The sequence below is a fragment of the Hyperolius riggenbachi genome, chromosome 11 (assembly GCF_040937935.1).
Source record: "Hyperolius riggenbachi isolate aHypRig1 chromosome 11, aHypRig1.pri, whole genome shotgun sequence".
NCBI classification, from domain to species: Eukaryota; Metazoa; Chordata; class Amphibia; order Anura; family Hyperoliidae; genus Hyperolius; species Hyperolius riggenbachi.
In genome coordinates, this window is record NC_090656.1 from 166,031,708 (window position 1) to 166,103,796 (window position 72,089).

Genomic DNA, 72,089 nt, shown 5'->3' on the forward strand with positions numbered 1-72,089 from the left:
AGGGGGGACCCTTATATCCGGGACATGAAACACATAAGGGGGGACCCTTATATCCGGGACATAAAAACACATAAGGGGGGACCCTTATATCCGGGAAATAAAAACACGTAACGGGGGACCCTTATATCCGGGACATAAAAACACATAAGGGGGACCCTTATATCCGGGACATAAAAACACATAAGGGGGGACCCTTATATCCGGGACATAAAAACACATAAGGGGGGAACCTTATATCCGGGACATAAAAACACATAAGAGGGGACCCTTATATCCGGGACATAAAAACACATAAGGGGGGACCCTTATATCCGGGACATAAAAACACATAAGGGGGGACCCTTATATCCGGGACATAAAAACACGTAAGGGGGGACCCTTATAACCTGGACATAAAAACACAAGGGGGGACCCTTATATCCGGGACATAAAAACACATAAGGGGGGACCCTTATATCCGGGACATAAAAACACGTTAAGGGGGACCCTTATATCCGGGACATAAAAACACATAAGGGGGACCCTTATATCCGGGACATAACAACGCATAAGGGGGGACCCTTATATCCGGGACATAAAAACACATAAGGGGGGACCCTTATATCCGGGACATAAAAATACGTAAGGGGGGACGCTTATATCCGGGACATAAAAACACGTAACGGGGGACCCTTATATCCGGGACATAAAAACACGTAAGGGGGGACCCTTATATCCGGGACATAAAAACACATAAGGGGGGACCCTTATATCCGGGACATAAAAACACGTAAGGGGGGACCCTTATATCCGGGACATAAAAACACGGAAGGGGGGACCCTTATATCCGGGACATAAAAACACATAAGGGGGGACCCTTATATCCGGGACATAAAAACACATAAGGGGGGACCCTTATATCCGGGACATAAAAACACGTAAGGGGGGACCCTTATATCCGGGACATAAAAACACGGAAGGGGGGACCCTTATATCCGGGACATAAAAACACATAAGGGGGGACCCTTATATCCGGGACATAAAAATACATAAGGGAGGACCCTTATATCCGGGACATAAAAACACATAAGTGGGGACCCTTATATCCGGGACATAAAAACACATAAGGGGGGACCCTTATATCCGGGACATAAAAACACGTAAGGCGGGACCCTTATATCCTGGACATAAAAACACATAAGGGGGGACCCTGATATCCGGGACATAAAGACACATAAGGTGGGACCCATATATTCATGACATAAAACACATAAGGGGGCCCTTATATCCGGGACATAAAAACACATAAGGGGGGACCCTTATATCCGGGATATAAAAACACATAAGGGGGATCCTTATATTCAGGACATAAAAACATATAAGGGGGGACCATTATATCCGGGACACAAAAACACATAAGGGGGGACCCTTATATCCGGGACATAAAAACACATAAGGGGGGGCCCTTATATCCGGGCCTTAAAAACACGTAAGGGGGTATCCTTATATCCGGGACATAAAAACACATAAGGGGGGACCCTTATATCCGGGACATAAAAACACATAAGGGGGGACCCTTATATCCGGGACATAAAAACACATAAGGGGGGACCCTTATATCCGAGCCTTAAAAACACGTAAGGGGGTATCCTTATATCCGGGACATAAAAACACATAAGGGGGGACCCTTATATCCGGGACATAAAAACACATAAGGGGGGACCCTTATATCCGGGACATAAAAACACGTAAGGGGGGACCCTTATATCCGGGACATAAAAACACATAAGGGGGGACACTTATATCCGGGACATAAAAACATGTAAGGGGGGACCCTTATATCCGGGACATAAAAACACATAAGGGGGGACCCTTATATCCGGGACATAAAAACACGTAAGGGGGGACCCTTATATCCGGGACATAAAAACACATAAGGGGGGACCCTTATATCCAGGACATAAAAACACATAAGGGGGGACCCTTATATCCGGGACATAAAAACACATAAGGGGGGACCCTTATATCCGGGACATAAAAACACATAAGGGGGACCCTTATATCCGGGACATAAAAACACGTAAGGGGGGAACCTTATATCCGGGACATAAAAACAGATAAGGGGGGACCCTTATATCCGGGACATAAAAACACATAAGGGGGGACCCTTATATCCGGGTCATAAAAACACGTAAGGGGGGACACTTATTTCCGGGACATGAAATACATAAGGGGGCCCCTTATATCCAGGACATGAAACACATAAGGGGGGACCCTTATATCTGGGACATAAAAACACATAAGGGGGGACCCTTATATCCGGGACATAAAAACACATAAGGGGGTCCATTATATCCGGGACATAAAAACGTATAAGGGGGGAAACCCTTATATCCAGGACATAAAAACACATAAGGGGGGACCCTAATATCCGGGACATAAAAACACGTAAGGGGGGACCCTTATATCCAGGACATAAAAACACATAAGGGGGGATCCTTATATACGGGACATGAAACACATAAGGGGGGACCCTTATATCCCGGACATGAAACACATAAGGAGGGACCCTTATATCCGGGACATAAAAACACATAAGGGGGGACCCTTATATCCGGGACATAAAAACACATAAGGGGGGACCCTTATATCCGGGACATAAAAACACGTAAGGGGGGACCCTTATATCCGGGACATAAAAACACATAAGGGGGGACCCTTATATCCGGGACATAAAAACACGTAAGGGGGGACCCTTATATCCGGGACATAAAAACACATAAGGGGGGACCCTTTTATCCAGGACATAAAAACACATAAGGGGGGACCCTTATATCCGGGACATAAAAACACATAAGGGGGGACCCTTATATCCGGGACATAAAAACACATAAGGTGGGTCCCTTATATCCGGGACATAAAAACACATAAGGGAGGACCCTTATATCCGGGACATCAAAACGTATAAGGGGGGAAACCCTTATATCCAGGACATAAAAACACATAAGGGGGACCCTAATATCCGGGACATAAAAACACGTAAGGGGGGACCCTTATATCCGGGACATAAAAACACATAAGGGGGGACCCTTATATCCGGGACATGAAACACATAAGGGGGACCCTTATTTTCGGGACATGAAACACATAAGGGGGGACCCTTATATCCGGGACATAAAAACACATAAGGGGGGACCCTTATATCCGGGAAATAAAAACACGTAACGGGGGACCCTTATATCCGGGACATAAAAACACATAAGGGGGACCCTTATATCCGGGACATAAAAACACATAAGGGGGGACCCTTATATCCGGGACATAAAAACACATAAGGGGGGAACCTTATATCCGGGACATAAAAACACATAAGAGGGGACCCTTATATCCGGGACATAAAAACACATAAGGGGGGACCCTTATATCCGGGACATAAAAACACATAAGGGGGGACCCTTATATCCGGGACATAAAAACACGTAAGGGGGGACCCTTATAACCTGGACATAAAAACACAAGGGGGGACCCTTATATCCGGGACATAAAAACACATAAGGGGGGACCCTTATATCCGGGACATAAAAACACGTTAGGGGGGACCCTTATATCCGGGACATAAAAACACATAAGGGGGACCCTTATATCCGGGACATAACAACGCATAAGGGGGGACCCTTATATCTGGGACATAAAAACACATAAGGGGGGACCCTTATATCCGGGACATAAAAATACGTAAGGGGGGACGCTTATATCCGGGACATAAAAACACGTAACGGGGGACCCTTATATCCGGGACATAAAAACACATAAGGGGGGACCCTTATATCCGGGACATAAAAACACGTTAGGGGGGACCCTTATATCCGGGACATAAAAACACATAAGGGGGACCCTTATAACCTGAACATAAAAACACAAGGGGGGACCCTTATATCCGGGACATAAAAACACATAAGGGGGGACCCTTATATCCGGGACATAAAAACACGTTAGGGGGGACCCTTATATCCGGGACATAAAAACACGTTAGGGGGGACCCTTATATCCGGAACATAACAACACATAAGGGGGGACCCTTATATCCGGGACATAACAACACATAAGGGGGGACCCTTATATCCGGGACATAAAAACACATAAGGGGGGACCCTTATATCCGGGACATAAAAATACGTAAGGGGGGACCCTTATATCCGGGACATAAAAACACGTAACGGGGGACCCTTATATCCGGGACATAAAAACACGTAAGGGGGGACCCTTATATCCGGGACATAAAAACACATAAGGGGGGACCCTTATATCCGGGACATAAAAACACGTAAGGGGGGACCCTTATATCCGGGACATAAAAACACGTAAGGGGGGACCCTTATATCCGGGACATAAAAACACATAAGGGGGGACCCTTATATCCGGGACATAAAAACACATAAGGGGGGACCCTTATATCCGGGACATAAAAACACGGAAGGGGGGACCCTTATATCCGGGACATAAAAACACATAAGGGGGGACCCTTATATCCGGGATATAAAAACACATAAGGGGGATCCTTATATTCAGGACATAAAAACATATAAGGGGGGACCATTATATCCGGGACACAAAAACACATAAGGGGGGACCCTTATATCCGGGACATAAAAACACATAAGGGGGGGCCCTTATATCCGGGCCTTAAAAACACGTAAGGGGGTATCCTTATATCCGGGACATAAAAACACATAAGGGGGGACCCTTATAATCGGGACATAAAAACACATAAGGGGGGACCCTTATATCCGGGACATAAAAACACGTAAGGGGGGACCCTTATATCCGGGACATAAAAACACATAAGGGGGGACCCTTATATCCGGGACATAAAAACACGTAAGGGGGGACCCTTATATCCGGGACATAAAAACACATAAGGGGGGACCCTTATATCCAGGACATAAAAACACATAAGGGAGGACCCTTATATCCGGGACATAAAAACACATAAGGGGGGACCCTTATATCCGGGACATAAAAACACATAAGGGGGGACCCTTATATCCGGGACATAAAAACACATAAGGGGGGACCCTTATATCCGAGCCTTAAAAACACGTAAGGGGGTATCCTTATATCCGGGACATAAAAACACATAAGGGGGGACCCTTATATCCGGGACATAAAAACACATAAGGGGGGACCCTTATATCCGGGACATAAAAACACGTAAGGGGGGACCCTTATATCCGGGACATAAAAACACATAAGGGGGGACACTTATATCCGGGACATAAAAACATGTAAGGGGGGACCCTTATATCCGGGACATAAAAACACATAAGGGGGGACCCTTATATCCGGGACATAAAAACACGTAAGGGGGGACCCTTATATCCGGGACATAAAAACACATAAGGGGGGACCCTTATATCCAGGACATAAAAACACATAAGGGGGGACCCTTATATCCGGGACATAAAAACACATAAGGGGGGACCCTTATATCCGGGACATAAAAACACATAAGGGGGACCCTTATATCCGGGACATAAAAACACGTAAGGGGGGAACCTTATATCCGGGACATAAAAACAGATAAGGGGGGACCCTTATATCCGGGACATAAAAACACATAAGGGGGGACCCTTATATCCGGGTCATAAAAACACGTAAGGGGGGACACTTATTTCCGGGACATGAAATACATAAGGGGGCCCCTTATATCCAGGACATGAAACACATAAGGGGGGACCCTTATATCTGGGACATAAAAACACATAAGGGGGGACCCTTATATCCGGGACATAAAAACACATAAGGGGGTCCATTATATCCGGGACATAAAAACGTATAAGGGGGGAAACCCTTATATCCAGGACATAAAAACACATAAGGGGGGACCCTAATATCCGGGACATAAAAACACGTAAGGGGGGACCCTTATATCCAGGACATAAAAACACATAAGGGGGGATCCTTATATACGGGACATGAAACACATAAGGGGGGACCCTTATATCCCGGACATGAAACACATAAGGAGGGACCCTTATATCCGGGACATAAAAACACATAAGGGGGGACCCTTATATCCGGGACATAAAAACACATAAGGGGGGACCCTTATATCCGGGACATAAAAACACGTAAGGGGGGACCCTTATATCCGGGACATAAAAACACATAAGGGGGGACCCTTATATCCGGGACATAAAAACACGTAAGGGGGGACCCTTATATCCGGGACATAAAAACACATAAGGGGGGACCCTTTTATCCAGGACATAAAAACACATAAGGGGGGACCCTTATATCCGGGACATAAAAACACATAAGGGGGGACCCTTATATCCGGGACATAAAAACACATAAGGGAGGACCCTTATATCCGGGACATCAAAACGTATAAGGGGGGAAACCCTTATATCCAGGACATAAAAACACATAAGGGGGACCCTAATATCCGGGACATAAAAACACGTAAGGGGGGACCCTTATATCCGGGACATAAAAACACATAAGGGGGGACCCTTATATCCGGGACATGAAACACATAAGGGGGACCCTTATTTTCGGGACATGAAACACATAAGGGGGGACCCTTATATCCGGGACATAAAAACACATAAGGGGGGACCCTTATATCCGGGAAATAAAAACACGTAACGGGGGACCCTTATATCCGGGACATAAAAACACATAAGGGGGACCCTTATATCCGGGACATAAAAACACATAAGGGGGGACCCTTATATCCGGGACATAAAAACACATAAGGGGGGAACCTTATATCCGGGACATAAAAACACATAAGAGGGGACCCTTATATCCGGGACATAAAAACACATAAGGGGGGACCCTTATATCCGGGACATAAAAACACATAAGGGGGGACCCTTATATCCGGGACATAAAAACACGTAAGGGGGGACCCTTATAACCTGGACATAAAAACACAAGGGGGGACCCTTATATCCGGGACATAAAAACACATAAGGGGGGACCCTTATATCCGGGACATAAAAACACGTTAGGGGGGACCCTTATATCCGGGACATAAAAACACATAAGGGGGACCCTTATATCCGGGACATAACAACGCATAAGGGGGGACCCTTATATCTGGGACATAAAAACACATAAGGGGGGACCCTTATATCCGGGACATAAAAATACGTAAGGGGGGACGCTTATATCCGGGACATAAAAACACGTAACGGGGGACCCTTATATCCGGGACATAAAAACACATAAGGGGGGACCCTTATATCCGGGACATAAAAACACGTTAGGGGGGACCCTTATATCCGGGACATAAAAACACATAAGGGGGACCCTTATAACCTGAACATAAAAACACAAGGGGGGACCCTTATATCCGGGACATAAAAACACATAAGGGGGGACCCTTATATCCGGGACATAAAAACACGTTAGGGGGGACCCTTATATCCGGGACATAAAAACACGTTAGGGGGGACCCTTATATCCGGAACATAACAACACATAAGGGGGGACCCTTATATCCGGGACATAACAACACATAAGGGGGGACCCTTATATCCGGGACATAAAAACACATAAGGGGGGACCTTTATATCCGGGACATAAAAATACGTAAGGGGGGACCCTTATATCCGGGACATAAAAACACGTAACGGGGGACCCTTATATCCGGGACATAAAAACACGTAAGGGGGGACCCTTATATCCGGGACATAAAAACACATAAGGGGGGACCCTTATATCCGGGACATAAAAACACGTAAGGGGGGACCCTTATATCCGGGACATAAAAACACGTAAGGGGGGACCCTTATATCCGGGACATAAAAACACATAAGGGGGGACCCTTATATCCGGGACATAAAAACACATAAGGGGGGACCCTTATATCCGGGACATAAAAACACGGAAGGGGGGACCCTTATATCCGGGACATAAAAACACATAAGGGGGGACCCTTATATCCGGGACATAAAAATACATAAGGGAGGACCCTTAAATCCGGGACATAAAAACACATAAGTGGGGACCCTTATATCTGGGACATAAAAACACATAAGGGGGGACCCTTATATCCAGGACATAAAAACACATAAGGGGGACCCTTATATCCGGGACATAAAAACACATAAGGGGGGACCATTATATCCGGGACATAAAAACGTATAAGGGGGGAAACCCTTATATCCAGGACATGAAACACATAAGTGGGGACCCTTATATCTGGGACATAAAAACACATAAGGGGGGACCCTTATATCCGGGACATAAAAACACATAAGGGGGGACCATTATATCCGGGACATAAAAACGTATAAGGGGGGAAACCCTTATATCCAGGACATAAAAACACATAAGGGGGACCCTAATATCCGGGACATAAAAACACATAAGGGAGGACCCTTATATCCGGGACATCAAAACGTATAAGGGGGGAAACCCTTATATCCAGGACATAAAAACACATAAGGGGGACCCTAATATCCGGGACATAAAAACACGTAAGGGGGGACCCTTATATCCGGGACATAAAAACACATAAGGGGGGACCCTTATATCCGGGACATGAAACACATAAGGGGGGACCCTTATATCCGGGACATGAAACACATAAGGGGGGACCCTTATATCTGGGACATAAAAACACATAAGGGGGGACCCTTATATCCGGGAAATAAAAACACGTAACGGGGGACCCTTATATCCGAGGCATAAAAACACATAAGGGGGACCCTTATATCCGGGACATAAAAACACATAAGGGGGGACCCTTATATCCGGGACATAAAAACACATAAGGGGGGAACCTTATATCCGGGACATAAAAACACATAAGAGGGGACCCTTATATCCGGGACATAAAAACACATAAGGGGGGACCCTTATATCCGGGACATAAAAACACATAAGGGGGGACCCTTATATCCGGGACATAAAAACACGTAAGGGGGGACCCTTATAACCTGGACATAAAAACACAAGGGGGGACCCTTATATCCGGGACATAAAAACACATAAGGGGGGACCCTTATATCCGGGACATAAAAACACGTTAGGGGGGACCCTTATATCCGGGACATAAAAACACATAAGGGGGACCCTTATATCCGGGACATAACAACGCATAAGGGGGGACCCTTATATCCGGGACATAAAAACACGTAAGGGGGGACACTTATTTCCGGGACATGAAATACATAAGGGGGCCCCTTATATCCAGGACATGAAACACATAAGGGGGGACCCTTATATCTGGGACATAAAAACACATAAGGGGGGACCCTTATATCCGGGACATAAAAACACATAAGGGGGTCCATTATATCCGGGACATAAAAACGTATAAGGGGGGAAACCCTTATATCCAGGACATAAAAACACATAAGGGGGGACCCTAATATCCGGGACATAAAAACACGTAAGGGGGGACCCTTATATCCAGGACATAAAAACACATAAGGGGGGATCCTTATATACGGGACATGAAACACATAAGGGGGGACCCTTATATCCCGGACATGAAACACATAAGGAGGGACCCTTATATCCGGGACATAAAAACACATAAGGGGGGACCCTTATATCCGGGACATAAAAACACATAAGGGGGGACCCTTATATCCGGGACATAAAAACACGTAAGGGGGGACCCTTATATCCGGGACATAAAAACACATAAGGGGGGACCCTTATATCCGGGACATAAAAACACGTAAGGGGGGACCCTTATATCCGGGACATAAAAACACATAAGGGGGGACCCTTTTATCCAGGACATAAAAACACATAAGGGGGGACCCTTATATCCGGGACATAAAAACACATAAGGGGGGACCCTTATATCCGGGACATAAAAACACATAAGGGGGGACCCTTATATCTGGGACATAAAAACACATAAGGGGGGACCCTTATATCCAGGACATGAAATACATAAGGGGGCCCCTTATATCCAGGACATGAAACACATAAGGGGGGACCCTTATATCTGGGACATAAAAACACAAAAGGGGGGACCCTTATATCCGGGACATAAAAACACATAAGGGGGGACCCTTATATCCGGGACATAAAAATACATAAGGGAGGACCATTATATCCGGGACATAAAAACACATAAGTGGGGACCCTTATATCCGGGACATAAAAACACATAAGGGGGGACCCTTATATCCGGGACATAAAAACACATAAGGGGGGACCCTTATATCCGGGACATAAAAACACATAAGGGGGGACCCTTATATCCGGGACATAAAAACACATAATAGGGGACCCTTATATCCGGGACATAAAAACACGTAAGGGGGGACCCTTATATCCGGGACATAAAAACACATAAGGGGGGACCCTTATATCCGGGACATAAAAATACATAAGGGAGGACCCTTATATCCGGGACATAAAAACACATAAGTGGGGACCCTTATATCCGGGACAAAAAAACACATAAGGGGGGACCCTTATATCCGGGACATAAAAACACATAAGGGGGGACCCTGATATCCGGGACATAAAAACACATAAGGGGGGACCCTTATATCCGGGACATAAAAACACATTAGGGGGGACCCCTATATCCGGGACATAAAAACACATAAGGGGGACCCTTATATCCGGGACATAAAAACACATAAGGGAGGACCCTTATATCCGGGACATATAAACGTATAAGGGGGGAAACCCTTATATCCAGGACATAAAAACACATAAGGGGGGACCCTAATATCCGGGACATAAAAACACGTAAGGGGGGACCCTTATATCCGGGACATAAAAACACATAAGGGGGGACCCTTATATCCGGGACATGAAACACATAAGGGGGGACCCTTATATCCGGGACATGAAACACATAAGGGGGGACCCTTATATCCGGGACATAAAAACACATAAGGGGGGACCCTTATATCCGGTTAATAAAAACACGTAACGGGGGACCCTTATATCCGGGACATAAAAACACGTAAGGGGGACCCTTATATCCGGGACATAAAAACACATAAGGGGGACCCTTATATCCGGGACATAAAAACACATAAGGGGGGAACCTTATATCCGGGACATAAAAACACATAAGAGGGGACCCTTATATCCGGGACATAAAATCACATAAGGGGGGACCCTTATATCTGGGACATAAAAACACATAAGGGGGGACCCTTATATCCGGGAAATGAAACACATAAGGGGGGACCCTTATATCCGGGACATGAAACACATAAGGGGGGACTCTTATATCCGGGACATAAAAACACATAAGGGGGGACCCTTATATCCGGGAAATAAAAACACGTAACGGGGGACCCTTATATCCGGGACATAAAAACACGTAAGGGGGACCCTTATATCCGGGAAATAAAAACACATAAGGGGGGACCCTTATATCCGGGACATAAAAACACATAAGGGGGGACCCTTATATCCGGGACATAAAAACACATACGGGGGACCCTTATATCCGGGACATAAAAACACATAAAGGGGGACCCTTATATCCGGGACATAAAAACACATAAGGGGGGACCCTTATATCCGGGACATAAAAACACATAAGGGGGTATATCCGGGACATAAAAACACATAAGGGGGGACCCTTATATCCGGGACATAAAAACACGTTAGGGGGGACCCTTATATCCGGGACATAAAAACACATAAGGGGGACCCTTATATCCGGGACATAACAACACATAAGGGGGGACCCTTATTTTCGGGACATAAAAACACGTAAGGGGGGACCTTATATCCGGGACATAAAAACACGTAAGGGGGGACCCTTATATCCGGGACATAAAAACACATAAGGGGGGACCCTTATATCCGGGACATAAAAATCCATAAGGGAGGACCCTTATATCCGGGACATAAAAACACATAAGTGGGGACCCTTATATCCGGGACATAAAAACACATAAGGGGGGACCCTTATATCCGGGACATAAAAACACGTTAGGGGGGACCCTTATATCCGGGACATAAAAACACATAAGGGGGACCCTTATATCCGGGACATAAAAACACATAAAGGGGGACCCTTATATCCGGGATATAAAAATACATAAGGGAGGATCCTTATATTCAGGACATAAAAACATATAAGGGGGGACCATTATATCCGGGACACAAAAACACATAAGGGGGGACCCTTATATCCGGGACATAAAAACACATAAGGGGGGACCCTTATATCCGGGACATAAAAACACGGAAGGGGGGACCCTTATATCCGGGACATAAAAACACATAAGGGGGGACCCTTATATCCGGGACATAAAAACACGTTAGGGGGGACCCTTATATCCGGGACATAAAAACACATAAGGGGGACCCTTATATCCGGGACATAACAACACATAAGGGGGACCCTTATATCCGGGACATAAAAACACATAAGGGGGGACCCTTATATCCGGGACATAAAAATACGTAAGGGGGGACCCTTATATCCGGGACATAAAAACACGTAACGGGGGACCCTTATATCCGGGACATAAAAACACGTAAGGGGGGACCCTTATATCCGGGACATAAAAACACATAAGGGGGGACCCTTATATCCGGGACATAAAAACACGGAAGGGGGGACCCTTATATCCGGGACATAAAAACACGTAAGGGGGGACCCTTATATCCGGGACATAAAAACACGGAAGGGGGGACCCTTATATCCGGGACATAAAAACACATAAGGGGGGACCCTTATATCCGGGACATAAAAACACATAAGGGGGGACCCTTATATCCGGGACATAAAAACACGTAAGGGGGGACCCTTATATCCGGGACATAAAAACACGGAAGGGGGGACCCTTATATCCGGGACATAAAAACACATAAGGGGGGACCCTTATATCCGGGACATAAAAACACATTAGGGGGGACCCTTATATCCGGGACATAAAAACACATAAGGGGGACCCTTATATCCGGGACATAAAAACACATAAGGGAGGACCCTTATATCCGGGACATATAAACGTATAAGGGGGGAAACCCTTATATCCAGGACATAAAAACACATAAGGGGGGACCCTAATATCCGGGACATAAAAACACGTAAGGGGGGACCCTTATATCCGGGACATAAAAACACATAAGGGGGGACCCTTATATCCGGGACATGAAACACATAAGGGGGGACCCTTATATCCGGGACATGAAACACATAAGGGGGGACCCTTATATCCGGGACATGAAACACATAAGGGGGGACCCTTATATCCGGGACATAAAAACACATAAGGGGGGACCCTTATATCCGGTTAATAAAAACACGTAACGGGGGACCCTTATATCCGGGACATAAAAACACGTAAGGGGGACCCTTATATCCGGGACATAAAAACACATAAGGGGGGACCCTTATATCCGGGACATAAAAACACATAAGGGGGGAACCTTATATCCGGGACATAAAAACACATAAGAGGGGACCCTTATATCCGGGACATAAAATCACATAAGGGGGGACCCTTATATCTGGGACATAAAAACACATAAGGGGGGACCCTTATATCCGGGACATGAAACACATAAGGGGGGACCCTTATATCCGGGACATGAAACACATAAGGGGGGACCCTTATATCCGGGACATAAAAACACATAAGGGGGGACCCTTATATCCGGGAAATAAAAACACGTAACGGGGGACCCTTATATCCGGGACATAAAAACACGTAAGGGGGACCCTTATATCCGGGAAATAAAAACACATAAGGGGGGACCCTTATATCCGGGACATAAAAACACATAAGGGGGGACCCTTATATCCGGGACATAAAAACACATAAGGGGGACCCTTATATCCGGGACATAAAAACACATAAAGGGGGACCCTTATATCCGGGACATAAAAACACATAAGGGGGGACCCTTATATCCGGGACATAAAAACACATAAGGGGGGACCCTTATATCCGGGACATAAAAACACATAAGGGGGGACCCTTATATCCGGGACATAAAAACACGTTAGGGGGGACCCTTATATCCGGGACATAAAAACACATAAGGGGGACCCTTATATCCGGGACATAACAACACATAAGGGGGGACCCTTATATCCGGGACATAAAAACACGTAAGGAGAGACCTTATATCCGGGACATAAAAACACGTAAGGGGGACCCTTATATCCGGGACATAAAAACACATAAGGGGGGACCCTTATATCCGGGACATAAAAATCCATAAGGGAGGACCCTTATATCCGGGACATAAAAACACATAAGTGGGGACCCTTATATCCGGGACATAAAAACACATAAGGGGGGACCCTTATATCCGGGACATAAAAACGTATAAGGGGGGACCCTTATATCCGGGACATGAAACACATAAGGGGGGACCCTTATATCCGGGACATAAAAACACATAAGGGGGGACCCTTATATCCGGGAAATAAAAACACGTAACGGGGGACCCTTATATCCGGGACATAAAAACACATAAGGGGGACCCTTATATCCGGGACATAAAAACACATAAGGGGGGACCCTTATATCCGGGACATAAAAACACATAAGGGGGGAACCTTATATCCGGGACATAAAAACACATAAGAGGGGACCCTTATATCCGGGACATAAAAACACATAAGGGGGGACCCTTATATCCGGGACATAAAAACACATAAGGGGGGACCCTTATATCCGGGACATAAAAACACGTAAGGGGGGACCCTTATAACCTGGACATAAAAACACAAGGGGGGACCCTTATATCCGGGACATAAAAACAAATAAGGGGGGACCCTTATATCCGGGACATAAAAACACGTTAGGGGGGACCCTTATATCCGGGACATAAAAACACATAAGGGGGACCCTTATATCCGGGACATAACAACGCATAAGGGGGGACCCTTATATCCGGGACATAAAAACACATAAGGGGGGACCCTTATATCCGGGACATAAAAATACGTAAGGGGGGACGCTTATATCCGGGACATAAAAACACGTAACGGGGGACCCTTATATCCGGGACATAAAAACACATAAGGGGGGACCCTTATATCCGGGACATAAAAACACGTTAGGGGGGACCCTTATATCCGGGACATAAAAACACATAAGGGGGACCCTTATAACCTGAACATAAAAACACAAGGGGGGACCCTTATATCCGGGACATAAAAACACATAAGGGGGGACCCTTATATCCGGGACATAACAACACATAAGGGGGGACCCTTATATCCGGGACATAACAACACATAAGGGGGGACCCTTATATCCGGGACATAAAAACACATAAGGGGGGACCCTTATATCCGGGACATAAAAATACGTAAGGGGGGACCCTTATATCCGGGACATAAAAACACGTAACGGGGGACCCTTATATCCGGGACATAAAAACACGTAAGGGGGGACCCTTATATCCGGGACATAAAAACACATAAGGGGGGACCCTTATATCCGGGACATAAAAACACGTAAGGGGGGACCCTTATATCCGGGACATAAAAACACGTAAGGGGGGACCCTTATATCCGGGACATAAAAACACATAAGGGGGGACCCTTATATCCGGGACATAAAAACACATAAGGGGGGACCCTTATATCCGGGACATAAAAACACGGAAGGGGGGACCCTTATATCCGGGACATAAAAACACATAAGGGGGGACCCTTATATCCGGGACATAAAAATACATAAGGGAGGACCCTTAAATCCGGGACATAAAAACACATAAGTGGGGACCCTTATATCTGGGACATAAAAACACATAAGGGGGGACCCTTATATCCAGGACATAAAAACACATAAGGGGGGACCCTTATATCTGGGACATAAAAACACATAAGGGGGGACCCTTATATCCGGGACATAAAAACACATAAGGGGGGACCATTATATCCGGGACATAAAAACGTATAAGGGGGGAAACCCTTATATCCAGGACATAAAAACACATAAGGGGGGACCCTTTTATCCGGGACATAAAAACACATTAGGGGGGACCCTTATATCCGGGACATAAAAACACATAAGGTGGGACCCTTATATCCGGGACATAAAAACACATAAGGGAGGACCCTTATATCCGGGACATCAAAACGTATAAGGGGGGAAACCCTTATATCCAGGACATAAAAACACATAAGGGGGACCCTAATATCCGGGACATAAAAACACGTAAGGGGGGACCCTTATATCCGGGACATAAAAACACATAAGGGGGGACCCTTATATCCGGGACATGAAACACATAAGGGGGACCCTTATTTTCGGGACATGAAACACATAAGGGGGGACCCTTATATCCGGGACATAAAAACACATAAGGGGGGACCCTTATATCCGGGAAATAAAAACACGTAACGGGGGACCCTTATATCCGGGACATAAAAACACATAAGGGGGACCCTTATATCCGGGACATAAAAACACATAAGGGGGGACCCTTATATCCGGGACATAAAAACACATAAGGGGGGAACCTTATATCCGGGACATAAAAACACATAAGAGGGGACCCTTATATCCGGGACATAAAAACACATAAGGGGGGACCCTTATATCCGGGACATAAAAACACATAAGGGGGGACCCTTATATCCGGGACATAAAAACACGTAAGGGGGGACCCTTATAACCTGGACATAAAAACACAAGGGGGGACCCTTATATCCGGGACATAAAAACACATAAGGGGGGACCCTTATATCCGGGACATAAAAACACGTTAGGGGGGACCCTTATATCCGGGACATAAAAACACATAAGGGGGACCCTTATATCCGGGACATAACAACGCATAAGGGGGGACCCTTATATCTGGGACATAAAAACACATAAGGGGGGACCCTTATATCCGGGACATAAAAATACGTAAGGGGGGACGCTTATATCCGGGACATAAAAACACGTAACGGGGGACCCTTATATCCGGGACATAAAAACACATAAGGGGGGACCCTTATATCCGGGACATAAAAACACGTTAGGGGGGACCCTTATATCCGGGACATAAAAACACATAAGGGGGACCCTTATAACCTGAACATAAAAACACAAGGGGGGACCCTTATATCCGGGACATAAAAACACATAAGGGGGGACCCTTATATCCGGGACATAAAAACACGTTAGGGGGGACCCTTATATCCGGGACATAAAAACACGTTAGGGGGGACCCTTATATCCGGAACATAACAACACATAAGGGGGGACCCTTATATCCGGGACATAACAACACATAAGGGGGGACCCTTATATCCGGGACATAAAAACACATAAGGGGGGACCCTTATATCCGGGACATAAAAATACGTAAGGGGGGACCCTTATATCCGGGACATAAAAACACGTAACGGGGGACCCTTATATCCGGGACATAAAAACACGTAAGGGGGGACCCTTATATCCGGGACATAAAAACACATAAGGGGGGACCCTTATATCCGGGACATAAAAACACGTAAGGGTGGACCCTTATATCCGGGACATAAAAACACGTAAGGGGGGACCCTTATATCCGGGACATAAAAACACATAAGGGGGGACCCTTATATCCGGGACATAAAAACACATAAGGGGGGACCCTTATATCCGGGACATAAAAACACGGAAGGGGGGACCCTTATATCCGGGACATAAAAACACATAAGGGGGGACCCTTATATCCGGGATATAAAAACACATAAGGGGGATCCTTATATTCAGGACATAAAAACATATAAGGGGGGACCATTATATCCGGGACACAAAAACACATAAGGGGGGACCCTTATATCCGGGACATAAAAACACATAAGGGGGGGCCCTTATATCCGGGCCTTAAAAACACGTAAGGGGGTATCCTTATATCCGGGACATAAAAACACATAAGGGGGGACCCTTATAATCGGGACATAAAAACACATAAGGGGGGACCCTTATATCCGGGACATAAAAACACGTAAGGGGGGACCCTTATATCCGGGACATAAAAACACATAAGGGGGGACCCTTATATCCGGGACATAAAAACACGTAAGGGGGGACCCTTATATCCGGGACATAAAAACACATAAGGGGGGACCCTTATATCCAGGACATAAAAACACATAAGGGAGGACCCTTATATCCGGGACATAAAAACACATAAGGGGGGACCCTTATATCCGGGACATAAAAACACATAAGGGGGGACCCTTATATCCGGGACATAAAAACACATAAGGGGGGACCCTTATATCCGAGCCTTAAAAACACGTAAGGGGGTATCCTTATATCCGGGACATAAAAACACATAAGGGGGGACCCTTATATCCGGGACATAAAAACACATAAGGGGGGACCCTTATATCCGGGACATAAAAACACGTAAGGGGGGACCCTTATATCCGGGACATAAAAACACATAAGGGGGGACACTTATATCCGGGACATAAAAACATGTAAGGGGGGACCCTTATATCCGGGACATAAAAACACATAAGGGGGGACCCTTATATCCGGGACATAAAAACACGTAAGGGGGGACCCTTATATCCGGGACATAAAAACACATAAGGGGGGACCCTTATATCCAGGACATAAAAACACATAAGGGGGGACCCTTATATCCGGGACATAAAAACACATAAGGGGGGACCCTTATATCCGGGACATAAAAACACATAAGGGGGACCCTTATATCCGGGACATAAAAACACGTAAGGGGGGAACCTTATATCCGGGACATAAAAACAGATAAGGGGGGACCCTTATATCCGGGACATAAAAACACATAAGGGGGGACCCTTATATCCGGGTCATAAAAACACGTAAGGGGGGACACTTATTTCCGGGACATGAAATACATAAGGGGGCCCCTTATATCCAGGACATGAAACACATAAGGGGGGACCCTTATATCTGGGACATAAAAACACATAAGGGGGGACCCTTATATCCGGGACATAAAAACACATAAGGGGGTCCATTATATCCGGGACATAAAAACGTATAAGGGGGGAAACCCTTATATCCAGGACATAAAAACACATAAGGGGGGACCCTAATATCCGGGACATAAAAACACGTAAGGGGGGACCCTTATATCCAGGACATAAAAACACATAAGGGGGGATCCTTATATACGGGACATGAAACACATAAGGGGGGACCCTTATATCCCGGACATGAAACACATAAGGAGGGACCCTTATATCCGGGACATAAAAACACATAAGGGGGGACCCTTATATCCGGGACATAAAAACACATAAGGGGGGACCCTTATATCCGGGACATAAAAACACATAAGGGGGGACCCTTATATCCAGGACATAAAAACACATAAGGGAGGACCCTTATATCCGGGACATAAAAACACATAAGGGGGGACCCTTATATCCGGGACATAAAAACACATAAGGGGGGACCCTTATATCCGGGACATAAAAACACATAAGGGGGGACCCTTATATCCGAGCCTTAAAAACACGTAAGGGGGTATCCTTATATCCGGGACATAAAAACACATAAGGGGGGACCCTTATATCCGGGACATAAAAACACATAAGGGGGGACCCTTATATCCGGGACATAAAAACACGTAAGGGGGGACCCTTATATCCGGGACATAAAAACACATAAGGGGGGACACTTATATCCGGGACATAAAAACATGTAAGGGGGGACCCTTATATCCGGGACATAAAAACACATAAGGGGGGACCCTTATATCCGGGACATAAAAACACGTAAGGGGGGACCCTTATATCCGGGACATAAAAACACATAAGGGGGGACCCTTATATCCAGGACATAAAAACACATAAGGGGGGACCCTTATATCCGGGACATAAAAACACATAAGGGGGGACCCTTATATCCGGGACATAAAAACACATAAGGGGGACCCTTATATCCGGGACATAAAAACACGTAAGGGGGGAACCTTATATCCGGGACATAAAAACAGATAAGGGGGGACCCTTATATCCGGGACATAAAAACACATAAGGGGGGACCCTTATATCCGGGTCATAAAAACACGTAAGGGGGGACACTTATTTCCGGGACATGAAATACATAAGGGGGCCCCTTATATCCAGGACATGAAACACATAAGGGGGGACCCTTATATCTGGGACATAAAAACACATAAGGGGGGACCCTTATATCCGGGACATAAAAACACATAAGGGGGTCCATTATATCCGGGACATAAAAACGTATAAGGGGGGAAACCCTTATATCCAGGACATAAAAACACATAAGGGGGGACCCTAATATCCGGGACATAAAAACACGTAAGGGGGGACCCTTATATCCAGGACATAAAAACACATAAGGGGGGATCCTTATATACGGGACATGAAACACATAAGGGGGGACCCTTATATCCCGGACATGAAACACATAAGGAGGGACCTTTATATCCGGGACATAAAAACACATAAGGGGGGACCCTTATATCCGGGACATAAAAACACATAAGGGGGGACCCTTATATCCGGGACATAAAAACACGTAAGGGGGGACCCTTATATCCGGGACATAAAAACACATAAGGGGGGACCCTTATATCCGGGACATAAAAACACGTAAGGGGGGACCCTTATATCCGGGACATAAAAACACATAAGGGGGGACCCTTTTATCCAGGACATAAAAACACATAAGGGGGGACCCTTATATCCGGGACATAAAAACACATAAGGGGGGACCCTTATATCCGGGACATAAAAACACATAAGGGAGGACCCTTATATCCGGGACATCAAAACGTATAAGGGGGGAAACCCTTATATCCAGGACATAAAAACACATAAGGGGGACCCTAATATCCGGGACATAAAAACACGTAAGGGGGGACCCTTATATCCGGGACATAAAAACACATAAGGGGGGACCCTTATATCCGGGACATGAAACACATAAGGGGGACCCTTATTTTCGGGACATGAAACACATAAGGGGGGACCCTTATATCCGGGACATAAAAACACATAAGGGGGGACCCTTATATCCGGGAAATAAAAACACGTAACGGGGGACCCTTATATCCGGGACATAAAAACACATAAGGGGGACCCTTATATCCGGGACATAAAAACACATAAGGGGGGACCCTTATATCCGGGACATAAAAACACATAAGGGGGGAACCTTATATCCGGGACATAAAAACACATAAGAGGGGACCCTTATATCCGGGACATAAAAACACATAAGGGGGGACCCTTATATCCGGGACATAAAAACACATAAGGGGGGACCCTTATATCCGGGACATAAAAACACGTAAGGGGGGACCCTTATAACCTGGACATAAAAACACAAGGGGGGACCCTTATATCCGGGACATAAAAACACATAAGGGGGGACCCTTATATCCGGGACATAAAAACACGTTAGGGGGGACCCTTATATCCGGGACATAAAAACACATAAGGGGGACCCTTATATCCGGGACATAACAACGCATAAGGGGGGACCCTTATATCTGGGACATAAAAACACATAAGGGGGGACCCTTATATCCGGGACATAAAAATACGTAAGGGGGGACGCTTATATCCGGGACATAAAAACACGTAACGGGGGACCCTTATATCCGGGACATAAAAACACATAAGGGGGGACCCTTATATCCGGGACATAAAAACACGTTAGGGGGGACCCTTATATCCGGGACATAAAAACACATAAGGGGGACCCTTATAACCTGAACATAAAAACACAAGGGGGGACCCTTATATCCGGGACATAAAAACACATAAGGGGGGACCCTTATATCCGGGACATAAAAACACGTTAGGGGGGACCCTTATATCCGGGACATAAAAACACGTTAGGGGGGACCCTTATATCCGGAACATAACAACACATAAGGGGGGACCCTTATATCCGGGACATAACAACACATAAGGGGGGACCCTTATATCCGGGACATAAAAACACATAAGGGGGGACCCTTATATCCGGGACATAAAAATACGTAAGGGGGGACCCTTATATCCGGGACATAAAAACACGTAACGGGGGACCCTTATATCCGGGACATAAAAACACGTAAGGGGGGACCCTAATATCCGGGACATAAAAACACATAAGGGGGGACCCTTATATCCGGGACATAAAAACACGTAAGGGGGGACCCTTATATCCGGGACATAAAAACACGTAAGGGGGGACCCTTATATCCGGGACATAAAAACACATAAGGGGGGACCCTTATATCCGGGACATAAAAACACATAAGGGGGGACCCTTATATCCGGGACATAAAAACACGGAAGGGGGGACCCTTATATCCGGGACATAAAAACACATAAGGGGGGACCCTTATATCCGGGACATAAAAATACATAAGGGAGGACCCTTAAATCCGGGACATAAAAACACATAAGTGGGGACCCTTATATCTGGGACATAAAAACACATAAGGGGGGACCCTTATATCCAGGACATAAAAACACATAAGGGGGACCCTTATATCCGGGACATAAAAACACATAAGGGGGGACCATTATATCCGGGACATAAAAACGTATAAGGGGGGAAACCCTTATATCCAGGACATGAAACACATAAGTGGGGACCCTTATATCTGGGACATAAAAACACATAAGGGGGGACCCTTATATCCGGGACATAAAAACACATAAGGGGGGACCATTATATCCGGGACATAAAAACGTATAAGGGGGGAAACCCTTATAACCAGGACATAAAAACACATAAGGGGGACCCTAATATCCGGGACATAAAAACACATAAGGGAGGACCCTTATATCCGGGACATCAAAACGTATAAGGGGGGAAACCCTTATATCCAGGACATAAAAACACATAAGGGGGACCCTAATATCCGGGACATAAAAACACGTAAGGGGGGACCCTTATATCCGGGACATAAAAACACATAAGGGGGGACCCTTATATCCGGGACATGAAACACATAAGGGGGGACCCTTATATCCGGGACATGAAACACATAAGGGGGGACCCTTATATCTGGGACATAAAAACACATAAGGGGGGACCCTTATATCCGGGAAATAAAAACACGTAACGGGGGACCCTTATATCCGAGGCATAAAAACACATAAGGGGGACCCTTATATCCGGGACATAAAAACACATAAGGGGGGACCCTTATATCCGGGACATAAAAACACATAAGGGGGGAACCTTATATCCGGGACATAAAAACACATAAGAGGGGACCCTTATATCCGGGACATAAAAACACATAAGGGGGGACCCTTATATCCGGGACATAAAAACACATAAGGGGGGACCCTTATATCCGGGACATAAAAACACGTAAGGGGGGACCCTTATAACCTGGACATAAAAACACAAGGGGGGACCCTTATATCCGGGACATAAAAACACATAAGGGGGGACCCTTATATCCGGGACATAAAAACACGTTAGGGGGGACCCTTATATCCGGGACATAAAAACACATAAGGGGGACCCTTATATCCGGGACATAACAACGCATAAGGGGGGACCCTTATATCCGGGACATAAAAACACGTAAGGGGGGACACTTATTTCCGGGACATGAAATACATAAGGGGGCCCCTTATATCCAGGACATGAAACACATAAGGGGGGACCCTTATATCTGGGACATAAAAACACATAAGGGGGGACCCTTATATCCGGGACATAAAAACACATAAGGGGGTCCATTATATCCGGGACATAAAAACGTATAAGGGGGGAAACCCTTATATCCAGGACATAAAAACACATAAGGGGGGACCCTAATATCCGGGACATAAAAACACGTAAGGGGGGACCCTTATATCCAGGACATAAAAACACATAAGGGGGGATCCTTATATACGGGACATGAAACACATAAGGGGGGACCCTTATATCCCGGACATGAAACACATAAGGAGGGACCCTTATATCCGGGACATAAAAACACATAAGGGGGGACCCTTATATCCGGGACATAAAAACACATAAGGGGGGACCCTTATATCCGGGACATAAAAACACGTAAGGGGGGACCCTTATATCCGGGACATAAAAACACATAAGGGGGGACCCTTATATCCGGGACATAAAAACACGTAAGGGGGGACCCTTATATCCGGGACATAAAAACACATAAGGGGGGACCCTTTTATCCAGGACATAAAAACACATAAGGGGGGACCCTTATATCCGGGACATAAAAACACATAAGGGGGGACCCTTATATCCGGGACATAAAAACACATAAGGGGGGACCCTTATATCTGGGACATAAAAACACATAAGGGGGGACCCTTATATCCAGGACATGAAATACATAAGGGGGCCCCTTATATCCAGGACATGAAACACATAAGGGGGGACCCTTATATCTGGGACATAAAAACACAAAAGGGGGGACCCTTATATCCGGGACATAAAAACACATAAGGGGGGACCCTTATATCCGGGACATAAAAATACATAAGGGAGGACCATTATATCCGGGACATAAAAACACATAAGTGGGGACCCTTATATCCGGGACATAAAAACACATAAGGGGGGACCCTTATATCCGGGACATAAAAACACATAAGGGGGGACCCTTATATCCGGGACATAAAAACACATAAGGGGGGACCCTTATATCCGGGACATAAAAACACATAATAGGGGACCCTTATATCCGGGACATAAAAACACGTAAGGGGGGACCCTTATATCCGGGACATAAAAACACATAAGGGGGGACCCTTATATCCGGGACATAAAAATACATAAGGGAGGACCCTTATATCCGGGACATAAAAACACATAAGTGGGGACCCTTATATCCGGGACAAAAAAACACATAAGGGGGGACCCTTATATCCGGGACATAAAAACACATAAGGGGGGACCCTGATATCCGGGACATAAAAACACATAAGGGGGGACCCTTATATCCGGGACATAAAAACACATTAGGGGGGACCCCTATATCCGGGACATAAAAACACATAAGGGGGACCCTTATATCCGGGACATAAAAACACATAAGGGAGGACCCTTATATCCGGGACATATAAACGTATAAGGGGGGAAACCCTTATATCCAGGACATAAAAACACATAAGGGGGGACCCTAATATCCGGGACATAAAAACACGTAAGGGGGGACCCTTATATCCGGGACATAAAAACACATAAGGGGGGACCCTTATATCCGGGACATGAAACACATAAGGGGGGACCCTTATATCCGGGACATGAAACACATAAGGGGGGACCCTTATATCCGGGACATAAAAACACATAAGGGGGGACCCTTATATCCGGTTAATAAAAACACGTAACGGGGGACCCTTATATCCGGGACATAAAAACACGTAAGGGGGACCCTTATATCCGGGACATAAAAACACATAAGGGGGACCCTTATATCCGGGACATAAAAACACATAAGGGGGGAACCTTATATCCGGGACATAAAAACACATAAGAGGGGACCCTTATATCCGGGACATAAAATCACATAAGGGGGGACCCTTATATCTGGGACATAAAAACACATAAGGGGGGACCCTTATATCCGGGAAATGAAACACATAAGGGGGGACCCTTATATCCGGGACATAAAAATACATAAGGGAGGACCCTTATATCCGGGACATAAAAACACATAAGTGGGGACCCTTATATCCGGGACAAAAAAACACATAAGGGGGGACCCTTATATCCGGGACATAAAAATACATAAGGGAGGACCCTTATATCCGGGACATAAAAACACATAAGTGGGGACCCTTATATCCGGGACAAAAAAACACATAAGGGGGGACCCTTATATCCGGGACATAAAAACACATAAGGGGGGACCCTGATATCCGGGACATAAAAACACATAAGGGGGGACCCTTATATCCGGGACATAAAAACACATTAGGGGGGACCCCTATATCCGGGACATAAAAACACATAAGGGGGACCCTTATATCCGGGACATAAAAACACATAAGGGAGGACCCTTATATCCGGGACATATAAACGTATAAGGGGGGAAACCCTTATATCCAGGACATAAAAACACATAAGGGGGGACCCTAATATCCGGGACATAAAAACACGTAAGGGGGGACCCTTATATCCGGGACATAAAAACACATAAGGGGGGACCCTTATATCCGGGACATGAAACACATAAGGGGGGACCCTTATATCCGGGACATGAAACACATAAGGGGGGACCCTTATATCCGGGACATAAAAACACATAAGGGGGGACCCTTATATCCGGTTAATAAAAACACGTAACGGGGGACCCTTATATCCGGGACATAAAAACACGTAAGGGGGACCCTTATATCCGGGACATAAAAACACATAAGGGGGACCCTTATATCCGGGACATAAAAACACATAAGGGGGGAACCTTATATCCGGGACATAAAAACACATAAGAGGGGACCCTTATATCCGGGACATAAAATCACATAAGGGGGGACCCTTATATCTGGGACATAAAAACACATAAGGGGGGACCCTTATATCCGGGAAATGAAACACATAAGGGGGGACCCTTATATCCGGGACATGAAACACATAAGGGGGGACTCTTATATCCGGGACATAAAAACACATAAGGGGGGACCCTTATATCCGGGAAATAAAAACACGTAACGGGGGACCCTTATATCCGGGACATAAAAACACGTAAGGGGGACCCTTATATCCGGGAAATAAAAACACATAAGGGGGGACCCTTATATCCGGGACATAAAAACACATAAGGGGGGACCCTTATATCCGGGACATAAAAACACATACGGGGGACCCTTATATCCGGGACATAAAAACACATAAAGGGGGACCCTTATATCCGGGACATAAAAACACATAAGGGGGGACCTTATATCCGGGACATAAAAACACATAAGGGGGTATATCCGGGACATAAAAACACATAAGGGGGGACCCTTATATCCGGGACATAAAAACACGTTAGGGGGGACCCTTATATCCGGGACATAAAAACACATAAGGGGGACCCTTATATCCGGGACATAACAACACATAAGGGGGGACCCTTATTTTCGGGACATAAAAACACGTAAGGGGGGACCTTATATCCGGGACATAAAAACACGTAAGGGGGGACCCTTATATCCGGGACATAAAAACACATAAGGGGGGACCCTTATATCCGGGACATAAAAACACATAAGGGGGGACCCTTATATCCGGGACATAAAAACACGTTAGGGGGGACCCTTATATCCGGGACATAAAAACACATAAGGGGGACCCTTATATCCGGGACATAAAAACACATAAAGGGGGACCCTTATATCCGGGATATAAAAATACATAAGGGAGGATCCTTATATTCAGGACATAAAAACATATAAGGGGGGACCATTATATCCGGGACACAAAAACACATAAGGGGGGACCCTTATATCCGGGACATAAAAACACATAAGGGGGGACCCTTATATCCGGGACATAAAAACACGGAAGGGGGGACCCTTATATCCGGGACATAAAAACACATAAGGGGGGACCCTTATATCCGGGACATAAAAACACGTTAGGGGGGACCCTTATATCCGGGACATAAAAACACATAAGGGGGACCCTTATATCCGGGACATAACAACACATAAGGGGGACCCTTATATCCGGGACATAAAAACACATAAGGGGGGACCCTTATATCCGGGACATAAAAATACGTAAGGGGGGACCCTTATATCCGGGACATAAAAACACGTAACGGGGGACCCTTATATCCGGGACATAAAAACACGTAAGGGGGGACCCTTATATCCGGGACATAAAAACACATAAGGGGGGACCCTTATATCCGGGACATAAAAACACGGAAGGGGGGACCCTTATATCCGGGACATAAAAACACGTAAGGGGGGACCCTTATATCCGGGACATAAAAACACGGAAGGGGGGACCCTTATATCCGGGACATAAAAACACATAAGGGGGGACCCTTATATCCGGGACATAAAAACACATAAGGGGGGACCCTTATATCCGGGACATAAAAACACGTAAGGGGGGACCCTTATATCCGGGACATAAAAACACGGAAGGGGGGACCCTTATATCCGGGACATAAAAACACATAAGGGGGGACCCTTATATCCGGGACATAAAAACACATTAGGGGGGACCCTTATATCCGGGACATAAAAACACATAAGGGGGACCCTTATATCCGGGACATAAAAACACATAAGGGAGGACCCTTATATCCGGGACATATAAACGTATAAGGGGGGAAACCCTTATATCCAGGACATAAAAACACATAAGGGGGGACCCTAATATCCGGGACATAAAAACACGTAAGGGGGGACCCTTATATCCGGGACATAAAAACACATAAGGGGGGACCCTTATATCCGGGACATGAAACACATAAGGGGGGACCCTTATATCCGGGACATGAAACACATAAGGGGGGACCCTTATATCCGGGACATAAAAACACATAAGGGGGGACCCTTATATCCGGTTAATAAAAACACGTAACGGGGGACCCTTATATCCGGGACATAAAAACACGTAAGGGGGACCCTTATATCCGGGACATAAAAACACATAAGGGGGGACCCTTATATCCGGGACATAAAAACACATAAGGGGGGAACCTTATATCCGGGACATAAAAACACATAAGAGGGGACCCTTATATCCGGGACATAAAATCACATAAGGGGGGACCCTTATATCTGGGACATAAAAACACATAAGGGGGGACCCTTATATCCGGGACATGAAACACATAAGGGGGGACCCTTATATCCGGGACATGAAACACATAAGGGGGGACCCTTATATCCGGGACATAAAAACACATAAGGGGGGACCCTTATATCCGGGAAATAAAAACACGTAACGGGGGACCCTTATATCCGGGACATAAAAACACGTAAGGGGGACCCTTATATCCGGGAAATAAAAACACATAAGGGGGGACCCTTATATCCGGGACATAAAAACACATAAGGGGGGACCCTTATATCCGGGACATAAAAACACATAAGGGGGACCCTTATATCCGGGACATAAAAACACATAAAGGGGGACCCTTATATCCGGGACATAAAAACACATAAGGGGGGACCCTTATATCCGGGACATAAAAACACATAAGGGGGGACCCTTATATCCGGGACATAAAAACACATAAGGGGGGACCCTTATATCCGGGACATAAAAACACGTTAGGGGGGACCCTTATATCCGGGACATAAAAACACATAAGGGGGACCCTTATATCCGGGACATAACAACACATAAGGGGGGACCCTTATATCCGGGACATAAAAACACGTAAGGAGAGACCTTATATCCGGGACATAAAAACACGTAAGGGGGACCCTTATATCCGGGACATAAAAACACATAAGGGGGGACCCTTATATCCGGGACATAAAAATCCATAAGGGAGGACCCTTATATCCGGGACATAAAAACACATAAGTGGGGACCCTTATATCCGGGACATAAAAACACATAAGGGGGGACCCTTATATCCGGGACATAAAAACACGTTAGGGGGGACCCTTATATCCGGGACATAAAAACACATAAGGGGGACCCTTATATCCGGGACATAAAAACACATAAGGGGGGACCCTTATATCCGGGATATAAAAATACATAAGGGAGGATCCTTATATTCAGGACATAAAAACATATAAGGGGGGACCATTATATCCGGGACACAAAAACCATAAGGGGGGACCCTTATATCCGGGACATAAAAACACATAAGGGGGGACCCTAATATCCGGGACATAAAAACACGGAAGGGGGGACCCTTATATCCGGGACATAAAAACACATAAGGGGGGACCCTTATATCCGGGACATAAAAACACGTTAGGGGGGACCCTTATATCCGGGACATAAAAACACATAAGGGGGACCCTTATATCCGGGACATAACAACACATAAGGGGGGACCCTTATATCCGGGACATAAAAACACATAAGGGGGGACCCTTATATCCGGGACATAAAAATACGTAAGGGGGGACCCTTATATCCGGGACATAAAAACACGTAACGGGGGACCCTTATATCCGGGACATAAAAACACGTAAGGGGGGACCCTTATATCCGGGACATAAAAACACATAAGGGGGGACCCTTATATCCGGGACATAAAAACACGGAAGGGGGGACCCTTATATCCGGGACATAAAAACACGTAAGGGGGGACCCTTATATCCGGGACATAAAAACACGGAAGGGGGGACCCTTATATCCGGGACATAAAAACACATAAGGGGGGACCCTTATATCCGGGACATAAAAACACATAAGGGGGGACCCTTATATCCGGGACATAAAAACACGTAAGGGGGGACCCTTATATCCGGGACATAAAAACACGGAAGGGGGGACCCTTATATCCGGGACATAAAAACACATAAGAGGGGACCCTTATATCCGGGACATAAAAATACATAAGGGAGGACCCTTATATCCGGGACATAAAAACACATAAGTGGGGACCCTTATATCCGGGACATAAAAACACATAAGGGGGGACCCTTATATCCGGGACATAAAAACACGTAAGGCGGGACCCTTATATCCTGGACATAAAAACACATAAGGGGGGACCCTTATATCCGGGACATAAAGACACATAAGGTGGGACCCATATATTCATGACATAAAACACATAAGGGGGCCCTTATATCCGGGACATAAAAACACATAAGGGGGGACCCTTATATCCGGGATATAAAAACACATAAGGGGGGATCCTTATATTCAGGACATAAAAACATATAAGGGGGGACCATTATATCCGGGACACAAAAACACATAAGGGGGGACCCTTATATCCGGGACATAAAAACACATAAGGGGGGACCCTTATATCCGGGCCTTAAAAATACGTAAGGGGGTATCCTTATATCCGGGACATAAAAACACATAAGGGGGGACCCTTATATCCGGGACATAAAAACACATAAGGGGGGACCCTTATATCCGGGACATAAAAACACGTAAGGGGGGACCCTTATATCCGGGACATAAAAACACATAAGGGGGGACCCTTATATCCGGGACATAAAAACACGGAAGGGGGGGCCCTTATATCCGGGACATAAAAACACAAAAGGGGGGACCCTTATATCCGGGACATAAAAACACATAAGGGGGGACCCTTATATCCGGGACCTAAAAACACGTAAGGGGGGACCCTTATATCCGGGACATAAAAACACGGAAGGGGGGACCCTTATATCCGGGACATAAAAACACATAAGGGGGGACCCTTATATCCGGGACATAAAAATACATAAGGGAGGACCCTTATATCCGGGACATAAAAACACATAAGTGGGGACCCTTATATCCGGGACATAAAAACACATAAGGGGGGACCCTTATATCCGGGACATAAAAACACGTAAGGCGGGACCCTTATATCCTGGACATAAAAACACATAAGGGGGGACCCTGATATCCGGGACATAAAGACACATAAGGTGGGACCCATATATTCATGACATAAAACACATAAGGGGGCCCTTATATCCGGGCCATAAAAACACATAAGGGGGGACCCTTATATCCGGGATATAAAAACACATAAGGGGGGATCCTTATATTCAGGACATAAAAACATATAAGGGGGGACCATTATATCCGGGACACAAAAACACATAAGGGGGGACCCTTATATCCGGGACATAAAAACACATAAGGGGGGACCCTTATATCCGGGCCTTAAAAACACGTAAGGGGGTATCCTTATATCCGGGACATAAAAACACATAAGGGGGGACCCTTATATCCGGGACATAAAAACACATAAGGGGGGACCCTTATATCCGGGACATAAAAACACGTAAGGGGGGACCCTTATATCCGGGACATAAAAACATATAAGGGGGGACCCTTATATCCGGGACATAAAAACACGTAAGGGGGGACCCTTATATCCGGGACATAAAAACACATAAGGGGGGACCCTTATATCCAGGACATAAAAACACATAAGGGAGGACCCTTATATCCGGGACATAAAAACACATAAGGGGGGACCCTTATATCCGGGACATAAAAACACATAAGGGGGGACCCTTATATCCGGGACATAAAAACACATAAGGGGGGACCCTTATATCCGAGCCTTAAAAACACGTAAGGGGGTATCCTTATATCCGGGACATAAAAACACATAAGGGGGGACCCTTATATCCGGGACATAAAAACACATAAGGGGGGACCCTTATATCCGGGACATAAAAACACGTAAGGGGGGACCCTTATATCCGGGACATAAAAACACATAAGGGGGGACACTTATATCCGGGACATAAAAACACGTAAGGGGGGACCCTTATATCCGGGACATAAAAACACATAAGGGGGGACCCTTATATCCGGGACATAAAAACACGTAAGGGGGGACCCTTATATCCGGGACATAAAAACACATAAGGGGGGACCCTTATATCCAGGACATAAAAACACATAAGGGGGGACCCTTATATCCGGGACATAAAAACACATAAGGGGGGACCCTTATATCCGGGACATAAAAACACATAAGGGGGACCCTTATATCCGGGACATAAAAACACGTAAGGGGGGACCCTTATATCCGGGACATAAAAACACATAAGGGGGGACCCTTATATCCGGGACATAAAAACACATAAGGGGGGACCCTTATATCCGGGTCATAAAAACACGTAAGGGGGGACACTTATTTCCGGGACATGAAATACATAAGGGGGCCCCTTATATCCAGGACATGAAACACATAAGGGGGGACCCTTATATCTGGGACATAAAAACACATAAGTGGGGACCCTTATATCCGGGACATAAAAACACATAAGGGGGGACCATTATATCCGGGACATAAAAACGTATAAGGGGGGAAACCCTTATATCCAGGACATAAAAACACATAAGGGGGGACCCTAATATCCGGGACATAAAAACACGTAAGGGGGGACCCTTATATCCAGGACATAAAAACACATAAGGGGGGATCCTTATATACGGGACATGAAACACATAAGGGGGGACCCTTATATCCCGGACATGAAACACATAAGGAGGGACCCTTATATCCGGGACATAAAAACACATAAGGGGGGACCCTTATATCCGGGACATAAAAACACATAAGGGGGGACCCTTATATCCGGGACATAAAAACACGTAAGGGGGGACCCTTATATCCGGGACATAAAAACACATAAGGGGGGACCCTTATATCCGGGACATAAAAACACGTAAGGGGGGACCCTTATATCCGGGACATAAAAACACATAAGGGGGGACCCTTTTATCCAGGACATAAAAACACATAAGGGGGGACCCTTATATCCGGGACATAAAAACACATAAGGGGGGACCCTAATATCCGGGACATAAAAACACATAAGGGGGGACCCTTATATCTGGGACATAAAAACACATAAGGGGGGACCCTTATATCCAGGACATGAAATACATAAGGGGGCCCCTTATATCCAGGACATGAAACACATAAGGGGGGACCCTTATATCTGGGACATAAAAACACAAAAGTGGGGACCCTTATATCCGGGACATAAAAACACATAAGGGGGGACCCTTATATCCGGGACATAAAAATACATAAGGGAGGACCATTATATCCGGGACATAAAAACACAGAAGTGGGGACCCTTATATCCGGGACATAAAAACACATAAGGGGGGACCCTTATATCCGGGACATAAAAACACATAAGGGGGGACCCTTATATTCGGGACATAAAAACACATAAGGGGGGACCCTTATATCCGGGACATAAAAACACATAATGGGGGACCCTTATATCCGGGACATAAAAACACGTAAGGGGGGACCCTTATATTCGGGACATAAAAACACATAAGGGGGGACCCTTATATCCGGGACATAAAAATACATAAGGGAGGACCCTTATATCCGGGACATAAAAACACATAAGTGGGGACCCTTATATCCGGGCCATAAAAACACATAAGGGGGGACCCTTATATCCGGGACATAAAAACACATAAGGGGGGACCCTGATATCCGGGACATAAAAACACATAAGGGGGGACCCTTATATCCGGGACATAAAAACACATTAGGGGGGACCCTTATATCCGGGACATAAAAACACATAAGGGGGACCCTTATATCCGGGACATAAAAACACATAAGGGAGGACCCTTATATCCGGGACATATAAACGTATAAGGGGGGAAACCCTTATATCCACAACATAAAAACACGTAAGGGGGGACCCTTATATCCGGGACATAAAAACACATAAGGGGGGACCCTTATATCCGGGACATGAAACACATAAGGGGGGACCCTTATATCCGGGACATGAAACACATAAGGGGGGACCCTTATATCCGGGACATAAAAACACATAAGGGGGGACCCTTATATCCGGTTAATAAAAACACGTAACGGGGGACCCTTATATCCGGGACATAAAAACACGTAAGGGGGACCCTTATATCCGGGACATAAAAACACATAAGGGGGGACCCTTATATCCGGGACATAAAAACACATAAGGGGGGAACCTTATATCCGGGACATAAAAACACATAAGAGGGGACCCTTATATCCGGGACATAAAATCACATAAGGGGGGACCCTTATATCTGGGACATAAAAACACATAAGGGGGACCCTTATATCCGGGACATGAAACACATAAGGGGGGACCCTTATATCCGGGACATAAAAACACATAAGGGGGGACCCTTTTATCCAGGACATAAAAACACATAAGGGGGGACCCTTATATCCGGGACATAAAAACACATAAGGGGGGACCCTTATATCCGGGACATAAAAACACATAAGGGGGGACCCTTATATCTGGGACATAAAAACACATAAGGGGGGACCCTTATATCCAGGACATGAAATACATAAGGGGGCCCCTTATATCCAGGACATGAAACACATAAGGGGGGACCCTTATATCTGGGACATAAAAACACAAAAGGGGGGACCCTTATATCCGGGACATAAAAACACATAAGGGGGGACCCATATATCCGGGACATAAAAATACATAAGGGAGGACCATTATATCCGGGACATAAAAACACAGAAGTGGGGACCCTTATATCCGGGACATAAAAACACATAAGGGGGGACCCTTAGATCCGGGACATAAAAACACATAAGGGGGGACCCTTATATCCGGGACATAAAAACACATAAGGGGGGACCCTTATATCCGGGACATAAAAACACATAATGGGGGACCCTTATATCCGGGACATAAAAACACGTAAGGGGGGACCCTTATATCCGGGACATAAAAACACATAAGGGGGGACCCTTATATCCGGGACATAAAAATACATAAGGGAGGACCCTTATATCCGGGACATAAAAACACATAAGTGGGGACCCTTATATCCGGGACATAAAAACACATAAGGGGGGACCCTTATATCCGGGACATAAAAACACATAAGGGGGGACCCTGATATCCGGGACATAAAAACACATAAGGGGGGACCCTTATATCCGGGACATAAAAACACATTAGGGGGGACCCTTATATCCGGGACATAAAAACACATAAGGGGGACCCTTATATCCGGGACATAAAAACACATAAGGGAGGACCCTTATATCCGGGACATATAAACGTATAAGGGGGGAAACCCTTATATCCAGGACATAAAAACACATAAGGGGGGACCCTAATATCCGGGACATAAAAACACGTAAGGGGGGACCCTAATATCCGGGACATAAAAACACATAAGGGGGGACCCTTATATCCGGGACATAAAAACACATAAGGGGGACCCTTATATCCGGGACATAAAAACACATAAAGGGGGACCCTTATATCCGGGACATAAAAACACATAAGGGGGGACCCTTATATCCGGGACATAAAAACACATAAGGGGGGACCCTTATATCCGGGACATAAAAACACATAAGGGGGGACCCTTATATCCGGGACATAAAAACACGTTAGGGGGGACCCTTATATCCGGGACATAAAAACACATAAGGGGGACCCTTATATCCGGGACATAACAACACATAAGGGGGGACCCTTATATCTGGGACATAAAAACACGTAAGGGGGGACCCTTATATCCGGGACATAAAAACACGTAAGGGGGGACCCTTATATCCGGGACATAAAAACACATAAGGGGGGACCCTTATATCCGGGACATAAAAATCCATAAGGGAGGACCCTTATATCCGGGACATAAAAACACATAAGTGGGGACCCTTATATCCGGGACATAAAAACACATAAGGGGGGACCCTTATATCCGGGACATAAAAACACGTTAGGGGGGACCCTTATATCCGGGACATAAAAACACATAAGGGGGACCCTTATATCCGGGACATAAAAACACATAAGGGGGGACCCTTATATCCGGGACATAAAGACACATAAGGTGGGACCCATATATTCATGACATAAAACACATAAGGGGGCCCTTATATCCGGGACATAAAAACACATAAGGGGGGACCCTTATATCCGGGATATAAAAATACATAAGGGAGGATCCTTATATTCAGGACATAAAAACATATAAGGGGGGACCATTATATCCGGGACACAAAAACACATAAGGGGGGGACCCTTATATCCGGGACATAAAAACACATAAGGGGGGACCCTTATATCCGGGCCTTAAAAACACGTAAGGGGGTATCCTTATATCCGGGACATAAAAACACATAAGGGGGGACCCTTATATCCGGGACATAAAAACACATAAGGGGGGACCCTTATATCCGGGACATAAAAACACGTAAGGGGGGACCCTTATATCCGGGACATAAAAACACATAAGGGGGGGACCCTTATATCCGGGACATAAAAACACGTAAGGGGGGACCCTTATATCCGGGACATAAAAACACATAAGGGGGGACCCTTATATCCAGGACATAAAAACACATAAGGGAGGACCCTTATATCCGGGACATAAAAACACATAAGGGGGGACCCTTGTTTACGGGACATAAAAACACTTAAGGGGGGACCCTTATATCCGGGACATAAAAACACGTAACGGGGGACCCTTATATCCGGGACATAAAAACACGTAAGGGGGGACCCTTATATCGGGGACATAAAAACACATAAGGGGGACCCTTATATCCGGGACATAAAAACACGTAAGGGGGGACAATTATTTCCGGGACATAAAAACACATAAGGGGGGACACTTATTTCCGGGACATAAAAACACATAAGGGGGGACCCTTATATCCGGGACATAAAAACACATAAGGGGGGACCCTTATATCCGGGACATAAAAACACATAAGGGGGGACCCTTGTATCCGGGACATAAAAACACATAAGGGGGGACCCTTATATCCGAGCCTTAAAAACACGTAAGGGGGTATCCTTATATCCGGGACATAAAAACACATAAGGGGGGACCCTTATATCCGGGACATAAAAACACATAAGGGGGACCCTTATATCCGGGACATAAAAACACGTAAGGGGGGACCCTTATATCCGGGACATAAAAACACATAAGCGGGGACCCTTATATCCGGGACATAAAAACATGTAAGGGGGGACCCTTATATCCGGGACATAAAAACACGTAAGGGGGGACCCTTATATCCGGGACATAAAAACACGTAAGGGGGGACCCTTATATCCGGGACATAAAAACACATAAGGGGGGACCCTTATATCCAGGACATAAAAACACATAAGGGGGGACCCTTATATCCAGGACATAAAAACACATAAGGGGGGACCCTTATATCCGAGACATAAAAACACATAAGGGGGGACCCTTATATCCGGGACATAAAAACACATAAGGGGGGACCCTTATATCCGGGACATAAAAACACATAAGGGGGGACCCTTATATCCGGGACATAAAAACACGTAAGGGGGGACACTTATTTCCGGGACATAAAAACACATAAGGGGGGACACTTATTTCCGGGACATAAAAACACATAAGGGGGGACCCTTATATCCGGGACATAAAAACACATAAGGGGGGACCCTTATATCCGGGACATAAAAACACATAAGGGGGGACCCTTGTATCTGGGACATAAAAACACATAAGGGGGGACCCTTATATCCGAGCCTTAAAAACATGTAAGGGGGTATCCTTATATCCGGGACATAAAAACACATAAGGGGGGACCCTTATATCCGGGACATAAAAACACATAAGGGGGACCCTTATATCCGGGACATAAAAACACGTAAGGGGGGACCCTTATATCCGGGACATAAAAACACATAAGTGGGGACCCTTATATCCGGGACATAAAAACATGTAAGGGGGGACCCTTATATCCGGGACATAAAAACACATAAGGGGGGACCCTTATATCCGGGACATAAAAACACGTAAGGGGGGACCCTTATATCCGGGACATAAAAACACATAAGGGGGGACCCTTATATCCGGGACATAAAAACACGTAAGGGGGGACCCTTATATCCGGGACATAAAAACACATAAGGGGGGACCCTTATATCCGGGTTATAAAAATGTATAAGGGGGGAAACCCTTATATCCAGGACATAAAAACACATAAGGGGGGACCCTTATATCCGGGACATAAAAACACGTAAGGGGGACCCTTATATCCAGGACATAAAAACACATAAGGGGGGACCCTTATATACGGGACATGAAACACATAAGGGGGGACCCTTATATCCCGGACATGAAACACATAAGGAGGCACCCTTATATCCGGGACATAAAAACACATAAGGGGGGACCCTTATATCCGGGACATAAAAACACATAAGGGGGGACCCTTATATCCGGGACATAAAAACACGTAAGGGGGGACCCTTATATCCGGGACATAAAAACACATAAGGGGGGACCCTTATATCCGGGACATAAAAACACGTAAGGGGGGACCCTTATATCCGGGACATAAAAACACATAGGGGGGGACCCTTATATCCAGGACATAAAAACACATAAGGGGGGACCCTTATATCCAGACATAAAAACACATAAGGGGGGACCCTTATATCCGGGACATAAAAACACATAAGGGGGGACCCTTATATCCGCGACATAAAAACACATAAGGGGGGACCCTTATATCCGGGACATAAAAACACATAAGGGGGGACCCTTATATCCAGGACATGAAATACATAAGGGGGACCCTTATATCCAGGACATGAAACACATAAGGGGGGACCCTTATATCTGGGACATAAAAACACATAAGGGGGGACCCTTATATCAGGGACATAAAAACACATAAGGGGGGACCCTTATATCCGGGACATAAAAACGTATAAGGGGGGAAACCCTTATATCCAGGACATAAAAACACATAAGGGGGGACCCTAATATCCGGGACATAAAAACACGTAAGGGGGACCCTTATATCCAGGACATAAAAACACATAAGGGGGGACCCTTATATACGGGACATGAAACACCCGTATATCCGGGACATAAAAACACATAAGGGGGGACCCTTATATCCGGGACATAAAAACACATAAGGGGGGACCCTTATATCCGGGACATAAAAATAAGTAAGGGGGGACCCTTATATCCGGGACATAAAAATAAGTAAGGGGGGACCCTTATATCCGGGACATAAAAACATGTAACGGGGGACCCTTATATCCGGGACATAAAAACACGTAAGGGGGACCCTTATATCCGGGACATAAAAACACATAAGGGGGGACCCTTATATCCGGGACATAAAAACACATAAGGGGGGACCCTTATATCCAGACATAAAAACACATAAGGGGGGACCCTTATATCCGGGACATAAAAACACATAAGGGGGGACCCTTATATCCGGGACATAAAAACACATAAGGGGGGACCCTTATATCCGGGACATAAAAACACATAAGGGGGGACCCTTATATCCGGGACATAAAAACACATAAGGGGGACCCTTATATCTGGGACATAAAAACACATAAGGGGGGACCCTTATATCTGGGACATAAAAACACATAAGGGGGGACCCTTATATCCGGGACATAAAAACACATAAGGGGGGACCCTTATATCCGGGACATAAAAACACATAAGGGGGGACCCTTATATCCGGGACAAAAAAACACGTTAGGGGGGACCCTTATATCCGGGACATAAAAACACATAAGGGGGACCCTTATATCCGGGACATAACAACACATAAGGGGGGACCCTTATATCCGGGACATAAAAACACATAAGGGGGGACCCTTATATCCGGGACATAAAAATAAGTAAGGGGGGACCCTTATATCCGGGACATAAAAATAAGTAAGCGGGACCCTTATATCCGGGACATAAAAACACATAAGGGGGGACCCTTATATCCGGGACATAAAAACACGTAACGGGGGACCCTTATATCCGGGACATAAAAACACGTAAGGGGGACCCTTATATCCGGGACATAAAAACACATAAGGGGGGACCCTTATATCCCGGACATAAAAACACATAAGGGGGGACCCTTATATCCAGACATAAAAACACATAAGGGGGGACCCTTATATCCCGGACATAAAAACACATAAGGGGGACCCTTATATCTGGGACATAAAAACACATAAGGGGGGACCCTTATATCCGGGACATAAAAACACATAAGGGGGGACCCTTATATCCGGGACAAAAAAACACATAAGGGGGGACCCTTATATCCGGACATAAAAACACATAAGGGGGGACCCTTATATCCGGGACAAAAAACACGTTAGGGGGGACCCTTATATCCGGGACATAAAAACCCATAAGGGGGACCCTTATATCCGGGACATAACAACACATAAGGGGGGACCCTTATATCCGGGACATAAAAACACATAAGGGGGGACCCTTATATCCGGGACATAAAAATAAGTAAGGGGGGACCCTTATATCCGGGACATAAAAATAAGTAAGGGGGGACCCTTATATCCGGGACATAAAAACATGTAACGGGGGACCCTTATATCCGGGACATAAAAACACGTAAGGGGGACCCTTATATCCGGGACATAAAAACACATAAGGGGGGACCCTTATATCCGGGACATAAAAACACATAAGGGGGGACCCTTATATCCAGACATAAAAACACATAAGGGGGGACCCTTATATCCGGGACATAAAAACACATAAGGGGGGACCCTTATATCCGGGACATAAAAACACATAAGGAGGGACCCTTATATCCGGGACATAAAAACACATAAGGGGGGACCCTTATATCCGGGACATAAAAACACATAAGGGGGGACCCTTATATCCGGGACATAAAAACACATAAGGGGGGACCCTTATATCCGGGACATAAAAACACATAAGGGGGGACCCTTATATCCGGGACATAAAAACACATAAGGGGGGACCCTTATATCCGGGACATAAAAACACATAAGGGGGGACCCTTATATCCGGGACAAAAAAAAACGTTAGGGGGGACCCTTATATCCGGGACATAAAAACACATAAGGGGGACCCTTATATCCGGGACATAACAACACATAAGGGGGGACCCTTATATCCGGGACATAAAAACACATAAGGGGGGACCCTTATATCCGGGACATAAAAACACATAAGGGGGGACCCTTATATCCAGGACACAAAAATAAGTAAGGGGGGACCCTTATATCTGGGACATAAAAATAAGTAAGCGGGACCCTTATATCCGGGACATAAAAACACATAAGGGGGGACCCTTATATCCGGGACATAAAAACACGTAACGGGGGACCCTTATATCCGGGACATAAAAACACGTAAGGGGGACCCTTATATCCGGGACATAAAAACACATAAGGGGGGACCCTTATATCCCGGACATAAAAACACATAAGGGGGGACCCTTATATCCAGACATAAAAACACATAAGGGGGGACCCTTATATCCGGGACATAAAAACACATAAGCGGGGACCCTTATATCCGGGACATAAACACACATAAGGGGGGACCCTTATATCCGGGACATAAAAACACATAAGGGGGACCCTTATATCTGGGACATAAAAACACATAAGGGGGGGACCCTTATATCCGGGACATAAAAACACATAAGGGGGGGACCCTTATATCCGGGACAAAAAAACACATAAGGGGGGACCCTTATATCCGGGACATAAAAACGTATAAGGGGGGAAACCCTTATATCCGGGACATAAAAACACATAAGGGGGGACCCTTATATCCAGGACATAAAAACACATAGGGGGGACCCTTATATCCGGGACATAAAAACACGTTAGGGGGTACCCTTATATCCGGGACATAAAAACACATAAGGGGGGACCCTTATATCCGGGACATAAAAATACGTAAGGGGGACCCTTATATCCGGGACATAAAAACACATAAGGAGGGACCCTTATATCCGGGACATAAAAACATGTAACGGGGGACCCTTATATCCGGGACATAAAAACACGTAAGGGGGGACCCTTATATCCGGGACATAAAAACACATAAGGGGGGACCCTTATATCCGGGACATAAAAACACATAAGGGGGGACCCTTATATCCGGGACATAAAAACACGTAAGGGGGACCCTTATATCCGGGACATAAAAACACATAAGGGGGGACCCTTATATCCCGGACATAAAAACACATAAGGGGGGACCCTTATATCCAGACATAAAAACACATAAGGGGGGACCCTTATATCCGGGACATAAAAACACATAAGGGGGGACCCTTATATCCGGGACATAAAAACACATAAGGTAGACCCTTATATCTGGGACATAAAAACACATAAGGGGGGACCCTTATATCCGGGACATAAAAACACATAAGGGGGGGACCCTTATATCCGGGACATAAAAACACATAAGGGGGGACCCTTATATCCGGGACATAAAAACGTATAAGGGGGGAAACCCTTATATCCGGGACATAAAAACACATAAGGGGGACCCTTATATCTGGGACATAAAAACACATAAGGGGGGACCCTTATATCCGGGACATAAAAACACATAAGGGGGGACCCTTATATCCGGGACAAAAAAACACATAAGGGGGGACCCTTATATCCGGACATAAAAACACATAAGGGGGGACCCTTATATCCGGGACAATAAACACGTTGGGGGGACCCTTATATCCGGGACATAAAAACCCATAAGGGGGACCCTTATATCCGGGACATAACAACACATAAGGGGGGACCCTTATATCCGAGACATAAAAATAAGTAAGGGGGGACCCTTATATCCGGGACATAAAAATAAGTAAGGGGGGACCCTTATATCCGGGACATAAAAACACGTAACGGGGGACCCTTATATCCGGGACATAAAAACACGTAAGGGGGACCCTTATATCCGGGACATAAAAACACATAAGGGGGGACCCTTATATCCGGGACATAAAAACACATAAGGGGGGACCCTTATATCCAGACATAAAAACACATAAGGGGGGACCCTTATATCCGGGACATAAAAACACATAAGGGGGGACCCTTATATCCGGGACATAAAAACACATAAGGGGGGACCCTTATATCTGGGACATAAAAACACATAAGGGGGGACCCTTATATCCGGGACATAAAAACACATAAGGGGGACCCTTATATCTGGGACATAAAAACACATAAGGGGGACCCTTATATCCGGGACATAAAAACACATAAGGGGGGACCCTTATATCCGGGACATAAAAACACATAAGGGGGGACCCTTATATCCGGGACATAAAAACACATAAGGGGGGACCCTTATATCCGGGACATAAAAACACATAAGGGGGGACCCTTATATCCGGGACATAAAAACACATAAGGGGGGACCCTTATATCCGGGACAAAAAAACACGTTAGGGGGGACCCTTATATCCGGGACATAAAAACACATAAGGGGGACCCTTATATCCGGGACATAACAACACATAAGGGGGGACCCTTATATCCGGGACATAAAAACACATAAGGGGGGACCCTTATATCCGGGACATAAAAATAAGTAAGGGGGGACCCTTATATCTGGGACATAAAAATAAGTAAGCGGGACCCTTATATCCGGGACATAAAAACACATAAGGGGGGACCCTTATATCCGGGACATAAAAACACGTAACGGGGGACCCTTATATCCGGGACATAAATCACGTAAGGGGGACCCTTATATCCGGGACATAAAAACACATAAGAGGGGACCCTTATATCCCGGACATAAAAACACATAAGGGGGGACCCTTATATCCAGACATAAAAACACATAAGGGGGGATCCTTATATCCGGGACATAAAAACACATAAGGGGGGACCCTTATATCCGGGACATAAAAACACATAAGGGGGGACCCTTATATCCGGGACATAAAAACACATAAGGGGGACCCTTATATCTGGGACATAAAAACACATAAGGGGGGACCCTTATATCCGGGACATAAAAACACATAAGGGGGGACCCTTATATCCGGGACATAAAAACACATAAGGGGGGGACCCTTATATCCGGGACATAAAAACACATAAGGGGGGACCCTTATATCCAGGACATAAAAACACATAAGGGAGGACCCTTATATCCGGGACATAAAAACACATAAGGGGGTACCCTTATATCCGGGACATAAAAACACATAAGGGGGGACCCTTATATCCGGGACATAAAAATACGTAAGGGGGGACCCTTATATCCGGGACATAAAAACACATAAGGAGGGACCCTTATATCCGGGACATAAAAACATGTAACGGGGGACCCTTATATCCGGGACATAAAAACACGTAAGGGGGGACCCTTATATCCGGGAAATAAAAACACATAAGGGGGGGACCCTTATATCCGGGACAAAAAAACACGTTAGGGGGGACCCTTATATCCGGGAAATAAAAACACATAAGGGGGGGACCCTTATATCCGGGACAAAAAAACACGTTAGGGGGGACCCTTATATCCGGGACATAAAAACACATAAGGGGGACCCTTATATCCGGGACATAACAACACATAAGGGGGGACCCTTATATCCGGGACATAAAAACACATAAGGGGGGACCCTTATATCCGGGACATAAAAATAAGTAAGGGGGGACTCTTATATCCGGGACATAAAAATAAGTAAGCGGGACCCTTATATCCGGGACATAAAAACACATAAGGGGGGACCCTTATATCCGGGACATAAAAACACGTAACGGGGGACCCTTATATCCGGGACATAAAAAGACGTAAGGGGGACCCTTATATCCGGGACATAAAAACACATAAGGGGGGACCCTTATATCCGGGATATAAAAACACATAAGGGAGGATCCTTGTATTCAGGACATAAAAACATATAAGGGGGGACCATTATATCCGGGACACAAAAACACATAAGGGGGGACCCTTATATCCGGGACATAAAAACACATAAGGGGGGACCCTTATATCCGGGCCTTAAAAACACGTAAGGGGGTATCCTTATATCCGGGACATAAAAACACATAAGGGGGGACCCTTATATCCGGGACATAAAAACACATAAGGGGGGACCCTTATATCCGGGACATAAAAACACGTAAGGGGGGACCCTTATATCCGGGACATAAAAACATATAAGGGGGGACCCTTATATCCGGGACATAAAAACACGTAAGGGGGGACCCTTATATCCGGGACATAAAAACACATAAGGGGGACCCTTATATCCAGGACATTAAAACACATAAGGGAGGACCCTTATATCCGGGACATAAAAACACATAAGGGGGGACCCTTATATCCGGGACATAAAAACACATAAGGGGGGACCCTTATATCCGGGACATAAAAACACGTAACGGGGGACCCTTATATCCGGGACATAAAAACACGTAAGGGGGGACCCTTATATCCGGGACATAAAAACACATAAGGGGGGACCCTTATATCCGGGACATAAAAACACGTAAGGGGGGACACTTATTTCCGGGACATAAAAACACATAAGGGGGGACACTTATTTCCGGGACATAAAAACACATAAGGGGGGACCCTTATATCTGGGACATAAAAACACATAAGGGGGGACCCTTATATCCGGGACATAAAAACACATAAGGGGGGATCCTTATATCCGGGACATAAAAACACAAAAGGGGGGACCCTTATATCCGAGCCTTAAAAACACGTAAGGGGGTATCCTTATATCCGGGACATAAAAACACATAAGGGGGACCCTTATATCCGGGACATAAAAACACGTAAGGGGGGACCCTTATATCCGGGACATAAAAACACATAAGGGGGGACCCTTATATCCGGGACATAAAAACACATAAGGGGGGACCCTTATATCCGGGACATAAAAACATGTAAGGGGGGACCCTTATATCCGGGACATAAAAACACATAAGGGGGGACCCTTATATCTGGGACATAAAAACACGTAAGGGGGGACCCTTATATCCGGGACATAAAAACACATAAGGGGGGACCCTTATATCCAGGACTTAAAAACACATAAGGGGGGACCCTTATATCCAGGACATAAAAACACATTAGGGGGGACCCTTATATCCGGGACATAAAAACACATAAGGGGGGACCCTTATATCCGGGACATAAAAACACGTAAGGGGGGACCCTTATATCCGGGACATAAAAACACATAAGGGGGGACCCTTATATCCGGGTTATAAAAACGTATAAGGGGGGAAACCCTTATATCCAGGACATAAAAACACATAAGGGGGGACCCTAATATCCGGGACATAAAAACACGTAAGGGGGACCCTTATATCCAGGACATAAAAACACATAAGGGGGGACCCTTATATACGGGACATGAAACACATAAGGGGGGACCCTTATATCCCGGACATGAAACACATAAGGGGGGACCCTTATATCCCGGACATGAAACACATAAGGAGGGACCCTTATATCCGGGACATAAAAACACATAAGGGGGGACCCTTATATCCGGGACATAAAAACACATAAGGGGGGACCCTTATATCCGGGACATAAAAACACGTAAGGGGGGACCCTTATATCCGGGACATAAAAACACATAAGGGGGGACCCTTATATCCGGGACATAAAACACGTAAGGGGGGACCCTTATATCCGGGACATAAAAACACATAAGGGGGGACCCTTATATCCAGGACATAAAAACACATAAGGGGGGACCCTTATATCCGGGACATAAAAACACATAAGGGGGGACCCTTATATCCGGGACATAAAAACACATAAGGGGGGACCCTTATATCCGGGACATAAAAACACATAAGGGGGGACCCTTATATCCGGGACATAAAAACACATAAGGGGGGACCCTTATATCCGGGACATAAAAACACATAAGGGGGGACCCTTATATCCAGGACATGAAATACATAAGGGGGACCCTTATATCCGGGACATAAAAACACGTAAGGGGGGACCCTTATATCCGGGACATAAAAACACATAAGGGGGGACCCTTATATCCGGGACATAAAAACACGTAAGGGGGGACCCTTATATCCGGGACATAAAAACACATAAGGGGGGACCCTTATATCCAGGACATAAAAACACATAAGGGGGGACCCTTATATCCGGGACATAAAAACACATAAGGGGGGACCCTTATATCCGGGACATAAAAACACATAAGGGGGGACCCTTATATCCGGGACATAAAAACACATAAGGGGGGACCCTTATATCCGGGACATAAAAACACATAAGGGGGGACCCTTATATCCGGGACATAAAAACACATAAGGGGGGACCCTTATATCCAGGACATGAAATACATAAGGGGGACCCTTATATCCGGGACATAAAAACACGTAAGGGGGGACCCTTATATCCGGGACATAAAAACACATAAGGGGGGACCCTTATATCCGGGACATAAAAACACATAAGGGGGGACCCTTATATCCGGGACATAAAAACATGTAAGGGGGGACCCTTATATCCGGGACATAAAAACACATAAGGGGGGACCCTTATATCCGGGACATAAAAACACGTAAGGGGGGACCCTTATATCCGGGACATAAAAACACATAAGGGGGGACCCTTATATCCGGGACATAAAAACACGTAAGGGGGCATTCTTATATCCGGGACATAAAAACACATAAGGGGGGACCCTTATATCCAGGACATAAAAACACATAAGGGGGGACCCTTATATCCGGGACATAAAAACACATAAGGGGGGACCCTTATATCCGGGACATAAAAACACATAAGGGGGGACCCTTATATCCGGGACATAAAAACACATAAGGGGGGACCCTTATATCCGGGACATAAAAACACATAAGGGGGGACCCTTATATCCGGGACATAAAAACACATAAGGGGGGACCCTTATATCCAGGACATGAAATACATAAGGGGGCCCCTTATATCCAGGACATGAAACACATAAGGGGGGACCCTTATATCTGGGACATAAAAACACATAAGGGGGGACCCTTATATCCGGGACATAAAAACACATAAGGGGGGACCCTTATATCCGGGACATAAAAACGTATAAGGGGGAAACCCTTATATCCAGGACATAAAAACACATAAGGGGGGACCCTAATATCCGGGACATAAAAACACATAAGGGGGGACCCTTATATCCAGGACATAAAAACACATAAGGGGGGACCCTTATATACGGGACATGAAACACATAAGGGGGGACCCTTATATCCCGGACATGAAACACATAAGGGGGGACCCTTATATCCGGGACATAAAAACACATAAGGGGGGCCCCTTTTATCCGGGACATAAAAACACGTAAGGGGGGACCCTTATATCCGGGACATAAAGACACGTAAGGGGGGACCCTTATATCCGGGACATAAAAACACATAAGGGGGGACCCTTATATCCGGGACATAAAAATACATAAGGGAGGACCCTTATATCCGGGACATAAAAACACATGAGTGGGGACCCTTATATCCGGGACATAAAAACACATAAGGGGTGACCCTTATATCCGGGACATAAAAACACGTAAGGGGGGACCCTTATATCCTGGACATAAAAACACATAAGGGGGGACCCTTATATCCGGGACATAAAAACACATAAAGGGGGGCCCTTATATCCGGGACATAAAAACACGTTAGGGGGGACCCTTATATCCGGGACATAAAAACACATAAGGGGGACCCTTATATCCGGGACATAACAACACATAAGGGGGGACCCTTATATCCGGGACATAAAAACACATAAGGGGGGACCCTTATATCCGGGACATAAAGACACATAAGGTGGGACCCATATATTCATGACATAAAACACATAAGGGGGCCCTTATATCCGGGACATAAAAACACATAAGGGAGGATCCTTATATTCAGGACATAAAAACATATAAGGGGGGACCATTATATCCGGGACACAAAAACACATAAGGGGGGACCCTTATATCCGGGACATAAAAACACATAAGAGGGGACCCTTATATCCGGGCCTTAAAAACACGTAAGGGGGTATCCTTATATCCGGGACATAAAAACACATAAGGGGGGACCCTTATATCCGGGACATAAAAACACATAAGGGGGGACCCTTATATCCGGGACATAAAAACACGTAACGGGGGACCCTTATATCCGGGACATAAAAACACATAAGGGGGGACCCTTATATCCGGGACATAAAAACACGTAAGGGGGGACCCTTATATCCGGGACATAAAAACACATAAGGGAGGACCCTTATATCCGGGACATAAAAACACATAAGGGGGGACCCTTATATCCGGGACATAAAACACATAACGGGGGACCCTTATATCCGGGACATAAAAACACGTAAGGGGGGACCCTTATATCCGGGACATAAAAACACATAAGGGGGGACCCTTATATCCGGGACATAAAAACACGTAAGGGGGGACACTTATTTCCGGGACATAAAAACACATAAGGGGGGACACTTATTTCCGGGACATAAAAACACATAAGGGGGGACCCTTATATCCGGGACATAAAAACACATAAGGGGGGACCCTTATATCCGGGACATAAAAACACATAAAGGGGGACCCTTATATCCGGGACATAAAAACACATAAGGGGGGACCCTTATATCCGGGACATAAAAACACATAAGGGGGACCCTTATATCCGGGACATAAAAACACATAAGGGGGGACCCTTATATCCGGGACATAAAAACACATAAGGGGGGACCCTTATATCCGGGACATAAAAACACGTAAGGGGGCACCCTTATATCCGGGACATAAAAACACATAAGGGGGGACCCTTATATCCAGGACATAAAAACACATAAGGGGGGACCCTTATATCCGGGACATAAAAACACATAAGGGGGGACCCTTATATCCGGGACATAAAAACACATAAGGGGGGACCCTTATATCCGGGACATAAAAACACATAAGGGGGGACCCTTATATCCGGGACATAAAAACACATAAGGGGGGACCCTTATATCCAGGACATGAAATACATAAGGGGGCCCCTTATATCCAGGACATGAAACACATAAGGGGGGACCCTTATATCTGGGACATAAAAACACATAAGGGGGGACCCTTATATCCGGGACATAAAAACACATAAGGGGGGACCCTTATATCCGGGACATAAAAACGTATAAGGGGGAAACCCTTATATCCAGGACATAAAAACACATAAGGGGGGACCCTAATATCCGGGACATAAAAACACATAAGGGGGGACCCTTATATCCAGGACATAAAAACACATAAGGGGGGACCCTTATATACGGGACATGAAACACATAAGGGGGGACCCTTATATCCCGGACATGAAACACATAAGGGGGGACCCTTATATCCGGGACATAAAAACACATAAGGGGGGACCCTTATATCCGGGACATAAAAACACATAAGGGGGGGACCCTTATATCCGGGACAAAAAAACACGTTAGGGGGGACCCTTATATCCGGGAAATAAAAACACATAAGGGGGGGACCCTTATATCCGGGACAAAAAAACACGTTAGGGGGGACCCTTATATCCGGGACATAAAAACACATAAGGGGGACCCTTATATCCGGGACATAACAACACATAAGGGGGGACCCTTATATCCGGGACATAAAAACACATAAGGGGGGACCCTTATATCCGGGACATAAAAATAAGTAAGGGGGGACCCTTATATCCGGGACATAAAAATAAGTAAGCGGGACCCTTATATCCGGGACATAAAAACACATAAGGGGGGACCCTTATATCCGGGACATAAAAACACGTAACGGGGGACCCTTATATCCGGGACATAAAAAGACGTAAGGGGGACCCTTATATCCGGGACATAAAAACACATAAGGGGGGACCCTTATATCCGGGATATAAAAACACATAAGGGAGGATCCTTGTATTCAGGACATAAAAACATATAAGGGGGGACCATTATATCCGGGACACAAAAACACATAAGGGGGGACCCTTATATCCGGGACATAAAAACACATAAGGGGGGACCCTTATATCCGGGCCTTAAAAACACGTAAGGGGGTATCCTTATATACAGGACATAAAAACACATAAGGGGGGACCCTTATATCCGGGACATAAAAACACATAAGGGGGACCCTTATATCCGGACATAAAAACACATAAGGGGGGACCCTTATATCCGGGACATAAAAACACATAAGGGGGGACCCTTATATCCGGGACATAAAAACACGTAAGGGGGCACCCTTATATCCGGGACATAAAAACACATAAGTGGGGACCCTTATATCCGGGACATGAAACACATAAGGGGGACCCTTATATCCGGGAAATGAAAATTATAAGGGGGGACCCTTATATCCGGGACATAAAAACACATAAGGGGGGACCCTTATATCCGGGACATAAAAACACATAAGGGGGGACCCTTATATCCGGGACATAAAAACACATAAGGGGGGACCCTTATATCTGGGACATAAAAACACGTAAGGGGGGGACCCTTATATCCGGGACATAAAAACACATAAGGGGGGACCCTTATATCCGGGACATAAAAACACATAAGGGGGGACCCTTATATCCGGGGCAAAAAAATACATAAGGGGGACCCTTATATACGGGACATGAAACACATAAGGGGGGACCCTTATATCCCGGACATGAAACACATAAGGAGGGACCCTAATATCCGGGACATAAAAACACATAAGGGGGGATCCTTATATCCGGGACATAAAAACACATAAGGGGGGACCCTTATATCCGGGACATAAAAACACGTAAGGGGGGACCCTTATATCCGGGACATAAAAACACATAAGGGGGGACCCTTATATCCGGGACATAAAAACACGTAAGGGGGGACCCTTATATCCGGGACATAAAAACACATAAGGGGGGACCCTTATATCCAGGACATAAAAACACATAAGGGGGGACCCTTATATCCAGACATAAAAACACATAAGGTGGGACCCTTATATCCGGGACATAAAAACACATAAGGGGGGACCCTTATATCTGGGACATAAAAACACATAAGGGGGGACCCTTATATCTGGGACATAAAAACACGTAAGGGGGACCCTTATATCCAGGACATAAAAACACATAAGGGGGGACCCTTATATACGGGACATGAAACACATAAGGGGGGACCCTTATATCCCGGACATGAAACACATAAGGAGGGACCCTTATATCCGGGACATAAAAACACATAAGGGGGGACCCTTATATCCGGGACATAAAAACACATAAGGGGGGACCCTTATATCCGGGACATAAAAACACGTAAGGGGGGACCCTTATATCCGGGACATAAAAACACATAAGGGGGGACCCTTATATCCGGGACATAAAAACACGTAAGGGGGGACCCTTATATCCGGGACATAAAAACACATAAGGGGGGACCCTTATATCCAGGACATAAAAACACATAAGGGGGGACACTTATTTCCGGGACATAAAAACACATAAGGGGGGACCCTTATATCCGGGACATAAAAACACATAAGGGGGGACCCTTATATCCGGGACATAAAAACACATAAGGGGGGACCCTTATATCCGGGACATAAAAACACAAAAGGGGGGACCCTTATATCCGAGCCTTAAAAACACGTAAGGGGGTATCCTTATATCCGGGACATAAAAACACATAAGGGGGGGACCCTTATATCCGGTACATAAAAACACATAAGGGGGACCCTTATATCCGGGACATAAAAACACGTAAGGGGGGACCCTTATATCCGGGACATAAAAACACATAAGGGGGGACCCTTATATCCGGGACATAAAAACACATAAGGGGGGACCCTTATATCCGGGACATAAAAACATGTAAGGGGGGACCCTTATATCCGGGACATAAAAACACATAAGGGGGGACCCTTATATCCGGGACATAAAAACACGTAAGGGGGGACCCTTATATCCGGGACATAAAAACACATAAGGGGGGACCCTTATATCCAGGACTTAAAAACACATAAGGGGGGACCCTTATATCCAGGACATAAAAACACATAAGGGGGGACCCTTATATCCGGGACATAAAAACACATAAGGGGGGACCCTTATATCCGGGACATAAAAACACGTAAGGGGGGACCCTTATATCCGGGACATAAAAACACATAAGGGGGGACCCTTATATCTGGGTTATAAAAACGTATAAGGGGGGAAACCCTTATATCCAGGACATAAAAACACATAAGGGGGGACCCTAATATCCGGGACATAAAAACACGTAAGGGGGACCCTTATATCCAGGACATAAAAACACATAAGGGGGGACCCTTATATACGGGACATGAAACACATAAGGGGGGACCCTTATATCCCGGACATGAAACACATAAGGGGGGACCCTTATATCCCGGACATGAAACACATAAGGAGGGACCCTTATATCCGGGACATAAAAACACATAAGGGGGGACCCTTATATCCGGGACATAAAAACACGTAAGGGGGGACCCTTATATCCGGGACATAAAAACACATAAGGGGGGACCCTTATATCCGGGACATAAAAACACGTAAGGGGGGACCCTTATATCCGGGACATAAAAACACATAAGGGGGGACCCTTATATCCAGGACATAAAAACACATAAGGGGGGACCCTTATATCCGGGACATAAAAACACATAAGGGGGGACCCTTATATCCGGGACATAAAAACACATAAGGGGGGACCCTTATATCCGGGACATAAAAACACATAAGGGGGGACCCTTATATCCGGGACATAAAAACACATAAGGGGGGACCCTTATATCCGGGACATAAAAACACATAAGAGGGGACCCTTATATCCGGGACTTAAAAACACATAAGGGGGACCCTTATATCCGGGACATAAAAACACATAAGGGGGGACCCTTATATCCGGGACATAAAAACACATAAGGGGGGAAATCCTTATATCCGGGACATAAAAACGTATAAGGGGGGAAATCCTTATATCCAGGACATAAAAACACATAAGTGGGGACCCTTATATCCGGGACATGAAACACATAAGGGGGACCCTTATATCCGGGAAATGAAAATTATAAGGGGGGACCCTTATATCCGGGACATAAAAACACATAAGGGGGGACCCTTATATCCGGGACATAAAAACACATAAGGGGGGACCCTTATATCCGGGACATAAAAACACATAAGGGGGGAAATCCTTATATCCGGGACATAAAAACGTATAAGGGGGGAAATCCTTATATCCAGGACATAAAAACACATAAGTGGGGACCCTTATATCCGGGACATGAAACACATAAGGGGGACCCTTATATCCGGGAAATGAAAATTATAAGGGGGGACCCTTATATCCGGGACACAAAAACACGTAAGGGGGGACCCTTATATCCGGGACATAAAAACACATAAGGGGGGACCCTTATATCCGGGACATAAAAACACATAAGGGGGGACCCTTATATCCGGGACATAAAAACATGTAAGGGGGGACCCTTATATCCGGGACATAAAAACACATAAGGGGGGACCCTTATATCCGGGACATAAAAACACGTAAGGGGGGACCCTTATATCCGGGACATAAAAACACATAAGGGGGGACCCTTATATCCAGGACTTAAAAACACATAAGGGGGGACCCTTATATCCAGGACATAAAAACACATAAGGGGGGACCCTTATATCCGGGACATAAAAACACATAAGGGGGGACCCTTATATCCGGGACATAAAAACACGTAAGGGGGGACCCTTATATCCGGGACATAAAAACACATAAGGGGGGACCCTTATATCTGGGTTATAAAAACGTATAAGGGGGGAAACCCTTATATCCAGGACATAAAAACACATAAGGGGGGACCCTAATATCCGGGACATAAAAACACGTAAGGGGGACCCTTATATCCAGGACATAAAAACACATAAGGGGGGACCCTTATATACGGGACATGAAACACATAAGGGGGGACCCTTATATCCCGGACATGAAACACATAAGGGGGGACCCTTATATCCCGGACATGAAACACATAAGGAGGGACCCTTATATCCGGGACATAAAAACACATAAGGGGGGACCCTTATATCCGGGACATAAAAACACGTAAGGGGGGACCCTTATATCCGGGACATAAAAACACATAAGGGGGGACCCTTATATCCGGGACATAAAAACACGTAAGGGGGGACCCTTATATCCGGGACATAAAAACACATAAGGGGGGACCCTTATATCCAGGACATAAAAACACATAAGGGGGGACCCTTATATCCGGGACATAAAAACACATAAGGGGGGACCCTTATATCCGGGACATAAAAACACATAAGGGGGGACCCTTATATCCGGGACATAAAAACACATAAGGGGGGACCCTTATATCCGGGACATAAAAACACATAAGGGGGGACCCTTATATCCGGGACATAAAAACACATAAGAGGGGACCCTTATATCCGGGACTTAAAAACACATAAGGGGGACCCTTATATCCGGGACATAAAAACACATAAGGGGGGACCCTTATATCCGGGACATAAAAACACATAAGGGGGGAAATCCTTATATCCGGGACATAAAAACGTATAAGGGGGGAAATCCTTATATCCAGGACATAAAAACACATAAGTGGGGACCCTTATATCCGGGACATGAAACACATAAGGGGGACCCTTATATCCGGGAAATGAAAATTATAAGGGGGGACCCTTATATCCGGGACATAAAAACACATAAGGGGGGACCCTTATATCCGGGACATAAAAACACATAAGGGGGGACCCTTATATCCGGGACATAAAAACACATAAGGGGGGAAATCCTTATATCCGGGACATAAAAACGTATAAGGGGGGAAATCCTTATATCCAGGACATAAAAACACATAAGTGGGGACCCTTATATCCGGGACATGAAACACATAAGGGGGACCCTTATATCCGGGAAATGAAAATTATAAGGGGGGACCCTTATATCCGGGACACAAAAACACATAAGGGGGGACCCTTATATCCGGGACATAAAAACACATAAGGGGGGACCCTTATATCCGGGACATAAAAACACATAAGGGGGGACCCTTATATCTGGGACATAAAAACACGTAAGGGGGGGACCCTTATATCCGGGACATAAAAACACATAAGGGGGGACCCTTATATCCGGGACATAAAAACACATAAGGGGGGACCCTTATATCCGGGACATAAAAACACGTAAGGGGGGACCCTTATATCCGGGACATAAAAACACATAAGGGGGGACCCTTATATCCAGGACATAAAAACACATAAGGGGGGACCCTTATATCCAGACATAAAAACACTTAAGGGGGGACCCTTATATCCGGGACATAAAAACACATAAGGGGGGACCCTTATATCCGGGACATAAAAACACATAAGGGGGGACCCTTATATCTGGGACATAAAAACACGTAAGGGGGACCCTTATATCCAGGACATAAAAACACATAAGGGGGGACCCTTATATACGGGACATGAAACACATAAGGGGGGACCCTTATATCCCGGACATGAAACACATAAGGAGGGACCCTTATATCCGGGACATAAAAACACATAAGGGGGGACCCTTATATCCGGGACATAAAAACACATAAGGGGGGACCCTTATATCCGGGACATAAAAACACGTAAGGGGGGACCCTTATATCCGGGACATAAAAACACATAAGGGGGGACCCTTATATCCGGGACATAAAAACACGTAAGGGGGGACCCTTATATCCAGGACATAAAAACACATAAGGGGGGACCCTTATATCCAGGACATAAAAACACATAAGGGGGGACACTTATTTCCGGGACATAAAAACACATAAGGGGGGACCCTTATATCCGGGACATAAAAACACATAAGGGGGGACCCTTATATCCGGGACATAAAAACACGTAAGGGGGGACCCTTATATCCGGGACATAAAAACACATAAGGGGGGACCCTTATATCCAGGACATAAAAACACATAAGGGGGGACCCTTATATCCGGGACATAAAAACACATAAGGGGGGACCCTTATATCCGGGACATAAAAACACATAAGGGGGGACCCTTATATCCGGGACATAAAAACACATAAAGGGGGACCCTTATATCCGGGACATAAAAACACATAAGGGGGGACCCTTATATCCAGGACATGAAATACATAAGGGGGCCCATTATATCCAGGACATGAAACACATAAGGGGGGACCCTTATATCTGGGACATAAAAACACATAAGGGGGGACCCTTATATCCGGGACATAAAAACACATAAGGGGGGACCCTTATATCCGGGACATAAAAACGTATAAGGGGGAAACCCTTATATCCAGGACATAAAAACACATAAGGGGGGACCCTAATATCCGGGACATAAAAACACATAAGGGGGGACCCTTATATCCAGGACATAAAAACACATAAGGGGGGACCCTTATATACGGGACATGAAACACATAAGGGGGGACCCTTATATCCGGGACATAAAAACATGTAAGGGGGGACCCTTATATCCGGGACATAAAAACACATAAGGGGGGACCCTTATATCCGGGACATAAAAACACGTAAGGGGGGACTCTTATATCCGGGACATAAAAACACGTAAGGGGGGACCCTTATATCCGGGACATAAAAACACATAAGGGGGGACCCTTATATCCGGGACATAAAAATACATAAGGGAGGACCCTTATATCCGGGACATAAAAACACATAAGTGGGGACCCTTATATCCGGGACATAAAAACACATAAGGGGTGACCCTTATATCCGGGACATAAAAACACGTAAGGGGGGACCCTTATATCCTGGACATAAAAACACATAAGGGGGGACCCTTATATCCGGGACATAAAAACACATAAGGGGGACCCTTATATCCGGGACATAACAACACATAAGGGGGGACCCTTATATCCGGGACATAAAAACACATAAGGGGGGACCCTTATATCCGGGACATAAAGACACATAAGGTGGGACCCATATATTCATGACATAAAACACATAAGGGGGCCCTTATATCCGGGACATAAAAACACATAAGGGAGGATCCTTATATTCAGGACATAAAAACATATAAGGGGGGACCATTATATCCGGGACACAAAAACACATAAGGGGGGACCCTTATATCCGGGACATAAAAACACATAAGAAGGGACCCTTATATCCGGGCCTTAAAAACACGTAAGGGGGTATCCTTATATCCGGGACATAAAAACACATAAGGGGGGACCCTTATATCCGGGACATAAAAACACGTAAGGGGGGACCCTTATATCCGGGACATAAAAACACATAAGGGGGGACCCTTATATCCGGGACATAAAAACACGTAAGGGGGGACCCTTATATCCGGGACATAAAAACACATAAGGGGGGACCCTTATATCCGGGACATAAAAACACATAAGGGAGGACCCTTATATCCGGGACATAAAAACACATAAGGGGGGACCCTTATATCCGGGACATAAAACACATAACGGGGGACCCTTATATCCGGGACATAAAAACACGTAAGGGGGGACCCTTATATCCGGGACATAAAAACACATAAGGGGGGACCCTTATATCCGGGACATAAAAACACGTAAGGGGGGACACTTATTTCCGGGACATAAAAACACATAAGGGGGGACACTTATTTCCGGGACATAAAAACACATAAGGGGGGACCCTTATATCCGGGACATAAAAACACATAAGGGGGGACCCTTATATCCGGGACATAAAAACACATAAGGGGGGACCCTTATATCCGGGACATAAAAACACATAAGGGGGGACCCTTATATCCGAGCCTTAAAAACACGTAAGGGGGTATCCTTATATCCGGGACATAAAAACACATAAGGGGGGACCCTTATACCTGGGACATAAAAACACATAAGGGGGACCCTTATATCCGGGACATAAAAACACATAAGGGGGGACCCTTATATCCGGGACATAAAAACACATAAGGGGGGACCCTTATATCCGGGACATAAAAACACGTAAGGGGGCACCCTTATATCCGGGACATAAAAACACATAAGGGGGGACCCTTATATCCAGGACATAAAAACACATAAGGGGGGACCCTTATATCCGGGACATAAAAACACATAAGGGGGGACCCTTATATCCGGGACATAAAAACACATAAGGGGGGACCCTTATATCCGGGACATAAAAACACATAAGGGGGGACCCTTATATCCGGGACATAAAAACACATAAGGGGGGACCCTTATATCCAGGACATGAAATACATAAGGGGGCCCCTTATATCCAGGACATGAAACACATAAGGGGGGACCCTTATATCTGGGACATAAAAACACATAAGGGGGGACCCTTATATCCGGGACATAAAAACACATAAGGGGGGACCCTTATATCCGGGACATAAAAACGTATAAGGGGGAAACCCTTATATCCAGGACATAAAAACACATAAGGGGGGACCCTTATATCCGGGACATAAAAATACATAAGGGAGGACCCTTATATCCGGGACATAAAAACACATGAGTGGGGACCCTTATATCCGGGACATAAAAACACATAAGGGGTGACCCTTATATCCGGGACATAAAAACACGTAAGGGGGGACCCTTATATCCTGGACATAAAAACACATAAGGGGGGACCCTTATATCCGGGACATAAAAACACATAAGGGGGGGCCCTTATATCCGGGACATAAAAACACGTTAGGGGGGACCCTTATATCCGGGACATAAAAACACATAAGGGGGACCCTTATATCCGGGACATAACAACACACAAGGGGGGACCCTTATATCCGGGACATAAAAACACATAAGGGGGGACCCTTATATCCGGGACATAAAGACACATAAGGTGGGACCCATATATTCATGACATAAAACACATAAGGGGGCCCTTATATCCGGGACATAAAAACACATAAGGGAGGATCCTTATATTCAGGACATAAAAACATATAAGGGGGGACCATTATATCCGGGACACAAAAACACATAAGGGGGGACCCTTATATCCGGGACATAAAAACACATAAGAGGGGACCCTTATATCCGGGCCTTAAAAACACGTAAGGGGGTATCCTTATATCCGGGACATAAAAACACATAAGGGGGGACCCTTATATCCGGGACATAAAAACACATAAGGGGGGACCCTTATATCCGGGACATAAAAACACGTAAGGGGGGACCCTTATATCCGGGACATAAAAACACATAAGGGGGGACCCTTATATCCGGGACATAAAAACACGTAAGGGGGGACCCTTATATCCGGGACATAAAAACACATAAGGGGGGACCCTTATATCCGGGACATAAAAACACATAAGGGAGGACCCTTATATCCAGGACATAAAAACACATAAGGGGGGACCCTTATATCCGGGACATAAAACACATAACGGGGGACCCTTATATCCGGGACATAAAAACACGTAAGGGGGGACCCTTATATCCGGGACATAAAAACACATAAGGGGGGACCCTTATATCCGGGACATAAAAACACGTAAGGGGGGACACTTATTTCCGGGACATAAAAACACATAAGGGGGGACACTTATTTCCGGGACATAAAAACACATAAGGGGGGACCCTTATATCCGGGACATAAAAACACATAAGGGGGGACCCTTATATCCAGGACATAAAAACACATAAGGGGGGACCCTTATATCCGGGACATAAAAACACATAAGGGGGGACCCTTATATCCGAGCCTTAAAAACACGTAAGGGGGTATCCTTATATCCGGGACATAAAAACACATAAGGGGGGACCCTTATATCCGGGACATAAAAACACATAAGGGGGACCCTTATATCCGGGACATAAAAACACGTAAGGGGGGACCCTTATATCCGGGACATAAAAACACATAAGGGGGGACCCTTATATCCGGTACATAAAAACATGTAAGGGGGGACCCTTATATCCGGGACATAAAAACACATAAGGGGGGACCCTTATATCCGGGACATAAAAACACGTAAGGGGGGACCCTTATATCCGGGACATAAAAACACATAAGGGGGGACCCTTATATCCAGGACATAAAAACACATAAGGGGGGACCCTTATATCCAGGACATAAAAACACATAAGGGGGGACCCTTATATCCGGGACATAAAAACACATAAGGGGGGATCCTTATATCCGGGACATAAAAACACATAAGGGGGGACCCTTATATCCGGGTTATAAAAACGTATAAGGGGGGAAACCCTTATATCCAGGACATAAAAACACATAAGGAGGGACCCTAATATCCGGGACATAAAAACACGTAAGGGGGACCCTTATATCCAGGACATAAAAACACATAAGGGGGACCCTTATATACGGGACATGAAACACATAAGGGGGGACCCTTATATCCCGGACATGAAACACATAAGGAGGGACCCTTTTATCCGGGACATAAAAACACATAAGGGGGGACCCTTATATCCGGGACATAAAAACACATAAGGGGGGACCCTTATATCCGGGACATAAAAACACGTAAGGGGGGACCCTTATATCCGGGACATAAAAACACATAAGGGGGGACCCTTATATCCGGGACATAAAAACACGTAAGGGGGGAACCTTATATCCGGGACATAAAAACACATAAGGGGGGAACCTTATATCCAGGACATAGAAACACATAAGGGGGAACCCTTATATCCAGACATAAAAACACATAAGGGGGGACCCTTATATCCGGGACATAAAAACACATAAGGGGGGACCCTTATATCCGGGACATAAAAACACATAAGGGGGGACCCTTATATCCGGGACATAAAAACACATAAGGGGGGACCCTTATATCCAGGACATGAAATACATAAGGGGGCCCCTTATATCCAGGACATGAAACACATAAGGGGGGACCCTTATATCTGGGACATAAAAACACATAAGGGGGGACCCTTATATCCGGGACATAAAAACACATAAGGGGGGACCCTTATATCCGGGACATAAAAACGTATAAGGGGGGAAACCCTTATATCCAGGACATAAAAACACATAAGGGGGGACCCTAATATCCGGGACATAAAAACACGTAAGGGGGGACCCTTATATCCAGGACATAAAAACACATAAGGGGGGACCCTTATATACGGGACATGAAACACATAAGGGGGGACCCTTATATCCCGGACATGAAACACATAAGGGGGGACCCTTATATCCGGGACATAAAAACACATAAGGGGGGACCCTTATATCCGGGACATAAAAACACATAAGGGGGGACCCTTATATCCTGGACATAAAAACACGTAAGGGGGGACCCTTATATCCGGGACATAAAAACACATAAGGGGGGACCCTTATATCCGGGACATAAAAACACATAAGGGGGGACCCTTATATCCGGGACTTAAAAACACATAAGGGGGACCCTTATATCCGGGACATAAAAACACATAAGGGGGGACCCTTATATCCGGGACATAAAAACACATAAGGGGGGAAATCCTTATATCCGGGACATAAAAACGTATAAGGGGGGAAATCCTTATATCCAGGACATAAAAACACATAAGTGGGGACCCTTATATCCGGGACATGAAACACATAAGGGGGACCCTTATATCCGGGAAATGAAAATTATAAGGGGGGACCCTTATATCCGGGACATAAAAACACATAAGGGGGGACCCTTATATCCGGGACATAAAAACACATAAGGGGGGACCCTTATATCCGGGACATAAAAACACATAAGGGGGGACCCTTATATCTGGGACATAAAAACACGTAAGGGGGGGACCCTTATATCCGGGACATAAAAACACATAAGGGGGGACCCTTATATCCGGGACATAAAAACACATAAGGGGGGACCCTTATATCCGGGACAAAAAAATACATAAGGGGGACCCTTATATACGGGACATGAAACACATAAGGGGGGACCCTTATATCCCGGACATGAAACACATAAGGAGGGACCCTTATATCCGGGACATAAAAACACATAAGGGGGGATCCTTATATCCGGGACATAAAAACACATAAGGGGGGACCCTTATATCCGGGACATAAAAACACGTAAGGGGGGACCCTTATATCCGGGACATAAAAACACATAAGGGGGGACCCTTATATCCGGGACATAAAAACACGTAAGGGGGGACCCTTATATCCGGGACATAAAAACACATAAGGGGGGACCCTTATATCCAGGACATAAAAACACATAAGGGGGGACCCTTATATCCAGACATAAAAACACATAAGGTGGGACCCTTATATCCGGGACATAAAAACACATAATGGGGGACCCTTATATCCGGGACATAAAAACACATAAGGGGGGACCCTTATATCTGGGACATAAAAACACGTAAGGGGGACCCTTATATCCAGGACATAAAAACACATAAGGGGGGACCCTTATATACGGGACATGAAACACATAAGGGGGGACCCTTATATCCCGGACATGAAACACATAAGGAGGGACCCTTATATCCGGGACATAAAAACACATAAGGGGGGACCCTTATATCCGGGACATAAAAACACATAAGGGGGGACCCTTATATCCGGGACATAAAAACACGTAAGGGGGGACCCTTATATCCGGGACATAAAAACACATAAGGGGGGACCCTTATATCCGGGACATAAAAACACGTAAGGGGGGACCCTTATATCCGGGACATAAAAACACATAAGGGGGGACCCTTATATCCAGGACATAAAAACACATAAGGGGGGACACTTATTTCCGGGACATAAAAACACATAAGGGGGGACCCTTATATCCGGGACATAAAAACACATAAGGGGGGACCCTTATATCCGGGACATAAAAACACATAAGGGGGGACCCTTATATCCGGGACATAAAAACACAAAAGGGGGGACCCTTATATCCGAGCCTTAAAAACACGTAAGGGGGTATCCTTATATCCGGGACATAAAAACACATAAGGGGGGGACCCTTATATCCGGGACATAAAAACACATAAGGGGGACCCTTATATCCGGGACATAAAAACACGTAAGGGGGGACCCTTATATCCGGGACATAAAAACACATAAGGGGGGACCCTTATATCCGGGACATAAAAACACATAAGGGGGGACCCTTATATCCGGGACATAAAAACATGTAAGGGGGGACCCTTATATCCGGGACATAAAAACACATAAGGGGGGACCCTTATATCCGGGACATAAAAACACGTAAGGGGGGACCCTTATATCCGGGACATAAAAACACATAAGGGGGGACCCTTATATCCAGGACTTAAAAACACATAAGGGGGGACCCTTATATCCAGGACATAAAAACACATAAGGGGGGACCCTTATATCCGGGACATAAAAACACATAAGGGGGGACCCTTATATCCGGGACATAAAAACACGTAAGGGGGGACCCTTATATCCGGGACATAAAAACACATAAGGGGGGACCCTTATATCCGGGTTATAAAAACGTATAAGGGGGGAAACCCTTATATCCAGGACATAAAAACACATAAGGGGGGACCCTAATATCCGGGACATAAAAACACGTAAGGGGGACCCTTATATCCAGGACATAAAAACACATAAGGGGGGACCCTTATATACGGGACATGAAACACATAAGGGGGGACCCTTATATCCCGGACATGAAACACATAAGGGGGGACCCTTATATCCCGGACATGAAACACATAAGGAGGGACCCTTATATCCGGGACATAAAAACACATAAGGGGGGACCCTTATATCCGGGACATAAAAACACATAAGGGGGGACCCTTATATCCGGGACATAAAAACACGTAAGGGGGGACCCTTATATCCGGGACATAAAAACACATAAGGGGGGACCCTTATATCCGGGACATAAAAACACGTAAGGGGGGACCCTTATATCCGGGACATAAAAACACATAAGGGGGGACCCTTATATCCAGGACATAAAAACACATAAGGGGGGACCCTTATATCCGGGACATAAAAACACATAAGGGGGGACCCTTATATCCGGGACATAAAAACACATAAGGGGGGACCCTTATATCCGGGACATAAAAACACATAAGGGGGGACCCTTATATCCGGGACTTAAAAACACATAAGGGGGACCCTTATATCCGGGACATAAAAACACATAAGGGGGGACCCTTATATCCGGGACATAAAAACACATAAGGGGGGAAATCCTTATATCCGGGACATAAAAACGTATAAGGGGGGAAATCCTTATATCCAGGACATAAAAACACATAAGTGGGGACCCTTATATCCGGGACATGAAACACATAAGGGGGACCCTTATATCCGGGAAATGAAAATAATAAGGGGGGACCCTTATATCCGGGACATAAAAACACATAAGGGGGGACCCTTATATCCGGGACATAAAAACACATAAGGGGGGACCCTTATATCCGGGACATAAAAACACATAAGGGGGGAAATCCTTATATCCGGGACATAAAAACGTATAAGGGGGGAAATCCTTATATCCAGGACATAAAAACACATAAGTGGGGACCCTTATATCCGGGACATGAAACACATAAGGGGGACCCTTATATCCGGGAAATGAAAATTATAAGGGGGGACCCTTATATCCGGGACACAAAAACACATAAGGGGGGACCCTTATATCCGGGACATAAAAACACATAAGGGGGGACCCTTATATCCGGGACATAAAAACACATAAGGGGGGACCCTTATATCTGGGACATAAAAACACGTAAGGGGGGGACCCTTATATCCGGGACATAAAAACACATAAGGGGGGACCCTTATATCCGGGACATAAAAACACATAAGGGGGGACCCTTATATCCGGGACAAAAAAATACATAAGGGGGACCCTTATATACGGGACATGAAACACATAAGGGGGGACCCTTATATCCCGGACATGAAACACATAAGGAGGGACCCTTATATCCGGGACATAAAAACACATAAGGGGGGACCCTTATATCCGGGACATAAAAACACATAAGGGGGGACCCTTATATCCGGGACATAAAAACACATAAGGGGGGACCCTTATATCCGGGACATAAAAACACGTAAGGGGGGACCCTTATATCCGGGACATAAAAACACATAAGGGGGGACCCTTATATCCGGGACATAAAAACACGTAAGGGGGGACCCTTATATCCGGGACATAAAAACACATAAGGGGGGACCCTTATATCCAGGACATAAAAACACATAAGGGGGGACCCTTATATCCAGACATAAAAACACATAAGGGGGGACCCTTATATCCGGGACATAAAAACACATAAGGGGGGACCCTTATATCCGGGACATAAAAACACATAAGGGGGGACCCTTATATCTGGGACATAAAAACACGTAAGGGGGACCCTTATATCCAGGACATAAAAACACATAAGGGGGGACCCTTATATACGGGACATGAAACACATAAGGGGGGACCCTTATATCCCGGACATGAAACACATAAGGAGGGACCCTTATATCCGGGACATAAAAACACATAAGGGGGGACCCTTATATCCGGGACATAAAAACACGTAAGGGGGGACCCTTATATCCGGGACATAAAAACACATAAGGGGGGACCCTTATATCCGGGACATAAAAACACGTAAGGGGGGACCCTTATATCCGGGACATAAAAACACATAAGGGGGGACCCTTATATCCAGGACATAAAAACACATAAGGGGGGACACTTATTTCCGGGACATAAAAACACATAAGGGGGGACCCTTATATCCGGGACATAAAAACACATAAGGGGGGACCCTTATATCCGGGACATAAAAACACAAAAGGGGGGACCCTTATATCCGAGCCTTAAAAACACGTAAGGGGGTATCCTTATATCCGGGACATAAAAACACATAAGGGGGGGACCCTTATATCCGGGACATAAAAACACATAAGGGGGACCCTTATATCCGGGACATAAAAACACGTAAGGGGGGACCCTTATATCCGGGACATAAAAACACATAAGGGGGGACCCTTATATCCGGGACATAAAAACACATAAGGGGGGACCCTTATATCCGGGACATAAAAACATGTAAGGGGGGACCCTTATATCCGGGACATAAAAACACATAATCGGGGACCCTTATATCCGGGACATAAAAACACGTAAGGGGGGACCCTTATATCCGGGACATAAAAACACATAAGGGGGGACCCTTATATCCAGGACTTAAAAACACATAAGGGGGGACCCTTATATTCAGAACATAAAAACACATAAGGGGGGACCCTTATATCCGGGACATAAAAACACATAAGGGGGGACCCTTATATCCGGGACATAAAAACACGTAAGGGGGGACCCTTATATCCGGGACATAAAAACACATAAGGGGGGACCCTTATATCCGGGTTATAAAAACGTATAAGGGGGGAAACCCTTATATCCAGGACATAAAAACACATAAGGGGGGACCCTAATATCCGGGACATAAAAACACGTAAGGGGGACCCTTATATCCAGGACATAAAAACACATAAGGGGGGACCCTTATATACGGGACATGAAACACATAAGGGGGGACCCTTATATCCCGGACATGAAACACATAAGGGGGGACCCTTATATCCCGGACATGAAACACATAAGGAGGGACCCTTATATCCGGGACATAAAAACACATAAGGGGGGACCCTTATATCCGGGACATAAAAACACATAAGGGGGGACCCTTATATCCGGGACATAAAAACACGTAAGGGGGGACCCTTATATCCGGGACATAAAAACACATAAGGGGGGACCCTTATATCCGGGACATAAAAACACGTAAGGGGGGACCCTTATATCCGGGACATAAAAACACATAAGGGGGGACCCTTATATCCAGGACATAAAAACACATAAGGGGGACCCTTATATCCGGGACATAAAAACACATAAGGGGGGACCCTTATATCCGGGACATAAAAACACATAAGGGGGGACCCTTATATCCGGGACATAAAAACACATAAGGGGGGACCCTTATATCCGGGACATAAAAACACATAAGGGGGGACCCTTATATCCGGGACATAAAAACACATAAGGGGGGACCCTTATATCCAGGACATGAAATACATAAGGGGGACCCCTATATCCGGGACATAAAAACACGTAAGGGGGGACCCTTATATCCGGGACATAAAAACACATAAGGGGGGACCCTTATATCCGGGACATAAAAACACGTAAGGGGGGACACTTATATCCGGGACATAAAAACACATAAGGGGGGACCCTTATATCCAGGACATAAAAACACATAAGGGGGGACCCTTATAACCGGGACATAAAAACACATAAGGGGGGACCCTTATATCCGGGACATAAAAACACATAAGGGGGGACCCTTATATCCGGGACATAAAAACACATAAGGGGGGACCCTTATATCCGGGACATAAAAACACATAAGGGGGGACCCTTATATCCGGGACATAAAAACACATAAGGGGGGACCCTTATATCCAGGACATGAAATACATAAGGGGGACCCTTATATCCGGGACATAAAAACACGTAAGGGGGGACCCTTATATCCGGGACATAAAAACACATAAGGGGGGGCCCTTATATCCGGGACATAAAAACACATAAGGGGGGACCCTTATATCCAGGACATAAAAACATGTAAGGGGGGACCCTTATATCCGGGACATAAAAACACATAAGGGGGGACCCTTATATCCGGGACATAAAAACACGTAAGGGGGGACCCTTATATCCGGGACATAAAAACACATAAGGGGGGACCCTTATATCCGGGACATAAAAACACGTAAGGGGGGACCCTTATATCCGGGACATAAAAACACATAAGGGGGGACCCTTATATCCAGGACATAAAAACACATAAGGGGGGACCCTTATATCCGGGACATAAAAACACATAAGGGGGGACCCTTATATCCGGGACATAAAAACACATAAAGGGGGACCCTTATATCCGGGACATAAAAACACATAAGGGGGGACCCTTATATCCAGGACATGAAATACATAAGGGGGCCCCTTATATCCAGGACATGAAACACATAAGGGGGGACCCTTATATCTGGGACATAAAAACACATAAGGGGGGACCCTTACATCCGGGACATAAAAACACATAAGGGGGGACCCTTATATCCGGGACATAAAAACGTATAAGGGGGGAACCCTTATATCCAGGACAAAAAAACACATAAGGGGGGACCCTAATATCCGGGACATAAAAACACATAAGGGGGGACCCTTATATCCAGGACATAAAAACACATAAGGGGGGACCCTTATATACGGGACATGAAACACATAAGGGGGGACCCTTATATCCCGGACATGAAACACATAAGGGGGGACCCTTATATCCGGGACATAAAAACACATAAGGGGGGACCCTTATATCCGGGACATAAAAACACGTAAGGGGGGACCCTTATATCCGGGACATAAAAACACGTAAGGGGGGACCCTTATATCCGGGACATAAAAACACATAAGGGGGGACCCTTATATCCGGGACATAATAATACATAAGGGAGGACCCTTATATCCGGGACATAAAAACACATAAGTGGGGACCCTTATATCCGGGACATAAAAACACATAAGGGGTGACCCTTATATCCGGGACATAAAAACACGTAAGGGGGGACCCTTATATCCTGGACATAAAAACACATAAGGGGGGACCCTTATATCCGGGACATAAAAACACATAAGGGGGGGCCCTTATATCCGGGACATAAAAACACGTTAGGGGGGACCCTTATATCCGGGACATAAAAACACATAAGGGGGACCCTTATATCCGGGACATAACAACACATAAGGGGGGACCCTTATATCCGGGACATAAAAACACATAAGGGGGGACCCTTATATCCGGGACATAAAGACACATAAGGTGGGACCCATATATTCATGACATAAAACACATAAGGGGGCCCTTATATCCGGGACATAAAAACACATAAGGGAGGATCCTTATATCCGGGACACAAAAACACATAAGGGGGGACCCTTATAACCGGGACATAAAAACACATAAGAGGGGACCCTTATATCCGGGCCTTAAAAACACGTAAGGGGGTATCCTTATATCCGTGACATAAAAACACATAAGGGGGGACCCTTATATCCGGGACATAAAAACACATAAGGGGGGACCCTTATATCCGGGACATAAAAACACGTAAGGGGGGACCCTTATATCCGGGACATAAAAACACATAAGGGGGGACCCTTATATCCGGGACATAAAAACACGTAAGGGGGGACCCTTATATCCGGGACATAAAAACACATAAGGGGGGACCCTTATATCCGGGACATAAAAACACATAAGGGAGGACCCTTATATCCGGGACATAAAAACACATAAGGGGGGACCCTTATATCCGGGACATAAAACACATAACGGGGGACCCTTATATCCGGGACATAAAAACACGTAAGGGGGGACCCTTATATCCGGGACATAAAAACACATAAGGGGGGACCCTTATATCCGGGACATAAAAACACGTAAGGGGGGACACTTATTTCCGGGACATAAAAACACATAAGGGGGGACACTTATTTCCGGGACATAAAAACACATAAGGGGGGACCCTTATATCCGGGACATAAAAACACATAAGGGGGGACCCTTATATCCGGGACATAAAAACACATAAGGGGGGACCCTTATATCCGGGACATAAAAACACATAAGGGGGGACCCTTATATCCGAGCCTTAAAAACACATAAGGGGGACCCTTATATCCGGGACATAAAAACACGTAAGGGGGGACCCTTATATCCGGGACATAAAAACACATAAGGGGGGACCCTTATATCCGGGACATAAAAACATGTAAGGGGGGACCCTTATATCCGGGACATAAAAACACATAAGGGGGGACCCTTATATCCGGGACATAAAAACACGTAAGGGGGGACCCTTATATCCGGGACATAAAAACACATAAGGGGGGACCCTTATATCCAGGACATAAAAACACATAAGGGGGGACCCTTATATCCAGGACATAAAAACACATAAGGGGGGACCCTTATATCCGGGACATAAAAACACATAAGGGGGGACCCTTATATCCGGGACATAAAAACACATAAGGGGGGACCCTTATATCCGGGACATAAAAACACGTAGGGGGGGACCCTTATATCCGGGACATAAAAACACATAAGGGGGGACCCTTATATCCGGGTTATAAAAACGTATAAGGGGGGAAACCCTTATATCCAGGACATAAAAACACATAAGGGGGGACCCTAATATCCGGGACATAAAAACACGTAAGGGGGACCCTTATATCCAGGACATAAAAACACATAAGGGGGGACCCTTATATACGGGACATGAAACACATAAGGGGGGACCCTTATATCCCGGACATGAAACACATAAGGAGGGACCCTTATATCCGGGACATAAAAACACATAAGGGGGGACCCTTATATCCGGGACATAAAAACACATAAGAGGGGACCCTATATCCGGGACATAAAAACACGTAAGGGGGGACCCTTATATCCGGGACATAAAAACACATAAGGGGGGACCCTTATATCCGGGACATAAAAACACGTAAGGGGGGAACCTTATATCCGGGACATAAAAACACATAAGGGGGGACCCTTATATCCAGGACATAAAAACACATAAGGGGGAACCCTTATATCCAGACATAAAAACACATAAGGGGGGACCCTTATATCCGGGACATAAAAACACATAAGGGGGGACCCTTATATCCGGGACATAAAAACACATAAGGGGGGA